The 72,089-nt window shown below is 40.5% G+C and overlaps 1 pseudogene; it reads left to right on the forward strand.

The window, feature by feature from the left end:
- The first annotated feature begins 24,873 nt into the window (after positions 1-24,873).
- Positions 24,874-36,897, forward strand: LOC140512439 (max-binding protein MNT pseudogene; annotated as a pseudogene).
- Positions 36,898-72,089: the final 35,192 nt, after the last annotated feature.

Genomic DNA, 72,089 nt, shown 5'->3' on the forward strand with positions numbered 1-72,089 from the left:
CAACTAAGTCCTAAATTTCATTGCTTCTACATTGCTAAGGTATAGCCAAATGTCAAGTTGAGTGTAAGTTCTTGAAGGAGTGTCATATTTCTCTCTTTGTACCTGCCATAGCACCTGACCCATAAAAAGTATTTATTAACTTATTATTGAATTTAACTGAACTGAGCTGGACTGAAGCTGCTGTTAGTACTCTCTAAATCCAGCACTCTGTGAGAAAGACTCAGTCACCTCATCCTAGTTACTGTATTCAAAAATCATGGACTATTTGAACTGACATCTAAAATTTCATTTTCATTTTGTAGTGTTCACTCCAATAATCATGTCACACTTTGGTACATCTAGTCATTTATTTTGGTTGAAACCAACCACAAAACTTCACAAATAAGGCAAGTTAACTGTATTTTATTTATCTTACCTTTAAAGAAAGGTCTTTGAGTTTTAGACCTGGAAATTTTTATGGATGTTGGGAATGTCCCCACTCATAACTCTCAGTGGGTAAGCATTGCCTAATGGACCTATTTGTATAAATACTTAGCATTTTTGATGTTGTATTGTTCTGAAACATTTTTCATTAGCTAAAATGCCTCTATAGCCAAGCCATCACAAAAGGAACTTTAAAAATCTTTTCTTCCTTCTCTGATATTTTATCTCTTGGTACAGAGAAAGCCTGAGAAAGAAATGCACAGCACATTAGCGAAGACTCTAGTTGGGATTTTTTTCTGTCTGTTCACTTGTTTGTTTTTTTCTGAGAGGCTACTCCTCTATCTGCTTCTCAGAAATCCACCGAAAGCAGCATCTCCTGAGGCATGAAGGTGGCTAAATGGGCCAAGTTTAGGTGACTTGGCAAAGCATGATTTAAAGCATTCCGATCATTCTCTTGGCAATGTAGCAAGCATCCTTCTGGACTTTCCCACTATGACAGCTTCAGTCTCTCACACATAGGGCATTCCAGGTTGAATGTTTCTTAAGTCATATTTCTGGAATTGGAATGAGAAAAAAAAAGTCTCACAGTGTTTAGGAATTCAGCTGCTGAGAATGATGCCAAGCAGAGTCTGTGAAGAAATGTGGATAAAGGTAATGGCACACTTGATAGGGAACTCAAAACCAAGAAATCCCTTACGCCAACAAAGAATGAAAAAAAGTTAAATTTACTGTACTATTTGTCTTGGCAAACTTTAATAGCTCTGAATAAAGGTGTGGACAAGATTTCTTGCCAATGAAGAAACATCCATGTTTGGCCAGCACTTTGACTCATGGCTGTATTTTTTAACCAGGAGAGAAGTGTGTCCAGGCTCTGAGGACATGTCCCACAATTGGTTAGGTACATCGCATCCAGAACCCTTTCTCTTTCATGACCTGGCCCATGCCCAAGCATTGCCCCCAGCTGTAGTTTCTGGTTGGTCATTTTTCAGAAACTGAAAGGTAAAATGGCAAGAAGTCAAGTATGAAACCCAAAGGAACTAATGATGACTCATGTCCTGCTGGGGACCAACTACACACATTCAAGGAAACGATGCTTCCTTGTCAATGAATGCAAAGTTGGATGTCAAAGGTAAACCATAAACTAAACAACTCCAATTTGTGTGGGCAAACGATGGAAATACATACCTTGGATTGGAGGAGATTGCTAAATTACTTAGATTGAGTTTGCTGGGCTTTCCCCTGGAGACTCATGTTAAACAGGAAGGTGTGTTCAATGTTTCCTGAATTAAACTTAAGAATGAGTATCTTCAATGACTCAACACAGTTCAATAACAATAGTTAACAACTATATAGTCTGCTTTAAGGCCTGCAAAGGGCTTTAAACATAGAGTACCATTTGATCTTTACAACACCCCTATGACGTAGATGTCATTATTACACCCTTGTTAGAGATGAGGAAACTGAGCCTGAGAGAATTAGCGTCTGAAGTAGAATTTTCAGTTTTCCCCACTTCAAATCTAGCCCTTTATCTACTAACCCATATAGTCACCAGACAAATGGACTGAGGAGTGGTTGGGAAAGTGGTCAGGAGACCTGGGTTCCATCTTGTAGCTACCATGATTAGCTATGAGTCCTGGCCCAGTGACTTCAGAATGCCAGGAACTCAGTTGGAAGGGACCCCAAAAGATGCCTAGTCTAAGCAGTACCTGAAAAAGGATCATCTTGACAACATCCTTAGAAAACAGACATATAATTTGGGCTTCAAGACCCCAAGTGAAGGTGCCCACCACCTCAGGAGGCAGCACACTCCCCTTACATAGTTCATTGAGGCACACGAGGAGTCTGAGGTCCAGAGAGTTTTCGTCCATTTATCTATTTGTCCCTTCACTCATTCAGCTACCTATCTGTGTACCTATCTAGTTAGCCATTTGTTGATTTTTCGGTTTATTTGTCCATTTACTTGTTTCTTTATTTGTCTATATTTATTCACTCCTTTGTTAGTTTATTCATTTATTTCAGTATATTTTTAAAGGCCCCAGATAATCTTCTATCAAATGGGCAAAATAACACAAATCAACAAATATTCTGCTCACACACATACATTTTGTGATAAGAAACAAATAAGATGTCTGAGCACAGACATGGAGAAGTTCAAAGGAAATATCCAAATGTAAATTCTGATAAATGGAAGGCTTTTGAGGCCAAACTCTTCCAAGTGAAAGAAGCTCACAAACTGTCCCCTCACCTAGCTATTTATAACGTGGACCTTTTTTAAATCAGAGATCCTAATAAGTAGTTAAATGGGCTAATAGAAGTTTCAGCTTTTATCTCTGCTGCCTGTGATCAGGGGGAGGTGCTAATGAGCAGTTACTTGGCCAAAAGGCTGGCCCTAGGGAGGGTCCCAGGAGGCAGCTTTAGGATAATTCATCCTACATATGAGAGAAATAGCACACTTTGTGATCTCTGAGAGTTATTACAGTTTTCAGGATCATAGACTGGGGGAGGGGAGAGAAGAGGGGGATTCCTTTTCTCTCCATGCTCAGATTCAAATTAAAGTAAGTGTCTCCTAAGGCAGAATATCCACTAAAGTCCTATTCTGATGGCTTCTGTGGTGATCGGGTGACTTGGTCATCAAAGGCTTCGACACAGAAAGGCTAGCTCTAACAGGTCCTACCAGGCTTGGAGCGCTGCTGATGAATCGATAAGGAATTATCTGCCATATGAGGACAAGACTGGAAAAGTGGAGAGGGGCACCTCACCAGGGTGGCTGTGAAGTCCTGATTTCTTCAGCCATGGCAATTAGGGGTCAAAAGACATAAGTTCAAATTCTGCCTTGGTCACCCACTCCATAGGTAATGTTAGGCACAATCTTTTACCTCTCTGGACCTCTGTTTCTGCATCTATAAAAGGAAGGACTTGTAGTCTCTAAAGCCCCTGCCAGTACCAGAAAAGCAACGCACATACATGTGTGTATAAAGTCCTTTACTAGCCAGTAAAAGCATTAAAGTTTAAATAATGACAAGAACTAAATTTTAGAGTGTTTTAACTTTGACAAGGCACTGTAAACACAGCAGCCCTAAGATGGATGTTAGTATATGTGCTATATGCCCTGGCAAAGTATATATAGATCTAGATAGATGTCTATCTATACATGTATATATGCAACATATATACATGAATACACAGTACATATATATGTATATATATACATATATGGACACCACTCAACTCTCACCCGTGTCTCCAACAAGCTGCAACATGCACAGCGGCTACCCTCCAATAAATCATTTGCAAACCAGGTTGAGGGTAACCAAGGAGCCTCAAAGCCACTGGTGAGTTAGGGGGGTGTCTGCCCCAAGCATGTGAAGACTTCCCCTGTTAGAATGGGTGGATGAGAGCAATTTGTTCCAGTGGCCATGAAGGCAGCTGAAGCAGGCAACGTGAATTGCTTAGAGCTTGGTTAGACACGGAAGATGCCAAAGTCATCCACTGCACCCTGAGCCATCCCTAGTCACCTTGACTCTGTCCTGACACTGGGCTATGATAACTCTGGAGGACAGAGTGAGGCTGATGACTCGGTGCAACTCTGCCTCCTTTAAATCCAATTTACACATGAATCAAAGACATAACATACATATATGCACACATCATTTGCATATACATCACATTTTAGATATTTATTTACATATATGTATGTATCTGTATAAATTGGATTGTCATAATCTCATTTGATCTTCACAAGATACTTATTAGGTAGATGCTACTATTATCCCCATCTTACAGATGTGGAAATTGAGATTCTGAGAGATTTAGCAACTTGTCTAAGATCCCGTATCTTGTAAGTGCTAAATCTAGGATTCAGATTCAGGGCTCTTGCTGCCAAATTCAATGTCCTTATCACCCTGCTTCTATTACTGGGTGATCTTGAGCAAGTGACAACTCATTCCAGTCTCTATCATCATCTGGAAAATAGGAGCATTAAGCCCTGTCCTACCTTTATAGGATTGTTAGAGTTGAAATGGAATGATGTGCTTTGCAAATCTTGAGGTGTTGTATAAATATTAGGGAGGAGGATGGGGAGAGGGACCAGACCAGTGATGACATTGCTATAAGGAACTTCCCTTCTGTCAGTGTAGATGAGCACCTTCTCTGCAGTTCATCTTCACACAGGGTTGTCTGAAGGCTTGATCTGCACATGATCACACAGCCAGGACATGTCAGGGCAGGAATTGAGTCAGACTTCCCTGGCTTCCAGTTCATCTCTCTCTCCATTAACTAAGCCGAACTGCCTCTCTTATAGAAATGTTAGCCACTACGATTATATTGATCTGCTCCCTCTAACAGTAGAAGAGCTGCTTCCATCCACAGGGTGTGGATCAGGTCTGTGGGAGCAGAACGTGCCTAAGGCTGCTAGGCAGCATTACTCATTTGGAATGCAGTTTACGTGGGAAGTGATGTGCTATTTATTCCATTCCCAAATAAGAAATATTCTCTGTCCACAGGGCACAGTGAGCCTCAAGAACAGCCCAAGCCTTGTGAAAAACAGAATGTAGCAAGAGAAGCTTAAGATCTCATTTTGTCCATTATTCTGTATCCTTCAAGTAGACTATGAATTTTAGATGAACTGTTGTTCAGTCACATTTGACCCTACGTGACCTCATGGACCATGTTGTCCATGAGTTTTCTTGGCAAAGATTTTTAGTGGTTTGTAATTTCCTTCTCCAGTGAATTAGGGCAAACAGAGGTTGTGACTTGCCCAGGGTCACACAGCTAGTAAGTGTATAAAGCAAGATTTCAACTCAGATTTTCCTGAGTCTAGGCTATCCCATGGATGAGTGACAATATATATATGGGAGCACGGGGTCTGGCACATAGTTTGTGTTTAGTAAATGCTTGTTGATTGATTGTGATTTTGACTGAGTGGAAATTCTTGGGGTGGCATCTCCTTCCCACATAGAGATCAATGATGACCACAACCCATCTTCGACTTCATAAATTAAATGGTTCTAGGTCTGAAGGGATTTTTCTAGGGTGACAGACTTAGTAAGGGGCAGATGTAGTTTTTGAACCCAGACCTTACCAACTCCAAAGCTTCCAAGGTGTCTCCACAGAATTAATGTTCATTATTTAATATGTTTAATTGGTAGACATCTTACAAGGAAATATGCAATCTGAGATGAATAATGTCTATTACTGGTGAAAAGATAAAATGGAAGGGCCAAAACCTATATCTTCCCTTTAGAATTCTTTAAAGAAAATAGCACTAGCTTTGGAATGCAGGGACTTGGATTCAAATCCTGCCCTCTACTACTTATTATTAGTGTGATTTTGGACCATTCTTGTCTGAGTCTCAGATTTCTCATCTATAAAATGAGGGGTGTGGAAAGGATTATTTCTGAGATCCCTTTCAGCCCTACATCTATAATCCAATAAGCCCCTCAGTCATTTCTGGAGAGAAAGTCATTTCTAGGTAAGGATGTCTTATTGGGAAAGATATATAATTATTCTTCAATTCTCCCCTCCTTCAGAATTTTCAATGAATGGCTTAGATGTGATAGGATAGAGTTAAAAAGTGGGAGGGAATGTTTATTTCAAGAAAAAATGGTTTTAGTTTCAAGGTCCTTCTTTCGCTGAAGTTCCACCTTCAATAAACAAAACCATCCATTCACTTGACTCATATCTTTTCTTTTGCAAAATAAAAGCCTATTTAGTTATGCAAAATGACATTAACTCTTCCCTCTCAGGCTTTTATTAGAAAAAAAATCAGTCACGATAGATTACAGAAAAATACCTACATTGTTCAAAATCCATGGGAAGGCCTCACTGAGTTTCAGAGCATAGAGAGAAAAGAAAGAGAGGAAGACTGGAGATGGAGGGCCTTAGCCATTGTGTTAGGTATTAGCCATGAGACTTGGTCATTGTGCTGACCTGTCTTCTTTCCACGTTGCTTATCTTCACATTGCTGCTCATTTTGATATCCTGGTTCTGGTCACTGCAGTTTCTATCAGTTCTATTTATGTCTCCCCATCCCTTTGACCATTTTTTGTGGCATACACCATAATTGTTCAGACATTCCACAATTCATGGGCATCCCTCAGGTTCCAGTTCTTTACCACCACTAAAAGAGTTGCCACTAATGTTTCTGTAGCTATGTTTCATTTCCTCTTTCTTTGACCTCTTTGAGGAACAGATCTAGTAATGACATCATTGAGTCAAAGAGGAGCACAATTTTGTGACATTGAGGGCATTGTTAGTTCTGAAATGATTTCCCGAATGGTTGGATTAATCCGTAGCTACACCAACTGTGCCTTAATGTTCCTATTTTCCCAAAATCCCTTCCAACATTTGTCATTTAAAATTTTTTGTTATCAAGGTGGAACCTCCAAATGTCTTTAATTTGCCTATCTGTAATTAATAGAGTACTTTTTCATATGGGTGTTAATTATCTAAGTTTTCATCATTTGAGAACTCTTTGTTCATGTTCTTTGATTTTACCTACACTTTTGCAGTAGCCTTTTCATTGGTGTCTCTGCCCCAGGTTTCTTTCCAAAGTGATTTTCCTACTGTGCAGGACTGACCATATCTCTTCCCTGATCAGTATTACCTACTGTTTTTAGGAGATAGTATAAACAGCTCTGTTTAGTCTTTGGATCACTTCACAAATTGGGCCTGAGCTGTACTGCACATTAACACCCCGCCCTTCCTCTTTAACAAGCTCTATGGTTCAAATTGGCTTTAATTTTTCTCATAAAAGTCATGTCACCAAGTCCACAAACATTTCTTAAGTACCTGCAAATGTGCCAAGCACTGTGATAAGCCCTGAGGACACAAGAAAGGCAAGCTGCAGTTCCTGCCCACTGGGAGTTCATATTCTAATGAGGGGAGATGACATGCAAACATCTCTGGACAAACAAGATATCTACAGGATAAACCGGAAATAATTCAGAGAGGAAAGGCACTAGGATGAAAGAGGACCAGGACATTTTGACATGGTGGGGCTTTGACTGACTCTTAAGGGAAACTAGGATTGAAAGATGAAGAGGGAAGGAATTCTAAGCATGGCAGCCAGCCAGTGAAAATGAATGGAGCTGAGAGAGGGAAAGTCATGTTCAAGCAGTGAGGTGGTGAGGGTCACTGGACTGGAGAGTAGCTGGTGATGTGGAGTAAGGTATAAGAAAATTGTACAAGTAGGTGTGGGTGATGTTATAAAGGGCTTTATAAGGCAAACGGACTATTTTTAATGTAATTCTGGCCGTGATAGGGATTCACTGGGTTTATTGAGTAGGAGAGTGACATGGTCTACTCCAGGGGTGGGAAACCTTTGGCCTCAAGCCCCATGTGACTCTGTAGGTCCTCAAGTGCAGCCCTTTGACTGAATCCGGACTTTACAGTATAGATCCCCTCTGTTCTTTAGGAAGATAACTTTGAGAGGTTGTTCCAGTATAGCAGAGGTATCAGAGGACAGAAGGAGCTATAGATAAGGGATATTATAAAGGTAGAGAGAAAAGAATTTGGCAACTACTTAGATATAGGAGGGGGAGTGACAGAGTGAGACGTCTCAAGAATGACACCTAGGTTACAAATCTGAGCAACTGGGAGGGTGGTGGTACCGTCCATAATAACCAGAAAGTTCTAAAGTGGGGAGGGTTTGGGGGAAAACATAATGAGTTTGGTTTTGGACATACTAGGTTTTTGTTCAGGTATGTCCAACTCTGTGACCCCATTTGGGATTTTCTTGGCAAAGATACTGGAGTCACTGGTTGGCCATTTCTTTGTCCAAATCATTTTACAGATGAAGAAACTTAAGCAAGCAGGGCTAAGTGACTTTCCCAGGGTCACACAGCCTCAGTGTCCGAGGCTGGATTTGAATGCAGACCTTCCTGATTCCAGGTGTGGTGCTCTATCTGGTGCCCTTATGAAGTTTAAGGCATCCAATTGGAGATGTTTAATAGACTGCTAGATCTTCAATACTGGAGGTCAGGAGAGAGGTTAGGACTGGATAAGGAGATCTGAGAATCATCTGCATAGACATGATTATTGAAACCATGAGAGCTGATAAAATCACCAAGTGAAATAGTTCTGAGGGAAAAGGAAAGAGTCCAAAACAGAGCCTTTGGAGACCCCCCCACACTTAGTGGTCAGGAAGTGGGCAGGAGGGATGACAAAATGCCATTAGATCTGGTAATTAAGAGAGCATTCATAATGTTTATGATTTTCATCATTAAGAGATCATTCTTAATAGATTCAGTTATATGGTGAAGTTGGAAGTTAAGAATAGAAAGAGTGAGAAGAAAAGAAGTGAATGTACTAATACCAAATGGTCTCCTCAAGGAATTTAGCCAGGAAAAGGAGGAGAGATATACTCTAGTAACTAGTGGGGATAGACAGATCATGGGAATATTGTTTTTTAAGAATGGGAGAGATATGGCCACCATGTCTGTAGGAGGAAGATTAGAAGCCAATACAGAGGGAGAAATAAATATTGGTGAGAGATTAGAAATGATAGAGGGAGAAATCTTCTGGAGAAATTTGAGTGGAATGGAGTGGGATAACTTGGGCATATAAAGGTGTTTATTTTGTTAAGAAGAAGAATCACCTCCTCATGTGAGAAGTAGGTAAAGCAAGAGATAGTGGAGAATATCTTCTTAGTGATATGAGATGAGGAGACAAAAGACGTTATTGACAAATGGTCTCAATTTTTTTTCAATGAAATATGAGACAAGATTCTCAGCTGAAGGGAGAGATGTCTAGGGAAAGTCATGAAAAATATGAGTAGAGAAGAATATGTTTGGAAAAGCCATTATGGTGATTGGGATAGGGAGTTTATTATGGAAACATAAACCTAGGATTGGCTTGATGCAGTGAGGGCCCAGGTGAGATAGTGTGGTATAAATCTGAACTCAACCCCATCAGTGTACTTTCATGATTTTCTCCAAATTAATACTTAACCCAAATTTTATAATAAGGTATAATACCCTAAAATAATAAGGTATAATAAGAAAAAACAATCAGACTTCTCTAATATGAAGAGAGAGACAAAAAATTTACATGGATTTTTGACATTATGGGGGAGGGGGCTGTGCCCTTAATCTTAGCAATATGGAAAGGAAAACTATATGGAGAGTCAAACAAGCACACCAAAGGGTCAGGACTGGGGAAGTAGAAGAATGTAGGTAGTATAAGGATGAAAGCCTAGGAAAGAACTGAGGGGTGGAGGGATTGGAAGCCATGGAGATGATGAAGAAAGCTTGGAGTGTAAGGAAGAGGAATAATCAAGATGACAAAAGAGTGTGAGAACAGCGTGTGTGTGTGTGTGTGTGTGTGTGTGTGTGTGTGTGTGTGTGTGTGTGTGTGTGCGTGTGCACTCATGTGCTATCTGCACCTGGGATTTCATTGGTGTGAGGAACTCCCAGTTTAGAAAGTCCTTCTACCAATTCTAATTAGTAACTCCTTGGTAATGTCTTGTATTCCAAGTCAGTTGGAACACTGACAAGTTAAATGAATTCTCTATGATCACATAGCTGAAATGTGTAAGGGCTAGCTAGGGCTTGGTCCCAGTTTGTAGCTGGAAAAATCTATGCCAGGTGGGCAAAGATGACCATGTGGGTAAAGTTGTTTCTTTTCCTTAAAATATAATGGCTCTGTCCTCTGGATCTAATTCACTCAGAGGACTAAAGAGTCCATCATTGAGGGAGCTCCTTGGTTTCCAGAAAACACAAAAACCAGGCCACAGGACTCTCCCCATGCTCCTTCAGCCTAGAATGGTTTATCCTAGCTAGAAGCAACATAGAGCCCAGGAAGCTGCACTCTGTTCAATAACATAAAGCCTGGCTGAATTCATCTTTCCTTTGATCTAAATGTCCTTCCCCAGCTACAGCAAAGCAATGGACTTCATTAACTAGCAGATGTTCTCCTAGAGTCTCATTGCTTTCCAAACTCAAACTCAAGGCACCGGACCACCTGGGCCCATTCTGGTCCACTGCATAAGCCCTCCTGACTCCCAAGTCAGCTATCTCTCTATTATGCCAAGACCCTTTCCAAACATCATCTCTTATGTAGCAAGAACATGCTGAACATGGCTCTTGTTCGCCTGGAATATTAAAAGAACTGGGGGAGGTCTGGAGCAGATTGAGAAGGAGGGAGGTGGTGAATTTTTTGGGAAAAAAAAACACTCATCCCTGAATCAGAAAGATATAAAAGTGAGTAATATGCTTCCTCTGAGCTCCCAGGTCTAAGTGAGACAGCGGTTTAAGAATTCATGTTAGAGATACAAAGTAAGAGATTATGAGTTTGTTTTTAAGCACCAGGAATATTATCAAGGGATCAGAGGCAATACCACCATGGGAATACTATTTCAGTAAAACTGTTTTTGCCTGAAAGTTCACATATTTAACCAAAGTGCTCAGATTTTGTCTCTTTATATCAGGTCTGCAATCCCAAGTTAAACAAAACAAAACAAAACCAACTCTTCTCTTAAGAACATTCAAGACCCTTAGTCTCACCAAACTGGGTGCTATAAATAATGCAAAGATCCCCAGCATTCACAGGAACCACCTGATTTAGAGACTTAGGCAAACAGAACTGAGGTTTCAATGGTGATTTAGTTTAATCTTTTAAATTGAAAGGGAAAATGTCTTTTACTACTAACAGGGATAGAGACTGGACCTGTGATTTACTTGGATAGGGAACTTTTAGGTGAGAAAATTTTCTCTACCAAATTCAATTCAAGTTTATATCTTTGTAATTTATAGTCTTAGAGAATGATTCTGGACAAAGCTGTCAAACAAGTGAGCCAAATCAGATTAAATGTATTTGGGAAATACTTAACAAAATCAATAAAAATACAATAAACCATGGATAATGTGCTTATGTGGTTTGCTAAGTCCACACACACCTGCAGGGATGCTCACATAGGATTTAGTGGCTGCTCTTTCTATTGGAGTTTGACACTGTGACTCTTGCCCAGTGATTTGCCCAGGGTCACACAGCAAGTATGTGTCAGAGACAGGACTAACCCAGGTTTTCCTGGCTCTGAGGCTAGGTCTTTATCCTTCACCCCAGAGTATCTCTCACCACCAATAATTCACAACAGTAACAATAACTAATACACAAAGACCAGAGAGTAAGAAGGAAATCGGAGAGGGAAATATGACCCTGGGAGAGGAAACACAAATTGTTCTTTTGCCCAGGAGAAACAGCTGAACAAATTAAAAATGATCAGTGCTTAATCGAATTCGCATCCCAATCTGCCATTTATCTTCATTCACATAGTATTTAAAGGGATGAAATAAGGCAATCTGCGAGCTGTTTGCGTCTCTTGTTGTCATTGTCTATGCGATTTAACACAAACTAAGGGATCCTGTGATTTTGAGCAAAATCTGATCCCCTTATTGCTGGGCTGACTTAGGAACTTCCTCTACTCTCGGCTCCACAGGCTGCGCTCCTGGGAAATCATTACATTGTAAAGCAAATACCGTATCACTCTAAGCCTCTTTCCACACATCCAAGACTTTGGATGAGGACCTTGTGGTTGCTTTTCTTCGCCCTTGGGGAGGACCAAAGCGACATCACCATGATAAAGTGAAGTTTCAGTGTGTACGACTGTGGCTGATCAGACCCATAAGAACTCGGAATGCTCTACCACAGATTGGGCACATATAGTCCATGTGAACATTTGGGGTGGTTACTCCAAATTTGTGAATCCTGCATTTCCTTTGTGCCGTTTCAATTCTGCTTTGCTCATAGAGCACAGTACTTTCTCTGATGTGGGCATGCCACACTGAGCGGTCCTGTGCCAATGTCTCCCATGTTGCACAGTCAAATCCAAAGTTCTTGAGAGAGACCTTGAGAGTGTCCACCCTGTGATCACCTGCCCTATGCGAGTTCTCCATAAAATAGTCTTTTTGGCAAGCGTACATTTTGTGTTGGAACAATGTGGCCAGCCCATTGGAGCTGCGTTCTCTGAAGCATAGTTTGAATGCTTGGCAGTTCAGCTTGAGCAAGGACTTCAGTGTCTGGTACCTTATCCTGCCAGGTGATCCTCAGAATCTTCCTAAGACAGTTCAAATGGAAGAGATTCAATTTGCTAGCATAGTGCTGGAAGACTGTTCATGTTTCACAGGCATACAACAATGAGGTCAACCCAATGGCTCTGTAGAACTTCAGTTTGGTAGTCAGTATAATACCTCTTCTCTCTCACACTTTTCTTCAGAGTCTCCCAAACCCTGGGAGCTACAATGGTTAAGAACACTGAACTTGAAGTAAGGAAGAGGTGAGTTCAAATACTGCCTTAGACACTAGCTGTGTGATCCAACTTCAGCCTCCTCATCTGTAAAGTGGGAAGAATAACAGTACTTACCTCCCAGGGCTGTTGTGATAGTCTTGGGGTGTCGTGTGTGTTCAGGGAGGACTAGTACCTTTGGTGAGATGGCTGCCAAGCCCTTTTCAGGGCTGCCTTCTACCCTTGGGGTCCACCTGTTCCACCCAACTCTCACCTGTGACTCTAAAAAGCTGCAGCGTAAGCTGCGGCCACACTCTGGTAAACCATTTCAGCAGATGGGATGAGGACCTAGAGATTTTTAAAAGACCTCATCAACCTCCTGGGAGGGATCAAAATGTACATCTCACACACTTTTGCCCTTTTCCTGAAATCTGGCTTCTTTTTAACCTTGTTCCATGTGTCATATTTGAATGTTGCAAGTCTATGAAATCATGCTACTCAAATTCATGACAAAAGGATTAAAAATAAAGATGCATTGCACAATACCAACTGACCATGTGTTTCTTTTTAAGAACAACAACGATTAAAAAAAAAATCCAAGTCTGGCCAAGCATCAAGCCTTCCAATGGAAAGACAGAAATCATGTAATCATTTATTTAAAATATTAAAACCAACCAACCACACTCTCAGGTCACTTTGGAAAACGACCAGATGTCTTCATTTTTCTGGATTCCCTTGGATGACTGATGAACTCATTGAGTCTTAAGTTTCATGAAGGTCATCTCTAACAAGAAATTGCTTGGCTGGGTGATGAATTTGATGGGTAACACAAGAAATTCTCCTTCTTTAAATTGAAAGGGAAAATAATCCTGGCAGAATCTTTTCATCTTTTGAAAGAAAACGCATTTTAATGTATTACTGCAGACTTTTAAATGTTCTGTAGGAACTGACTGTTTCACCTAAGGCCTTGTAAGTAGCCTGCAACTTAGTGACAGTGAATTAAGAATTCCATACTGAATCAGAAATTAAAAATAGATGCAGTAGTGAGAAATGTATTTAGGGCCCTGCCTACACTGCACTAAAAATCGTGTTAGCAAAAATTATGTTTAAATATGATTCTTGCTAGCATGCTGTTAACACAATTTCTCTGGCCAGGAAAGATAAAATGCGTGGAGGTGGTTGGGGGGTTGGGGAGGGTGGAGGATTATTTTACAAAGTTATCCGTCTTTTTTAAAAACTATAAGTAGTAGCTAGGTGATGCTGCAGCACCTGAGTTTATTTGAATTTTCAGCTTGTAATGTAATGAATGATGAGAGGATGGAATTAAGTAATCACCCTCTCCAATGAGTTTGGCACTTTTATAGAAAATAAGCTCACATGAGTATATTTGAAATCCATTTTCATCATCAGCTGTCTGGTTATACTACTGAAATAAAGAATTGTTGAACTGAGTTGAAATGAAATACATTTGAGCAGAGGGTGAGCCTGGGACTTCATTAGATTGCCATACTATGAGTGAGGAAGGCAAAACCTCTAAGAGTAGATGGAACATTAATGTTACATCATCAGGAAGGGGAGGAGCTGATTTTTTTCCTGGCTAAAGTGACATGTTGTTAACTGAGAATTTAATTCCATTTATTTTGTGCCTACCATGTGCTCTTCAGTACTCTGTTTCATAGAAAAAGTCAAAGCATACTTCCCACTCCCCCTCCCACCTACTGTTTACCAAGTATCTCTTTAAAAACCTTCTTAATTTTCTCTCCTAAATCAAAAAAAAAAAAAAGATCCTTGAAGACAGGGATTATTTTCAACTTTAGTTCTTTATCCCCAGTGCCTTGCATATGATTCATTCTTAAAAAGTGTTTCTTTCATTGAATTTACTTTTCAAAGAATGAAAAGTTGTGATCCTGACAATTCTTGTAGCTAATTAACTCATGGTATCTGGGTATGGAAAATTCACGGACATCCTTGAAACAAATACATTAGTGGTCAAGCAGAAATTGTAAGTCTGGAAACAAAATGAAATCATAAAAGCTTTGTGCCCTTTGCTCATCCTAAAACAGAGATATTCAGAAGAGAAAGAAATTCTATCAATCAACTAAGTCATAAAAATAGGCATTTTGGAAGTTATAAATACCTAACTTGGGAACATCAGCTGGTTAATTGTGCTGACTGCTAGGGCTGCCCTCCTCCAAGGCCTCTGGGAGTCCTAGAAGGTCCCATTCACTCAGGACAGTCATCAAGTTATTCTAGAGTCAGCTGGCTAAGTCTCTGTTCTCCACCACCCCTCTTTCACCCTGGAGGTTAACCATCATAAGACTTTGGTGTTTCCTTCTTTGAACACAAATTTCATCATTTATAACCCAATTATTCATGACAGAGGGAGTTGTTTTCCCAAACTTAGCCACAAAGCCTCTTTGTGGGGATATAATGAGACATGGGGAGGAGGTCATTTTAAGGGCAAAGTACAGGAGGCAGTACAGGGAGTGGCTGGGTGGAAGAGCTTGGTTCCAGAAGGCTACTAGAAGGAAGCGGTGGTAGATAGACAGGGGTGCACTGCTCAATGTTTAGCAACTGGCTCACCAGAAAAATAAATAAAGCTATATTTATATATATTTAATTATATATATATATTTAATTTCATATATATATGTAATTATATATATTTATATAAATATATGTTATATCTATATATTACAAATACACAATTCACTTGTAAGCTTAATCTTCATTAACTGATATTTCTGTCCTTTTTTTAAAGTCTATACAATTAATAAAACAACAAATCAAGCTCGAATTGGTAGCATCGCATCTGCCAATTTTCACAGTGTAAATAGTGACACTGAAAATTTAACCATTGCCTTTCAAGGGACTATACCAGCTGGTCCCAGCGTACAAGTGTTATATAATACAGCAGAAAATATATAGGTAGTGGCTTGATGAGGGGTAATGTGATATGGTGGGAGGGGCTTTAAACGCCAGATTAAGAATTCACTATTTTCTCTTATCAGCAATATTAAGCTATTTATGACTTTGAGGCAAGGGGCTTTCATGAATGATCAAAGGAGCACCTTAAGGAAGTTAATCAGTTAATCTGTTTCCTGTGTGTAGAATTGATTGGAGTGGGAGAGAAACAGGAGGTAGGAGGATAACAGAGAAAGTTTACTGAAGTTGTGGACTGAGAAAAGTCTGAACCAGAGCAGTGGCAGATGAAATGACAAGGAAGCAATGAATGGGAGAGACATCATAACAGAAGAGTTTAGGGGATAAGATGTTCTGAAGAGGGAGGGACAGAGGAGGGAGAGGTCAACGTGGCTCAGTGTTTTGAGTCTGCATGATTGGGGAAATGAGAGCACCATTTGTAAAAATAAGGAAGTCAGAAAGAGAGTCCTGGGTGAGGAGGAAGATGATGAGTTGGGTGTTAGACCTACTTCAAAATGGAATGGAAAAGCACAGAAAGGAATCAGAGAGAACCAGCAATAGAGAAAGAGGAGAGCGGGACATGAGGGAAGTGAAGGGAGGGCAGTTCCAAGAAAGTGGGAAGTAGAGTTCAAGTAGGCAGAGCTAGCTGATAATTATATCATACTTTAAGATCTCAATGCACATTAAATTCATTTGCTTACTTGATTTTGGCTATAATTTCTGAAAACTATCAGATGTTAGAGTGTTTAAAGCCCAGTGAGTCAACATCATAACAGGAATGAGAGGCAGTACAAAGAATGTGACATGTTGGATCACGGATTTGGGGATCATATCTCAGCTTTGTCACTTACTGCCCATGTGACCTTGGGCAAGTCACTTCATCTTGAAGGGAGGATCTCAATTTCATCTTCTGTAAAAATGAGGAGGTTGGACTCAATTACACAAAGCTATGAAGACTAGCAGAAACTCAGAGTTAAAGGATTTTGACAGGCATTGGGCTAAATCTAATACAATGAAATTCAGTAGAGATTAATATAAAAGACTTGTACTTGGGGCAGCTAGGTGGCACAGTGGATAGAGAATACGCTCTGAAGTCAGGGGGACTGTGTTTAAGTCTGAAGGCTGTCATAGGGAGGAAGGTTTGCGCTGTCTGACCCTCGATTAATGCCAGATTAAGGCATTAATAAATTAGGCTAGAGGTAGGAAAGAGGGAGAGACAACTTCTTAGTAAGAAAAGCTATCCAAAGGTACATTGGCCCTTCTCAAGAGGTGATGAGTATTCCCTCCTTGGACATTTTCTGGTAGAAGTCAGATGGCCACTTGGGAGTCTGTTACAGTGGGAGTCTATTTCATGCCTGGGTTAAATGAGAAAATTGCTAATATCCCTCCCAAATCTAAAATTCTGTGACCTTTGGGGTCCTTTCCAGCTCTAAATCTGGGACTCCATGACATCCCCAAATGCTGTCTCCTAATGTACATACTGATATAAATCTGCCTCTACCTACCTACCTACAGTTGTTGTATCACTATTTGTAATGTATATTACAATGTATTTATTATTTAGACATTTTATAATTGCAGATGCTATCCTTTATGCATGAATTGCTTGCTAGAAAATAGCATTATTAATATTATTATTATTATTAGCATTGTTTGCTAGAAAATGTATCAAGGGAAAAGCCATTAACTGCTTAAGAAAATGTCCAGTTGGTTCTGCCCATTCATTCTAATTCTATACAAAATGACTAATGTGAAAATATGTTTAACAGAAATATATGTAGAGCCTATATCAGATTGCAGGCTGTCTTGGGGAGGAAAGAGGAGAGGAGGGAGAGAAAATTTAAAACTTATAGAAATGAATGTTGAAAACTAAAAATAAATAAATTAACTTTTAAAAATGTCCTGTTGTGTTTTCACAGGAGTGAAATGCTTCAAGGATGCTTCCCTTGGAAGTGGTTTAATCATTGAGAGATGAACAGAAGCCATAGGCTACAGAAGTTTTTATTTTCTTGTTTACCTGTTCTATATATTGCTTTCCACTATTTCTTTGCATCTTTAAATATCTGAGAAGATCTCCCTGATCAATATTCAGTCAATAAACATTGGTTAATATGCGTAAAGTGTCAAGTAATAAGAACTGGGGACATAAAAAATGTCAAAATGTAGTCCCTGCCCTTCAAGATTTCACAATCAAATAGCCTTTCAAAAATGAGGATTTCGTAGGCAATACTTATCTCAACCCAATGGAGTTCTTCTCCTCCTCCTCCTCCTCCTCCTCCTCCTCCTCCTCCTCTTCTTCTTCTTCTTCTTCTTCTTCTTCTTCTTCTTCTTCTTCTTCTTCTTCTTCTTCTTCTTCCTCTTCCTCCTCCTCCTCCTCCTCCTCCTCCTCCTCCTCCTCCTCCTCTTCGTCTTGTTCTTCTTCTTCATCTTCTTCTTCTATAGAACCCTAGCTCTAAGGACAATAGATAGCAGGTGACCAAATCCTGACTAGGGATAAGATAGATGAATGCTCTGATCCTATTCATGTCATTCTATTTAGGGCATCAGTTCCCTAGAGTTCCCGGAAATTAGAAAAAAAAAGTAATGCTATTGACATATATCAAGGGGAAAGTCAATGAGCCATTTCAAGTGCTACTTCCATCCCTATTTGGAGTGTAGTAACCCATATGAGCCATTTGAGAAGTTGTTACTCCACCCAAGCTGATTGGAGACTGGATGCTGCTGTGCCATCCCCCTGGCTGACCCAAGGACCTGCATCACCCTTATTTCCAGTCTTCCAGAATCCTCTGTTGGATATCATAAATATCATTCAGTAAACCTCATCAGAATATGCAAATTCTTAGTACCAGCTGTCTTTATGATGTGGTTCTACCACATCACTTGGTAAGAGAGCAATTGTTGCTAAATGTGGGAAATGATATGGACAATTGAATCTGATCTGATCTTTGGATTATTCCTACAAATTAACCACCTCAGTCATAGCGATTCTCCAAGATTATAATTCGTTGTTCCCTTCCCTTATCCTGGTTTGTTAGTATAACGGAGCTTGGCTTTGCCCATGCTGGAATCACCTAACATGGAGGCACCATGGAGTGAGAGACACCAGGGAGCTACTCCTAGGAGAAGATACTCTGTGTTCCCACTGAACGGTATAGGAAGTGAGCTCATTTGAGAACCTAATCCTCTCCCCTTCCCAGAGGCTGAGATGGTATAAGGGGGTGGGCATGGGGGAAAGAAATTATGCTTCCTAGGTGGGGGTATGTTTGTTCTTATTATACTTTTGAAATACATATTCCTTCAAAAATGATAACCTGATTCTTAAGTGGCTCAGTGGAAGTGGGGTACAATGGAGTCCCCAAATTGAGGCTATAAAATTGGTAGCAGCTGGAATCAAATGTGGAAAGACTGAACAATTTCAAGCAACCCCTCTTTAACAACACTGGAGAACCCTAGGGAGGAAGTGACATGTAAGGTGTCTGACCATCAGACAGGAGGCCAGAACAGTCCCCATTAAATTAGTAACTATTGTTCTCTCCCACAGGCACAGCATTAAGTGAGCGGCCACCTGTGGTGGAAAGTCATTTGACCAAATGGCATTCAATAAGTGCCTACTATGCACTAGGCCCTGTGCTAAGTCCTGGGATAGAAAAAAAGGCGAAAATCCATCCCTACTTTTAGGAACCTCACAGTCTAGTTGCAAAGACAACATGCAAACAATTATGTACAGGTTAAATTGGAGATGGTCAAACATTAGCACTCCCTTGGAGTCAGAATGGGGTAGGTTCCAAGTCCTATATGCCACACACATGGTCTGGGTGACTCTAGGTGAATCACTTAGCCTCTCCATATTCTAGACCAGGACTTCAGCTTTTTCCACTCTTTACCCCTTCATCATTTCTTAAACTGTGGGTCAACACCCCATATGGGGTCTTGAAATCTAGGCAATTCTGTAAGACAGTAAGTTATAAACAACATGCTACCCAAATTACTAGAGTGTGTTTCCTTACCAGGAGAACTTCCCACCAGGGAAATCCCTCTTCGTATTACTGTCCTTATTATAAACCATATCACTGGGCTTTCAGTTTTTCCCAAGGAAGTACTGTTACTATAGTACTGAGACTGATCTGATTCTTCTCACCAGACGGCTTTACTAGATTGAAAACAAAATTAGAAATAGAAAGTTATTTGTTAGCATTCTGACTGAACAGGTCTTTGATGAGCTGTTATCGGCTTTAGTGATCAAGCAGTAGTGTCTTTCCAGGCTATGGAATCACAAATGTCCAGTCATACACAAAAGAAGAGAAAACAGAAACACTGCAAAAAAATGTCATTGACTAATTAATTCACCATGTTTGTTGGTAAAAGAACCACTTTCTTCCACTGTCTGAATAATCACAAGCCCTATGCTCAGCTAAAGTTATAATTATATGTAATTAACTTTCCCATTTTTCAACTAATTAAATTTAAGAAAGACCTGAAAACCCATCATCTATGTAACAAGATGTACTGAAGGAAGATCATTTGAGCATTTAATCAAAAAGGCCTCATCGAGTTCTGCTTCTTCATCTGAATTTTGTTAATAGGGAATCTACAGGCTTGAGAATCAAACTGACAATGTTGGAAGAGTTTTGGGGTGAGATGTGGTGCAATGGAAATCCATTGCCTATTTTTTTTACGTTTATCTGCTAATTAGGGTCTTAAGAGATTGTATACCTGCAGCTTATAAATGAAAGAAAGAATGTGTAATTCAATTCAATTAATAAGCATTGGTTAAATCAATCAATCATCAACCAATCAATCAAAATTTATTAAATCCATAATTTATGTCAAGTGCTGTGGAGACAAAATAAGAGAGCAAAAAGATAGTCCCTGCCCTCAAGGAACTACAATCTAATGGAGGAGATAACACTCCCCAGCTGTGTGACCTTAGACATAGATTGTCCTGTCACAGAGGGCATCTCTCTCTTAGTCACTGATGGCAAGATTCTTGCCAGAGTCCTCCTTAATAGGCTGACCCTTCACCTGAAAGATGCTCATCTACCTGAGAGCCAGTGTGGCTTCAGAAAGGGTTGAGGAACAGTAGATATGGTGCTAGCTGCCCAACAACTCCAGGAAAAATGCCAGGAGCAGAACAGAGATCTGTACACCAAGGCCTTTAACACTGATAGTCATGAGAGCTTATGGAAAATTATATCAAAATTTCGTTGCCCAGAGAAGTTCATCAGCATTGTACATCAATTTCATGATGGCATGTTTGCCCAGGTTCTGGATAGTGGACAATGCTCTCATGCCTTTCCAATCTCCAATGGAGTGAAACAGGACTGTGTGTTTGTTCCCATGCTTTTTAGCATCCATGTGGATGAACACAGCATCAAGGTGAGTTACTGCACTGAAGGCAAACTCTTCACCTTGAAAAAACTACAAGCCAAGACCAAACGAAGGGAATGCTGGTGCATGATTTTCTGTTTGTGGATGATTGTGCATTCAATGCAGCCTCTGAAGCTGAGATGAAACAAAGTATGGATCAGTTCTTTTCTGCTTGTGCTAATTTTGGCCTAACAATTAACACCAATAAAACACAGGTGCTCCATCAGCCACCACCACACTATCTGTACAATTGCAACAAATGAAGCTTTTTGGATAAGTTCACTTACCTTGGTTGTGTACTTTCCAGGATGTACACATTGATAATGAGGTTGATGCATACATTGCCAGAGCTAACTCAGGCTTTGGGAGACTCTGAAGGAAAGTATTGGAGAGAAGAGGTATTAGATTGACTACCAAACTGAAGGTCTACAGAGCTGTTGTACTGACCTCATTGTCGTAGGCCTGTGAAATATGGACAGTATATCAGTGACATGCCAGGAAACTGAATCCTTTCATTTGAATTATGCTGAAGATCACCTAGAAGGATAAGGTAGCAGACACTGAGGTCCTTCGAACTAAATGGCCAAGCATTAAAACTCTGCTTTGGAGAGTACAAGTCTGGTAGGCTGGTGACATTGTTCAGATGCAAAATGTACACTTGCCAAAAAGATTGTTTTATGAAGAACTCACACAGGGCAAAGATTCACATGGTGGTCAGAAAATATATCAGTTGATCAGTTGAAACATTCTCATTGAATTAATGTAAGGACACTCTCAAGGTCTCTCTTAAGAACTTTGGAACTGATTGTGGGACATGGGAGACACTGGCATAAAACTGCTCAGCATAGCGTGCCCACATCAGAGAAGGTGCAGTGCTTTATGAGCAAAGCAGAATTGAAACAGCTCGGAGGAAACACCAAATGCACAAATTTAGAGAATCTACCCAAATGTTCACATGGACTGTATGTGCCCAACCTGTGGTAGAGCATTCCAAGCTCATATTGGTCTGATCAACCACAGTTGGACACACTGACGCTTGACTAGCACAATGATGCCATTTTGGTCTTCTGAGACCAAAGGACAACGACCAAAGACCCTGGACAAGTCACTCAAGCTCTTTATGCCTCACCTATAAAACAAGGATAATAATAAGATCCTCCTCACAGGATTGTTAGAAGAATCCAATGAGTTAATCCACAAAAAGTGTTTTTTAGCTTCAAAACACAATGCAAATGCTAGTTATTTATGATCCTATCTTTATTATCAAACGTATGTTTATTTAGAAAACAAACGTTTTCTCAATGCAATGCTTTTTTGGCAGGGAATTATTCCACTGTTTGGTTTCTGGGCACAACCAGTCTCACCCTACAGACACAAGCCTTTTCCCATAAAGGAAAAGAGTTGAATGTAATTTAACATTCATAAAATATAAGGCATTCAAAACAGTGCTTTAGAAAAGAACCCTTCGGAAAGATCCCTTTATATGAGTGTCAGTTAAGGGTAATTATTTTGTACTTAGATTTAAATTATTTTCATTATCCAATCATCCAAAGCATTCATTAAATGCCCATCTCTGTGTGTGGCACTGTGCTGGGTACTGTAAAAAAAATATTAGAAAAAAATAACCTGGCTGGGGCTCTCTTGGAGCTTGCCATGACATCACTGAGTTTGCTCACTAACATGACAACATGGAAGTTAGAGGAAATGGTGTTGAATTGTCAATGATTGATATGGCATTTGGGGCAGTCATCACTCTAAACTTTTTATGCTGGTGTTCCGGCAAAGGAATATTGTTGAGATAAATTTCTTCTTGACAAACCTAAAAATCTGGTAACATTGGAGCTCTCTGGGGAAGGAAAAAACTGGACTGTTCCATTATAACTATATGGCAGCGTGAGTGGTTCCAATCATTTCATTTTGCAAACATTTTTTTAAACATCAGTTTCCCTTTGCTTTCTGGTCTAATTGAAAGTTATTGGTCTATAAAAGTCATGATTTCAGTTCTTCATTTTAAAATCTATTTCTGTTGAATTTGGTTTTATATCAATATAAGAAGGATCATGTCATAGTGAATAGTGAGCTAGTTTTGGCACCAGGAAGGCCTGGGTTCAAATCCCTGGCACACAATAGATTTGAGATCCTGAGGAAGTCACTGAAACCTCTAGATCACTCTCTGAGATTAAAAGTTTCTGGGAAGGTGCAGACCTTTCCTCCACTGGGAGTTCCATATACCAATGAAATCACAGTTCTGGTCAGATCTCTCCCTTACATCAAAATTACATTAACAACAGTGAGTAATTTATCTCCCTTAACCCTCCATCCCTGTTGTGACCTAGTTAGCCACCAGTTCAAATTGACCAATGTCCTTTTTGTGCCCAATCTGTATCACTGGTCATTCTCATTCATGTCATGCCACCAACCAGGGGGCCCAGTAATTAGTGTGTTGGGCCTGAAGGCAAAAAAGATCTGAGTTCTAATGTGACCTCAGACACTTACTAGGGTGATCCTGGGCAAGTCACTTAACCACTACCTGCCTCAGTTTCCTCATTTACGAAATGGGGATAATAAGAGCACATACCTTCCAGGGTGGTTGTGAGGATCAAATGAAATGAATGTACTGTGCTTAGCACAGGGCCTGGCACACAGTCAGTGATACATAAATGTTTGTTATTATTGTTATCAGAATCATTCCCAACAATATGAACTCAATGAAAATATAACCGGAAGGTAATAAAAAACAAAACAAAATAAAAACAAAAACAGTTTCAAACATTATATTTACCCAAATGGCTTGGACGTTTTTGGCTTCAGTCATCTGGCTTTTCTTTGGGATTGAGGACTTTAGTATGTCAGACACCCTCCAAATGGACCATTGGGATTCCAGCAAAACCCCAGGGATCCAGAGTCCTGGAGGAGAGTGTTCGTTCTGTGACTTGACTAATGAGACGACTACTAACAAGTGGATTGCATGGAAGCCTCCTTTTTTCAATCTGAGCATTCTGAATATAATTCAATGATTCCTTTATGTCCAAGAGTCCAAATTATGAGCATTCACCAATGCATTTTGTGGGGTACTGGTGGCCCCCCGAGCTGAGCCGAGTGTTTCCTCCCCTGTGCTCAAAGGCTCCAGACCATGCGCTTTTGTAGCTCTTTTGTCTGTTATTTTTTTATCATTTTGGTGCTCATCCTTGTTTTTAGACTGTCAGTTTGGGAGCCAAGACCAGCTCCCAACCCCCTCTTTGAAATTGTTTTGAAGGTCATAGGATCATAGATTTAGAGCTGGAAGGGACCTTGGAGATCATCTAGTTTATATATGAAGTAATTGAGGCCTAGAATGGAGAAATCATTTATTCAAGGACACAGAGGAAATAATTGGCAGAGTTTCAATTGGAACCCAGGCCCCCAATTCCAAATCTAGGACTCTTTCCTCTCTACTAGCTCCTTTTTAGTCTTTTGTGTGCTGTAGGAAACTAAGCAACACAATTGTTAGAATAGTGTGCAGAGTAAGAGTAAAGAGGGTTTGAGTGAAAGCTTCCATGGTTGTCCTGATGATCAAAATACATGAACTTCTTGACATCAGTTTAGTGAAGTTTCCCCACCCCCACTCCTTTCTTTATGTGATCACAGAGTTATAGAATTGGAAAGGACCTTGAAGATCATCTCCTTTAATCCTTTTCCCTTATTTGACAGATGATAACACTGAGGCTGAGAGATGGAAATCAGTAAGATACTCATGTTATGTAGGTCCCAGCATCCTGGTGAATGGCAGGATGGTATATGGAGCCAAGTTTTCAACCAGCATTTATTATATGAATTTTAATGAATAGTTGGGTGAGCTTTCATTTATCCACCAATCAAGACAGCTCAGCCTCACATCAAAGTCTTAAAGCAGAACAGACTAGCTCCCCAGGTCTGGTGGAAAGCAAAGTCTTTGGGTCACCATGTCCATGGCAGAAGAACCGTGGTCCTGGTATGAAAAAGTTGGGGTGGAGCAGACAGCAAGATGCCAGGCTGGGGAGCTCCTAGTGAGTGACAGGGTGAGAATGGGAATTAGTATGATGTTTCATTACACTAAACGTCTTGGAGTACTATACATCATTCTCTCGTACTGTGCAAGGGAACAAGCTAAGGAGAAATTCATTAACCCCTTAGATGGCCATCTTCAGTCACAGTTGGACTGAATCTCTGCATTCAATTCGTTTGAAATCAACAAGCATTTATAAATTTTCTGTTCTGTGTCAGGCATGTTGCTGGGCAAGGGGGGGGGGGATATTTACAAAAACAGAAATGAAATCCACTTCTGCCCTCACAGACCTTACATTTTATCTTTGGGAAAGCAACATTTACATTGCCAAGGAAGTTCTAAGTCATTGGAGGAGGGAGGCAGCAAGTAATAGCCATTTACTAAGAAGGGGTATTAAAATTAACAGAGAAGAGTAACTAGATTAAATCCCCCATCCCTCCCAGAAAGAGAACTTTGTTCAGTTTACGCATAACATAGATGAAAAATCCACTAGGATAAATTTAAATAGATGTAAATATTTAAATAAATTTAATAAAATTGAGTGGATTTAAATAAAATTTAAATATTTAGATAAATTTAAATAATATACAAATATAACTAAGATCACCTTTGGTTTATCTCATTGTCTTGGAAATGCCACATGCTTCATTCTGAAAAGTGGGAACAGTTCTTGCACTCTTTTATCTGTGAACAGAAAGAGGAGGAGGAAGATAAAAAGTGGCCTTTTGCAAACCACTTAGAAGAGGTAGAATCATTCTTGTCTAAGAAATGCGCTCAGGCCTACTTTGCAAAGGCGCAATCAGGCTTAATTAATTGATATCTGTAAAGAGCTTGGTGATTAGGGGATTGTGGTTCAATGACTGTGACAATTATTATAGTTACTTCAGTTTATTATCATTTAATAGGACTGTGAATTTGTAAGTGGAAAGGACCTTCTATAATATTCAGTCTTTCCCTTCATTTTACTTACGAGGAAACGAAGGCTCTGGGGGTTATATGTCCAAGGTCACACAGGGAGAAAAATGGCAAAGCGTGCATGGATTTTAGTCTATCCCTCTGACTCCAAATTTCATGTTCTTTCTTGTCTCCATACTCTCTAAGATCCCTCCTGAAGTCTCCCTTATAATACGTATAGATGGCATACGTGGGAAAGATAAGTTTGCCATATCAAGTCACAGGTTCCTTTAAAAGTAAAAACAATTATGCAATTCAAAGTATAATTATAAGATAATGTTGGTGGCTAATGATCCAGAAAGGAACAACCTGGACCTCATGTTGCCTTGCTATTTTATCATTCTATTTTTGTTATTAAGTAATGAGCACAAACGACTTCTGGTAGGACCTGATTTAATTTTCTTATCCACAGATCTAAGCTGCATTTCTGAAAAGGTCTCACTTTGGGACTCTGCCCTATTGCCCTAAGTGCATGATTTGACAGCCCAGATGGTACCCTTTGGATGGAGGTCACAAAAACAAAAATCTTGTTGTTCAGATGAATTTGGTTTTAGAAATAATGAGTTTTTGTTTAGTCATGTCTGAGTCTTCATGACCCCATTTGAGGTTTTCTTGGCAAAGATGCTGGAGTAGTGTGACATTTCCTTCTCCAGCTCATTTTACAGACGAGGAAACTGAGGCTCACAGGATTAAGTGACTTGCCCAGGGTCATACAGCAGAGGCCAGATTTGAACTCAGGAAGATAAAAGTCTTCCTGATTCCAGGCCTGGCACTCTATCCACTGTGCCACCTTGTTGCCCCAACAATGAGGCAGACCAGTGAAACAGAGCTACAACTTTCTAGAAATTAAAACAAGCCAACAATGGGCCAGACTGCACATGAGAGAGTGTCCCTGATGTCATCAAAAGTGTTTAAAGCCGAACTATACCATGACTTTTTACTCCTTTTGTTTGCAGATAGATGTGAAACAACATTCCCAGGCATCTTGGGTCTCAGATAGAACTATGAAGACATACAGAGAATTAGGCTATCCTTAGCAGGGTAGTTTTGCACTAATATCGTTAAATAGCTTTGTGCCCTGCCCCTAATTAAGGAACAAAACTTCCTTGCAACATTGTTCAATCTAGATTGCCTGCAATTAACTTCCATTGTAAAGACATAACCTCTGATTTCCTGTGTGCCTGAACAACCTTTCACTGCTCTCTCCCTCCCTCTGTCTCTCTCTCTCCCTCTGTCTCTCTGTCTCTGTCTGTCTCTGTCTCTGTCTCTCTGTCTCTCTCTGTCTCTGTCTCTCTCTCTCTCTCTCTCTCTCTCTCTCTCTCTCTCTCTCTCTCTCTCTCTCTCTCTCTCTCTTCTCTCTCTCTTTCTCTCTCTCTCATCTTTCCTTGCAAACTACCCTCCTAAACTGCTGCTAGCTGCTTGTTGGATCTGTTTGCCACAGTCTCCTACTTGTGGGGCATTTGAAGAAGAACATCTGCTTAGAAGCAATTAGAGCTCCTTTACTTAGCTAAATGGGAGCCTAAGCTTCCTTAAGAAAACACAAAGGGGAGAAATAAATCCTTTGACACATACGTGGCAAAGTCTCTCACTAATCTCTTGCTTGTCTTTTGCAGAATGTGTTCATGTCTGAGTTCCTAGTTACTCCAAAATGGCTCATGAATAGAGTGGAAAGTCTGTTTTGGGAGGGAGGAAGGGAGAGAGGACAGGAAAGCTGGGAAAAATACAGGGTCATTCAAAGTATGATGGTCTACCTGAGTCTGGAACACAAAGGGCACACCATACCTTTCCAATCCTGTGGTTATGGGTACAAACCCATATATAAGGACATTAATTTTGACAAAAGTGCAGAAATAATGAGCTTGATGATTTTAGAAAAAAAATGGGTAGACTTGTACAAAATGAGTGGAATCAAGAGAAAACTTTGAACACAGTAATAAAATTGTTTAAAAACAAATTTGAGCAGATAACACATTTTAACTATCATATATATCCAAATTAGCTACCAAGGACCTATGAAGGAAGATTCTATCTGCATCTGGAGGAAGACCTGATAAATAATAGTATATATGAATGATTTTATATATATCTATATCTATATATCTATATACAATTTGTATCTAATGACAATCATCTCTAGGGTGGAAGGGGGAGAGAAGAAAAAGGGGGAGAAAAGAAAGTTACATGATAATTTTATTATAGATTTCAAAGGAAAAGTGAATTGTACATAATAGATTTGCAGTTCCATGTGCAAACATCTTTTGTTTTTTCTATTCTACTATGTTATAGAAATGCTTGTTTTATTTCTTAAGTCCAGAATAAAATGGTTTTTTTTAAGTGCAATAATAAATAAAGAACTAAAACTGTAGAGTAGTAACATGTATCCCCTGAAAATCATGGGATGGGAAGGTTCAGTATTGATCTTGGTAAAAAAAAAAAAAAAGGATCCATTACATAATTTCTAACTTTCAAATACTGAGGGACATACATCAATCTTTTTTTAATGAAAATAACCTTCCAATGATAGTAAAATACATGAAATGATTACAATAATAGGCAATGCCAAAGTACATCAGAATTCATGTTATATGCCATGACCAAACATGATTCCTGCACGCTGGTGAGAGGAAATGACACTCTTGGCAGAGAGATGGCAGACTGCATTTGCAGAATGTTTTATATACTGCTGGGCATGGCTGCTTTGTCAGTTGGTTTTAATGAGCCCTTTCTTTTAAGGAACTGTTTTATGGGGAAGTTATTGGCATATGATGACGGAGTTGTAAAAAAGTTATTAATTTATAATAATAATTTGTATTTTTAAAAAGAAAATGCATTTTTTTTCCTGAAAGCTTAAAAAGAGCATTTTAGAATACCAGCCTTTGATCATTTAGCCCTAAGATTTATGCCATCTCCTTTGGTCAATGAAATGTGATCTTTATTGTTGTTTTTGGGTCGTTTTAGTCATGTCCCACTCTTTGTGCTGCCATTTGGGGTTTTCTTGGCAAAGATACTGGAGTGGTTTGCCACTTCCTTCTCCATGTCTTTATTTAGAAGAAGTGCAACAGATTATGCTCTCAATTTATATTCTCACATCATGGACGCCATTTTTTTTTAATTCATGGAAGTTTTAAGATAAGATCATTTTCAATTTGAAAATGAATTAATTCAGTTTGCAAAGATTAAATTAATGGTAAAGTGTGACTAAATGAAGGAAGCATGACAAACAGCTTGGGGATTTCTTCCATGACAGGAACTGATAATTACTGAAACTCACAGAATATAGATCACAAACCTGTAAAAGAAAAATGGTTACACACATGTACACATATATAATATGTCAAACACATACTATAATATATACCTTATGTGGTATATATCCTTCAATATCCCCACAATATATGTAACCCAATCCCAATCTCAGGAAAACTCCCAGGTCCCTTTTATGGGTTTGACTAGTTTGGCTTCTCATTTCCCTCTAGTGCGTTGGAAAGGGCATTTGGGTAGAGGAAGAAGGCATTTACCCACCTCCTCCCCTTCACCCCCTAGCCACCTTTGTAGCCTCAAAGTAGAAGCCTGTTCCTGCAAATGCTTTTTTGCATTTCTGTGTTTCTTGAAGCTGCTATTGAAGTATATAGCGACTTACAAGTATTGGTATTCAAGCCTACAAGTGTGTGGGATTGAGAGAAGGATAATATCCTAAAAGCAAAAAGAGATTTTCCTCAGCTTAGACCATGGTGATGGTTTAAGCTATTTAGAGAGAAAATTTCTGCAGTAGTAATCTTTTCTAAAACATCCATTCCGCAGGCTGCTTGTGAACTTCGAGGGAGACTTGACAAGGGAACAGGTCAATAGCAGTGAAAGATAGAAGTTGGTATACTTTTTTAGGTAACCACACCATACGCAGTGTCCTCATACCAGTCTACCTGGCATATGTATATGTGTGTGTATGTGAGCATATGTATACATGTATACTGTTGTGTGTAAATATATACATGTACAGATACACATATACACACACAGACAGAGACAGATACAGAGAGACACAGAAATCAAGACAGAGATTAAGTACTCCTACTCAAGTCACATAGGCTGGGAAAATAGATGAACCAGGATTTAAACTAAAGTTTTTTAACGTCCATTCCAATGTTCTTACCACCACAACGGCATGATCCTTTACCTCCCTCTTTTTAAAATTGTGTTTCATCATTATTTTGAATTTTTAAGTATTAAATAAAATAATCACTCCCATATACAAAGTAAAAGAGAACCGTACATGAAACTGAGAATCCCTGTTTTATGAAGCTTACGTTTGTATTTAAATATATAATAATTTTAACTTATAACCTTCAAAGCTGTCCAGGTTGTCTTTGTTTCTTTCTGGCCTCTTTCCTTTCTTTTCTGTACATTTAAAAAAAGATTCTCCTCCTCCTTCTTCACTTCATCTTCCCTTTCCTTCTTCTTCCTCTCATAACTAGTTCTGCTCCTTATACCCTATCCATAATTTATTTTAAAAAAGAGGAGAAAACTCAAACCTTTATACGATATATGTAATCAAGCAAAACAAATTCTTACATTGGCCATGCCTGAAAATGCACGTCTCATTCTGGACCCTGAGTTCAACATTTCTTTTTCAAGGGGTACTTAGCCTGTTTCATCAAACTGGTTGATCAAAACTTTGATCAGAAATTTAAATTCTTTCAAAGTTGTTTTTCTTTGTAAAGTTGTTATAGGATAACTTGTTTTTCTCATTTCCCTGCATCAGTTCATATAAATCCTCCTGAGTGTTTCTCAAAATATAATTTTCATTATTTATTATGGTGCAATAAATTGCATTCTTTTATAAGACGAGCATCTCATACAATTCCAATCTTGTAGTTACGGGTACAAATAATTTGAGTACATACTTCACTCATACACCTATTGATGAGTCTTAGGTTCCAGTCTCGTGCTACAACAAACGTAAACATACTTGTACACAAGTCATGTTTTTCTTTGACTTCCCAGAGTTAGGATTAGATCTAGTTTTAGGACAGAATTCCAATGTTAAACTGTCTTCTCAAGTTAAACATTAAGACTAATAGTACTGTTTTCTCTTCATTTTTTTTCAAGGCTAAATATATATATATTTTTTTCTTTTAATATTCTTCAAATTATATTTATCAAATTCCTTACTATCTAATTTGCCTCCTGTGAATCCATCTATGGCTGTTATATGAAAGTATTATATTTCAAGTCTTAACTGAGTTTAGTCTTTCAAGATTTTCTAAAAAGAATATATAATTTTTGATGGAGAAGAAAATGGCAAACCAATGTAGGATTTTTTCTAAGAAAATCCCAAAAGGGGTCACAAAGAGTTGGACATGATTGAAATACACACAATAACAAAAATAAAAATATTTTTTACATTGAGATTTCATGTAAGAACTGGGATGAGAATTGAAGCTTTAATATATTCTAATGTTTCTAAAGGAGGTAAAACAGCATAGTGAGGAATTTGGAAATGATCATATGAGGAATCTTTGAAGTAGCTACCCATAGTCAGCCTGAAAAATAAAAAATTAAAAAAACCACTGTTGGTGGGGGAGAGCTAATATTATTAACTTTAGTATTTCACTGTTCTTGGAATGAAATGATTTGTGAATTATTTTTGAAAATGCAGTTCAAGAGCCTTGCCTAGGGTATAGAGAGACTTTGGATCAAAAGTCAAGAAAGCTGGTTCTAAGTCTTGCCTGTTCCTTTTGCTAGCTGTGTGACTTTAGGTAAATCACTGACCTTCTCCCAATCTTACTTTCCTTAGCTGTAAAACGAAAGGTTTATGCTCAATACTTCCGAGGTCCCTTCCAATTCAAGAAGACGGATTCAATTAATGAATAATCTGATCAAAGAGCCATTCCTCACACTGCTCACATGGGAAATCCTGCTTCCAAAAAACTGACTTGCAAACAAGCTTTTTGGGCTAAAATGTATTTAGAAATTATGAAATTGACTTGATCTTAAAATTCCAAGCCCTTACAATATAGACTTAGCTTGTTTACATGGAAGTGGAATTGAAACATCATAAGTGAACTCATTTTGTTGTTCAGCAATGTCGGACGCTTAATGTGACCTCTTATGGGGTTTCTTGGCAGGGGTTTGCCATTTCCTTCTCCAGAAGATTAAGGTAAACCAAAGCTAAGTCACTTAATCAAACTCACACAACTAGTAAATATTTGAGGCCAGATTTGAATTTAGTTCTTCTTGACTGCACTGCACCATTTAGCTGACTCAAAGGCAAACTCATGTAAACATTAACGTATAGAGCTAAATTGAAAATGAGTTTTTGGTCAAATTTATTTTCCATGTCAGTGGCGTGGAAATTCCTCATTTGTATATATTTGATGGAAGGAGAAAAGTCTTCATAAACAGCCTTCCAGTTTTGATTTACTTGGTCATTCAACCCAATTTATTGAAACTAAAACATTTTTAAAACAAACCAGCTATAAATACTATTTAGGGGAAAAAATCATTAAATTGAAAACTAAATTTTAGAAAGATGTCCACCTATTATTTGTTTTCATAGAAAACACTTTCTTGTGAACAATTCAGTTTCTAATTCACTCCAAGATATACATCTAATGAGATGACCCAGTGGCTGTAGCCAGCCCTGCTGCATCTACATGTACACAACTGGGACTTGTTCAGGGAAATCCAAGACGTCAATTAGTTTAATGGTTGCACGGTAGTAGCTGCAAGGATGAGAATCTAAACTAGGAAACATGTCAGAGAACATCCAGTTAAGTGCATATTCCAATGTTCCATATAACAATGTACATCACAACTCACTGGAAACCCCATCATCTTCTATAACTATCATCTCTGTTCTTTCAGGTGTTCACGACACAGCAGTTCGTGAACTAAATACACTGGAAGTCTTCTTTTTTATGGTTTTGATTTTTAATGGCTACCAAGGAGCACTTAAGATACCTATAGGATCTTCCTCACTTTCATTATATGACTGAGCCATCTTTTTTTCCTAATCATACATTTCTTTGATGACACCCTTTAGAATACTTCCTTTTATATAATTCCTTATTTGTAATGTGATGGTAACTCCCTCTATAAACTTTTCCATTTCCTTTTGAGTAACTGTCCTCAAATTTAATTCTTTGGAGGGTTCTTTGAGCATTATAGGGGGTGGCTAGGTGGTGCAATAGATAGAATGCTGAGCCTGGAATCAAGAAGACTCATCTTCCTGTATTTAAATGTGTGACCCTGGGAAAGTCATTTAACCCCATTTGTCTCAGTTTCCTCACCTGTAAAATGAGCTGGAGAAGTAAATGGCAAAAAAAAACCAAACTCAAATGAGGTCCCAAAAGTTGGACATGACTGAAACAACTGGATAACAACAACCTGAACACTGTACAGTGATAACAGAATAATATTGATATAAACAACATCAATCTTTGCTTTGCTTTTGAACATGGGGTCATGATGGGTCCAACCCATACTTGATCTCTCTCTCTGTCTCTGTCTCTGTCTCTCTCTCTCTCGAATCCCAAACTACTGGCAATCTAGCCTCTTCCTTCAGACTTCTATTTAGGGGGAATCCATTTCCTCATTCCATTTGTGATAACTCATTCCATTTGTGGACAGCTCTAATGTTAGGGAATTTCTCACAGAGACGAAAATTGCCTCCCTTCAATTACTCGCTCTTCTGTTCTCTGGGGCCAAGCCAAACAAGGGCAATATTTCTTTCGCTTGATAAGACTTCCAGAACTTGAAGACAGCTAAGCATTCCCCTCTAAGTCTTCTTTACTCTGGGCTAAACACCCCCAGGACCTCAGATGTTGTTATGTTCATCCTTCATTGCAGAAGACCATGCCATCAGAGAAACGATGACATGACTTGCACTTGACTTTGTTTTGAATGAGGGAGGGCTATGCAAGGTCACCAGCCTCACTTCTCCTCCAGAGTCATTTGAATCCAGTGACCAGATATTTATCAGGATGACTGGAGATAGCCCAGGATCCATTGGGAGACGTGAGGCCAAGGTCTATTCAGTTACTCACTTAGGGTGAGGTAATGCCCATTCATTGAATAAGCCAGTTTAAAAAGTAACCAGGCAAATGGTTATAATGAGGCAAAGAAAACAAAGACTTCAGGCTGGGAGGGAAACAGCAACAGTACCACTGACAATCACTTTGAAGCCCAGGAGGATCCAGAAGAGAGCCCTTAAGCAGCTTCCTAGTGTTGTCCAATGCATGAGTTTCAGAGTGCGGTAGGTTTAAGGTTTTGGGAAAGGGAAGGGGAGGTGAGGCAAGGCAAGATCTCAGACCTTATGGCAGTATGGAAAGAGCCCTACCTTCAGGATCAGAAGAACTGTTGAGGAATCTTGGCAATCCTACTTTACTACATTTATGTCCTTGGGCAAATTACCCATTCTGTGGCTCAGTTTTCTCATTTGTCAAGTAAGGCCATTGGCCTAGATAAACCCTAAGCTTATTTCCAACAATGACTTCAAGTAAACTTGATATTGCAAGTATTGTAGTCCCTTCACTATCCCGATAGCTGTGTTCTGAACACCATAGAGCTTTTCTAAATCTTTTCTAAAACACAATGCCTATAACTCAACAATCCTGTGGCTATTTGATTAAAAATTCAATGCAGTCTAAGTCAGTTCACTTTCATATTTTCCAAATTACTTTGTTTACTCAAATTAGGCTTGCAGTCCAAAAAGACTGCTAAATCTTTTTTCATGGTTACTTTTCTCTAACCAAGCCTTTAACCAATATGTGAAACTGATTTTTTTTTAACCCAAGAGTAGGATGTTACATTTACTCCTATTAATATCAATTTAACTAGAATTGATACAAAATTCTAGCCTGTCAATCTTTTTTTGAAAATTTTAATCTTTGATCTGTCATCCAATGCATTAGACATCTGTCCAAGTTTTATGGCACCTACAAATTTGACAAGCAAGTAATCTATGCTTTTATACAAGTCTCTGATAAGACAGATTCCTAGGTTGCTCACCTGGAGACATCCCCCTCATCATTTCTTATAGCACAATAGAATTCCATCACAATCTTATCTCTCAATGGATTGGCATCCCCTCAATGTCCAATTCTTTGCCACCACAAAAAGAGCTGCAATGAATACCTTTGTACATATAGGCCTTTCCCCGTTTTCTTTGATGTCTTTGACATATAAACATAATATTGCTGGGTCAAAGGGTATATACACAGTTCTGCAGCCCTTCGACCATAGTTTCACATTCTCCAGAATGGTTGGATGAGTTTACAAGGCTCACTAACAATGTAGTAGTTGTCTGTATTTTTCCACATTCCCCCTCCCCTAGTATTTAAAATAACTAATTTTCATGTAAGCTTCTTGAGGACAGAGCCTTTCTTCACATTCCCATAATATAATAAGGAGACATGCATATCGTTGGTGCTTACGAACTACTGGGTGACTCCTGGCTTAGTGCCCCAAGGTCCACAAGGCCTGCCCGCCCTCCTCCGCCTCTCCTCCTCACCCCCTTCCCCCCAGCTCCCCCGCTTTCCCCCTCCTCCCCTCCCCGCCAACGATGAGCTTTGAGATGCTTCCGAGAATGGCAAGGGCAGCCCCAAGAGAGCACATGAGGAACAGGAGAAAGATGGGCTGGAGCGGGAGCCGGAGCAGAAGGCCTGCGCCACGAGGGTTAATCGTATGCTGGCCCCTGAAGAGCTCCGGATTGAGGCCCCCCACTTCCCTTGTCCACTGCACCTCCACCGCCTGTGGCCACCCCAGTGACTGTCATCCCTTTCCCTGTGGTGACAGGCTCCCACCCAGCCGCTAATCCTTGCCCCACGCCAGACAGCCTTGGTCAGTGCACGTGGACTCGGTATCAAGGACCCCCTCCCCTCACTCCCCTGCCCACCAGCCACTGCCACCCCACTCCTGCCGGATTCGAAGGGCACTGCAGCACCCACAGGCAGCCCCAAAGCCCTGCAGCCCTTCCATCCCAGCTGCCAGCCCCACAGCCACCTCCGCCAACAGCACTGGCAGCTCTAAAGTTGGCACCGGCTGAGGAGGTGAAGCCCAGTGAGCAGAAGAAGCGACCTGGGGGGCTCGGGGCCAGGAAAGTCCACAACAGATTGGAGAAGAACAGACGGGCCCATCTGAAGGAACGCTTTGAGACCCTAAAAAGGCACGTCCCCAATGTGTTTGATAAGAAAACATACACTCTAAGGGTCCTCTGCAGCGCCCTGAGATACATTCGGACCCTGGAACCCAAGCAGGAGTATGAGCACGAGATGGAAAGGCTGGCCTGGGAGAAGACACCCAGGCAGCAGCAGCTGATGGAGCTGAAGCGCCAGCTGAGCCAGTGGATGGACGCGCTCGAGATGGAGCGGGTGCTGCGGTGGGGAGGGCAGCCGGAGGATGACCAGGCCTCCACCTCCATCGCGTCAGAAGGTGCGTGCAACGTGGATGAAGTCATGGAGAATGACCGATGGCGTTGGGCCTGCCCAAGCTGAGCTCCCTTGCCCTCTCCCCGCTCCTCCGGCAGCTGACGCTCCTTCGTGGCCGCAGAGGGAGGGGGCTCGAAGGTCATCGCGCACACGGACACCACTCACGCCTCAGTTATCTAGACTTTGAACCATCTGTTTAAGCCCACCGCAAGCACATCGCCCTCATTGCCCCTTCAGCCCCTAGCCTTGTGCAGCTAGCACCTGCCACACCCCCCATTGGCCACATTACTGTCCACCCTGCGGCCCTCAACTTCATAGCCCACTTGGGCTTCTAGCCGCCCCTGTATCCACAGCAGGTGACTGTGAGCCACATTGCCCACACCCTTTCCCACCAGCAAGTCAGTGGCAGGGGCGGGCTGGGGCCGTGGGCCACAGTCATAGCCAAGCAGGCTGTGGGTGCCCAAGTGGTCCATCATCCCCAGTTGATGGGCCAGACGGTCCTAAACCCAGTTACATGGTCACCATGCCATCCTCCCGTTAGCACCCTGAAGGTGACTTGAAGGGGGTGTCAGTTGGAGGTCCTGGCATCTATCCCCACCAAGCACCTCCACACATTCCAGCCCAGCCCCCTCCTCTGGCCTCAGGGGACCGGCAGGGTGCAAAACCTGAGCCCAGAGGGAGAAGAGAAGAGATGGGGGATGCTGAACTCCCCCCGACTCCGAGTTGGGTTCGGAGGGCAGGGGGGAGAAGGACTAGTCTTGCTGCATTTGGACTTGACAAAAAAACCCGAGACCCCTTGGTGAAAATGGTCCCCGAGGCTGTAGTGGCTGCCTCGGTTTCCGTTGTTGCCCTGTTCTGTCCCCGCCTCCCCTCCCCTTCTCATGTGAGTTGTAGATGTGATGTTCTTGGGTTTGTCCCTTGTCTCTCCATCTTTCCCACCCTCCTCATGTGCTGCTGGTGCTGCTATTCGTCTGTATGGTGGGGTGACTGAGCTCTGGGGACCCTCCCCACCCAAACTAGCGGTTCTCTACCCAGGCCGAGCCCAAGGTCAGCGATGTTGAGGTCATTCTGTCCAGACAACCATGATGTGGAGACCTGGGGGTGGGGGCTGCTGGGAACGCAGGTGATGGGAAGCAGATGGTTCAGTGGGCCAGAGGTCCAAAGGAGATGGGTGGGGGGGAAATTAAATAAGGACCCTGATCTCTGGAGCACCCCCAACACCCTTTCTCTCAGCCCACACCACAGTCTGATTGATCCAGCGGAGGTCACTGTGATTTGTTATAGTAGAAACTACTTAAGAAAATTCTCTGCTAACAGTAAACCAAATGAAAGAGAGAAAAAAGAAATATTTGGTGAATTATCTAAAACATTTAAATTTTGGAATTTTGTGAAAATGGAAGTAAATTTTCATGGTCACCCTGTGTAAATGCAGTTTTGTCTTAGTACCACCAAGGAGAGTAACATGCTAGAAAGGAATGCCTGCTATTTCAGACAAAAATCCTGATCCAAATTGTTTCCTTCCTTGATCTTCTGAGGTCAGTTACCCAGATGCTGAACTGATGACTCACAAGACGTTGACTGACTCGTTCCTCCCATCCTAGTTTAGGGCGGCTGCCAGGTGAGAAGAAAATGCATCAAGAATGAGCATGCCCCTCCAACCCGAGGAGAAGGTATCCCAAGGGCAGCCCCAATAGCAGGTAAAGAGGAGACTGGGAAAACAAAGGGATCAGAGAGAATGATCGTGAAATCAAAAGCGGAATTGTAATGATGAGGTCACTGGTCTTAGACTCCAGGGACGCAGGTCTATTTGGATATATTCTGTTTTTGCTGAGGGACAAATCTAAAAAATTATGATTCCTCACTGGCCCTGTTTCTCCCTACACAGCATCCTGTGTATCTGTTCTAGAAACTTATCTTCGTTTATTTAAAATTTATTTACCTTTCTGTTAACATCGTCTCTTTAAAACTGGTTTTAAGGTAGATAAGGTTAACCACTGAATTACTGGTCTATATATTCCTATTCAAATGCAGCAAAGAGAGATGAGAGGGAGCACTCCCAGGGATGAGGTAAGGAGAAGAGAGTGATTTTAAAACTGACATAATTTGACAAATTATTTGGCAGGGGGCTGAAGCTGCAGGGAAATGATTATTTATTAAATTATTTTACAACTTCTCAGAACACAGGAAAACTTAGAACCAGATTTTACTTAAGAAAAAACGCCAGTACTTTTCCTGTGGGAAGCTATGATGAACTCAGACTGATTTATTTAATTTTATTTTATAAATATAAATTTATTTGTTTTCAGCATTCACTTCCACAAAATTTTGAATTTTAAATTTTCTCCCCAACTTCCCCCTATCCCCACCCCAGGACAATGTGTATTCTGATTGCCCTTTCCTCCAATTCGCCCTCCCTAATATCACCCCCTAGTCCCCTCCCTTTCTATTTTCCTGTAGGGTAAGATAGATTTCTATACCCCATTACCTATATGTCTTATTTCCTAGTTGCATGTAAAAACAACCTTAATATTCATTTTTAAAGCCTTGAGTTCCACATTCTCTCCCTTTCCTTCTCCCCATCCACCCTCATTGAGAATATCTGACAAGGAGTTATCTAAACCACTCAAAATGTGTAGACCCGTGAGGTGTGACTACCTCCTTTCCATCCTGCATGGCATGTTATATCCAGCATGGTATAGACCCATGTCTATACGGAATAATTGCTAAGATCTTCTACCTGTCTTTGCTGCTTACAGAAGGGCTTAGTACCCTTCATCTAGAAGGAAACTTTGTTTTGTTTTGTCTTACTTGCAATATTTTGATTGTCCTTCCAAAACTTTAGCTGTAAGTGCTCTGATTGTTTATACAAAACCCTCTTAAGTCTTGCCAAATCATATATCCTAATTAGGGTTGTGGAAGAGATTAATGTAATCTGCAAAATATAAATATCACTGGGCATACCCTAACTCTGAACATTAAAAAAAGTCTAATTAATATTGGTCCTGTCATTAAAATCTAGAGAACCATATTGTTTTTATTTCTTCACCCAGAGATATTGATGTATCTGTCCTCACTCTTGGTTTCTTGTTTCTAGATCAGCTTCCTCTTCATGATAAAATATCTCCTCTTTGCTTCCCTCCACTCCCAACCAATCCATAGTATGTTATCCTTTTGATGTTTAACTTATCAAAGGCTTTGACCACTTATCCCTATTCAGGTAAAAGAGAAAGAAAACTTGAATTCTCATGAATCTTTCAGGTTACAGAAACTTCAACATATCCCTCAAGATCTGGGGCTAGAACTCCTAAGTAATACTTTCAAAGACGCAAAGGGCCATGAGAAGGGGTGTGTTGGCAAATAATAATGGAGAAAAATGCTTGCACAGCAAACCTTTAAACTTAATCCACATTATTAAGATTTTCTCAGTAAGTTTCTTTAATTTAGATAGCAAACAAAACAATAAATTAAATCATGATCTGGAAGATTTGTCAATTCGAAAGTGTACATGCTGACACTAAAAATTTAACAATTGGCTTTTCTGACCCTGAATGAGTTCTGTCCAGAATACTCCTGGCCTGCCTTTCATTGGGATTAGCCCAAAGCTAAGAAAGCATGCCAGTTGGATGCATACTTATTTAGCAACAAGGACATGCCAGCTTTTACACTTCCTCACAAAGTCCATTTCTTCCTTATTTTTGAGTCGTCTTTCATTACTTTCATCTTCCTGGGAGAATAGGACAGAGGAAGTAAAAAGAACCTCTGTGAAATCAATTTTTAAATTTAATAAATGCTGCCAATACTGGCAAAAAACAAAGATTTCAGAGGGACAAGCAGAAATTAGTGAATTTTACTGACTTTTGGCTGTAGTTGGATTTCTTAAATCATTTTTCCTCAACATGTTGTGTTTGGCAGGACACAAAATACTTTTGCCAAACACTTTTTCCCGTCATTATTTAAGTCGACATGATCCATGAAGAGAATTTAATCCATATGCTCCTATTTTTTTAAATAAATACATTTAACTGGTAGACAGCTAAATCCTTGGGTCTGAAGGCCAGTTTATTTTAACGCAAGTCAGACAATAGACTTTAATTAACCAAATAATCTCATCTGGAAGGAAGGGATGGAATTTACCTATAGTGGAAATGGATTTGAACTGCTCTATAAGGATTTCAGTTTGGATTTACTTCCTATCAGTTGGATTTACTAAGTACTGAAATATAAAAGAGTCTATGAGATAGAGATTAGACTCAAAGAGACCAGAGGGAAGGTACCTTAGAGACTGGCTGGTCCAACCCTTTCACACAGAGGAGAGAACTTGGATCCAAGAAGTTAAGTGACTTGCCCAAGGTCACAGTCAGAATACATAGAGAAATATAGATGCAGAGATTTACAGACATATGGAAAGCTGACAGATAGACAGGTGGATGATAGATGGAGAGGTTCACAGGCATAATGTATGATATGATAGAGATACGATAGAGATTAACAAACAGACACAAAGATAGACAGATGATAGATAAATAGGTAGATGATACATAGATAGAAAGGAGATAATTAGATAAAGCATTTATTAAGTGCTTACTATGTGCCAGATATTATTCTAAGTGCTTGAAATACAAAAACAAGCAATTCCAATTTGAATTTAGTTTGCCTGCTTCCAGTCCCATGTGCTTCTTAGTATTCACGATGTTTCTAGTCTTAATATATTGATTTTTAAAGACAAGAACAAAGGGGCAGAGGCAAGATGGCAGAGTAAAAGCAGGGATTTGCTTGAGTTCTTCCCCAACCCTTCCAAATACCTGTAAAAATGACTCTAAATAAATTCTAGAGCATCAGAACCCACAAAATGATGGAGTGAAACAAATCTCTAGCCCAAGACAACCTGGCAGGTGAACTGGAAGGGTATATTGCACTGGGTTGGGAGCAGAGTGCACTTCTGTGTGGGCTGCACCAGCACAGATAGGGCTGAAGGAGGCCTCAGAGGAGTAAATTGCTGGCAACTGTGGCAGTTTTCAGACTTCTCAACTCACAAATGCCAAAGACGGCACAGAAGGTCAGTGGGAAAACCTTGTAGAACTAGGATGAAAGGGGAACAAAGTTCAGCTGAAGGCCTCCAACCACAGGGTGGGGAAGGTGGCAGTAGCAGCAGCAGCAGTGGCTGCTTCAAGAACTCTGCGCCCACAGAGGGTAGGAGGATCAATCAGCTGATACAAAACCCCTGAAGCCTGGGACAGTACATTCATATCCACCTCCACCCCTACTAGAAGCAGAGTCCTACCTTGAGAAAGAGTAATAAGTAATAAGTTGAGCATGTGACTGAGAAGAGCAGATTATAAAAAACAAAGAAATAAAAAATAGAATTTTACTTTAGTGACAAAGAAGATCAAAACATAAAACCAGAAGAAGACAACAAAGTGAAAGCTCCTACATCAAAAGCCTCCAAGAAAAAATATGAATTGATCACTGGTCATGGTAGAGCTCAGAAAGGATTTTGAAAATCAAGTAAGAGAAGTAAAAGAAAAATTGGGAAGAGTAATGAGAGTGATGCAAGAAAATCATGAAAAAATGAGCCAACAGCTTGCTAAAGGAGACCCCCAAAAATACTAAAGAAAATAACACCTTAAAAATAGACTAACCCAAATGACAAAAAAAGTCCAAAAAGCAAATGAAGAGATGCCTTAAAAAGCAGAATTGGCCAAATGGAAAAGGAGGTCCAAAAGCCCACTGAAGAAAATAATTCCTTCAAAATTAGAATGGAGCAAATGGAAACTAATGACTTTATCAGAAATCAAGAAATTATAAAACAGAACTAAAAGAATGAGAAAAAAAGAAGAAAATGTGAAATATCTCATTGGAAAAACTACTGACCTAGAAAATAGATCCAGGAGAGAAAATAAAAAAAACTTATTGTACTACCTGAAAGTGATGATAAAAAAGAGCCTAGACATCATCTTTAAAGAAATTATCAAGAAAACCTGCCCTGATATTCTAGGACCAAAGGGCAAAATAGAAATTGAAAGAATCCATTGATGACCTTTTAAAAGAGATCCCAAAAGGAAAACTCCTAGGAATACTATAGTCAAATTCCAGAGTTCCCAGGTGAAGGAGAAAATATTGCAAGCAGCCAGAAAGAAACAATTTCAGTATTGTGGAAATAATATCAGGATAACGCAGGATTTATGAGCTTCTATACTAAAGGATCAAAGGACTTGGAATATGATATTCTGGAGGTCACAAGAGCTAGAATTAAAACCAGGAATCACCTACCCAACAAAACTCCATATAATTCTTTAGCGGAAAAGTGGAACTTTCATCAAGAATTCTTGATGAAAAGACTAGAGCTAAATAGAAAATTTGACTTTTAAATACAAGAATAAAGAGAAGCATGAAAAGAAAAATAGGGAAGAAAAATCATAAGGGACTTATTAAAGTTGAACTGTTTACATTCCTACATGGAAAGATATTTGTAACTCATGAGGCCTTTCTCAGTATTAGGGTAGCTGGAGGAAATATAGAGAGATAGAAAGCATAGGGAGAGTTGAATATGAAGGGATGATACCTACAAAATAAAGAAATGAAAGAGGAGTATACTGGGAGAAAGAAAGAGAGAGATAGAATGGGGTAACTTATCTCACATAAAAGAGGCAATAAAAACATTTCACAAAGGAGGGGAAGAGGGGGGAGGTGAAAGGGAATGAGTGAACCTTACTCTCATAGAATTTGACTTATCAAATTTACATAGGATTTGACTAAACTAACCTATAGGAAAGTAAGTGGGAAGAGTATATGGAAGGGGGCAGAGATGGAAGGCAGGGCTGATTGAGGGAGGGGGTATTCAGAAGCAAACACTTTTGAGAAGGGACAGGGTCAAATGAAAAAACAACAAGTGGGAGGCAGGATAGGATGGAGTGAAATATAGTTAGTCTTTCACAACATGACTATTATGGAAGTGTTTTGTATAACTACACATGTATAACTTATTGCCTTCTCAGTGAGGGTGGGTGGAGAGGGAAGAAGGGAGATAATTTGGAATTCAGTGTTTTAAAAACAAATGTTAAAAATAGTTTTTACATGCAACTGGGAAATAAGATATTCAGGCAATATGGTATAGAAATCTATCTTGCCCTAGAAGAAAGTAAGGGGAAAAGGGATAAGAGGGAGGGGGCAATAGAAGGGAGGGCAGACTGGGAGAAGGAGTAATCAGGATACATGCCATCTTGGGATGGAGAGGAGGGGAGAGATGGGGATAAAATTTGGAATTCAAAATCCTGTAGAAATGAATGCTGAAAAGTAAAAATTAATTAATTTAAAAAAAGACAGGAGCGCAGGCAAACCAAACTCCTCAAATACCATAAAGGTCTACAATTTTTATAATTTAAAAAATTCAAACAATTATTTAAATAAAATATTATTCTATGATCTAGATTTGCCCCCTTTTGACAGAGGGATGTTTCCTTTAAAAATGGAAATATTATATTTACTCAAGAATAGTCCTATTCTTCAAAGGTTGGAATTCAGCTTGACTTTTAGACCCTAGAATTTCACAATAAAATAGTTTTGCAATAACATGGGTTTCCAGCACTTAGCATAATACCCAGTGCATAGTAGGTACTTAATTAGTGTTGATTGATTGTCTTTATGCCTTTCCCAGGTTAGTTGCCTGACCTTTGGAAGTCTCTGTAGGTCATAATGTCATACGTAATATGGTCCTATATGCTGAAATGTGAGGCTAGTAGAAGAAAAAGGAATGAGACATACTAGATTATTTATATATGCAAAACATATTGGGGCAGGGGATGGAATGCCAGACCTGGAGTCAGGAAGACTCATCATTCTTAGAGTAAATCCAGCCTCAGACACTTCCTAGCTATGTTACCCTGGGCAAGCCACTTAACTCTGTCTCAGTTTTCTCATTTGCAAAGTGAGCTGGAGAAGGAAATAGCAAACCAGTCTGGTATCTTTGCCAAGAAAATCTCAAATTAAAAGAATCCACTGGTCACCATTTAAAAGAGATCCCAAATGGAAAACTCCTAGGAATACTGTAGCCAAATTCCAGAGTTCCCAGATCAAGGAGAAAATATTCCAGTGCAATGCATCTGGCAAATAGGGTCACAAAGAGTCAGGCACAACTGAATAAGACTGAACAACATGTGTAAAACACCACACAGTTATAAAGAGCTCTATAAATGTAAGTTGCAATCACCACTACTATGAGTACAATAGCTATGGTTAGAGAGACCAGTAGATAGATATGCACTTATTAAACATGTTCTATGCAGGCATTGTGCTAAACACTGGGGATGCAAAGAAAAATAGTCCTTACCTCCAGGAGCTGACAGACTTATAGGGAAGCAACATGTATATTAACTGCTTCAAATAAGATACCCAGAGAGTAGAGGGTAGGCGACCTCGAAGAGGAAGGAACTAGGAGAAAAGGCCTTCTAAGAAAAGATAATATTTGAGCAGAGACTTGAAGAAAGTCAGGGGTTCCTAGAGGCACAGGTGAAGACAGAGGGAATTCTTGTGCATAGGGTGGGATGGACAGCCAGGACAAGGGTGCACAGTTTGGAGATGGAGTGTCATGAGTTTGGAATGGCAAGTAGACAAGTGAAGCTTGATAATGAGCCAGTGAAGGGGAGCAAAGTCTCAGAAAACAGAAAATTTGGGAAGGGACCAGGCTCTGATGAACTTTAAATGCCAGATGGAGGCTTCATATTTGATCCTGGGGATGATGGGGAGTCAAGGGAACTTGTAGTATAGGAGGTGAATTGATATGGTCAGATCTGTACTTTATACAAATCAAGTTGGCAGCTGAGTGGGGGATGGATCTGAGTGAGAGAGATATGACAGGGAGATCAACAAAAAAGAAGGTTGTTATGATGAGATGGTACACTAGGGTGATAAGTGAATGAGTGAAAAGGAAAAGATGTCTAGGAAAGATGTGAAAATAGAAACATCAAGCATTGGCAAAAGACTGGGTGTGTGGAGTGAATATGAGGAGTTGGATAGGACCCCAGTGTTGTGCCCCTGGGCACCTAGGATGGTACCAGGAAGTTCCGAGGAAGGAAAGGTCTTGGGGAAATGACTTCCCATTTGGGATGTGATGAGTCTGAGCTGACTAGTTTGGAATGCCCAGAGGGCAGTTAGTCATCAGTGACTCTCCTAGCTTGGGAAAGAGACTAGGAATTGGTATATAAATCTGACAATCATCTGCATAGAGATGATAATTAAACACACCAACGTCCATGAAATCCCCAAGTGATATAATGTTTATAGGTTTAATATTTGATCCTAGAGGTAACAGGGAGTCATTGAAGTTTGTTTAATAGAGGAGTGACATGGTCCCACTTGTGCTTTAGGAAAACTGCTTTGCTAATTATATCAAGCATGGATTGGATTGGGGAGAGACAAGGCAAGAATATCAATTAGGAGGTCACTTCAAAAATCCAGATCAGAGGTGATAAGGCCTGAATTAGGGTATTAACTTTGTTAAGTGGAGAGAAGGGGGATGATTCTGAGATGTTACTGAGAAAAGAGACTGGAAACTGATTAACTATATAGTGAATATGTTTGTCCTTTGTTCTCAAAGAGAACCAGTGACAAGATAATGTCTTGGCTTGCATGTAAATTGGACTTAAATGAGGAAGAGTTGCACAAAGTCATCAGCCTCACTCTCTCTTCCCAAATCATCAAAGTCCAGGGACAAGACAAAAGTCAAGACAAATGGCTGATGGTTCAGGTTGCAATGGATGACCTTAGCTTCTTCCATGCCTGATCAAGCTCTAAGCCCTCCACAGACGCTGCTTCAGCTGTCTAGATGGGTACCCATTCCACAGAGCGCATCTTCACCTACCTCGGGTAGACATCCCCCTAGCTCACCTACAGGTTTGAAGCCTGTTGGTTCCCTCCAACCAAGTTTAGTCCATTTGATGAGATGGTTTACTGAGGTATGGTCAATGTGCCATGCTACAGCCTCTTGGAGTCAGGGTGAGAGTTTAGATGAAAGGTGGACTCCAGAGGTGGATGAGTAGTTTGGAAAAGGGCTTGGAAAGCTCTCATGCCAGAGGGTGTATGGGATATATGGAGTGTTCAGGGAGGACTAGCATCTCTGGGGAATGTGTACTAGGTATATTGAGATCCTTCTGGGCTACAGAAATTATTGGTTTCTGATGGTCTGAACTCATTGGAAGTTTAAAAGCACCTTCCTAGAACAGCTCATTGTGACATGGATCACTGTCCCTCTGTACCACTCTTGTGGAGGGGGAGTGATAAGGGAGGTAATGAAGCTTACAAAAATATTTCATTGACCCTTCCTCCCCGCCCCCCCGCACTGGTCATGTCCTCTTGGCATTTGATCTCCTTCCCTGAAGAAATGTATCAGCAGAAAAAGAGAAAGGAAAATAGCCTCATGTTATTGGGAGTTACATCTGGAGAACATCACTGCTTAGTCACATGGACTCCACAGTGAACTCCCAACCTTCTGGGGTGGATTAGCCAGTTTGGGGAATATCCATGCTTTGCTTTGTTTGGCTTCTCCACCCCCTGGATGACTGCCTATTAGCCTTTGTACTGATCTTTTGTTTTGTTTTTTTTTTTTTCATGGGGAAGGGCACATTAACAACTTTTACTATCTTTTGTTTTTATGTCAGATTCATTTCCAAGTATAATGTTCACCCCCTCTACTTTAAGAGTTCTTCCTTGTAAAAATGATTTTTTTTTTTAATGAGAAAAAACTACTTCTCAAAATCTACTTCTCAGAACTACTTCTCAAAAACTAACCGACACATCAACAGTCTGGACAGTGTGCTCCATCTTCTGCATCAACAATTCAGATCCCTGCCAAGAAGAGAGGGAGGTGTGGCATTTACAAGCAGGATCAGATGGAGAAAAAGGAAACGAACTCCCTCTGGTCTAATCTGACTTTTGCTTAGCACTACAGGGAAAAGGTTTGGTGAGTGGGGAGGATGAAACTTAACCTTGCAGGTGGCCCATTATGACAGTTGTTTCTATCCAAATTATTTGAGAAATTCTTGCACCCTAGTAAATACCAAAGTGTGCTCCCTGGACAAAGACAAATTCACTTAGTGTGGGAGGAGGCATAAAAAGAGACTGGAAACCTCAGGCTACTTGGGGTCTAATATCCCACCTTCAATGACTAGGCTTGATTTGCTGATTCGAAGGGTGAAGGTGATCCCCTGGGGCATGACTTAAAGGTGAATTTCTTTGAGGGGTTATTTAGGTATTAAATTCGATCATCTAATCCTTTTGAAGGTGAATGAAAAGGCTTTCTACGTTTCTTCACTCACCTCTCAGGTAGGCAGGAGGAAGAGAATGTAGGATAAGAATTATAAATCTCTCAGTGCAGTCTAATATCTTGGAGGTGGGGGAAATTATTCAAATGAATTACCCAGACAGCAGAGACAATGAGTAGTTGGATTCACAGTTTGGAAAGAAAGGCAGCCAAAAGAGCCTCAAATTTTCAATTGTCCTTCCTGTCTGCAACCTATTGGTAAGTTTTAGTGAGTGCAAAATTGGGACTCCTTTTACCTTTTTCATTTGACACATCATTGTTCTCTTATATTGAGCTTGCAGTCCACTACGACCCCCAGATTTTATTAAATTCTGGGTTGAGAGAGGAGGAGGAGGAGGAGGATGAAGGAAGAAGCCAGGGCATAGGAGTCAAATCCCTATTTTATAGGGGAGACATAAGCGTAGCAAATGCTTTTTATTTCTATGAAAAATTACATGCACTCATGTAAACATGCATATTCAAGTACATATATGTGTATATAAATACATGTGTATTGGCTGTATTATGATATACATATATACGTGTGTAGTATATGTGTTACATGTAAATGTGCATACATTAGAAATTGTATAATTTTGCATAGAAATCAAAGGCATTCCTTCCATTTATCAGAGTATTTGACTTCCTTTAGATCTCTAGCTAGAAGTAGTTGAAACATTAACACTGAAGAATTTCCAGTCTAACTTGGCCTTTTAGGGAGAAGGAACATGCTTGGTATTGGTGGCTTGTCAGCCACCCATTGCTGCTGGCCATCTGGTGAGAGAGTTTTGCAAGAAGAGGTGTGAGAACCAGGAATTCACAAGTAGCATACAGATCTCAGATTCTATCTGTGGGGAGATATGGGTGGATAGAGTGAGTGGAGCGGGGAGGACAAGAGGTTTGGGGACAAAAAAAAAGACTGAATAAATGCCAAGTATTAGTTAGCATTTCATAGAATGAAAGAATGTGTGTGTGTGTGCTTTTTTTGAAATTAAACCCACTATCCTTGCCATAAGGAAAGAAAGTCAAAAAGGATCTAGGGCCATACTTTATTTTCCCCTGTTTCATGGACTATTGTGCCCCAGAAAGCTACAAGAAACCATATAAGCAGCCTCTCCTAGATTACTTAGGCTGATCTTTGGAGAATAATCCATTCCTGGGACCGAAATGACTAGAACCCGAGGCACCTCCATGCCACAATAGGACAAGATCTTAGGTGCCACATCCAATGGTCTTTTTTTTTTTCATTCCTCACTATTCTTGACCTCTCTTACAACATTTAACCCCGTTGACCTCCTCACTTCCTAAATATTTTGTCCTCTCCAGGTTTTCATGAAACAGCTGACATGGGCTTCTCACACCTGTCCAGTTGCTAGTCATGATTAGAAGGTATTCTCCTTGAGGGCAGATGCTTTTTTTCTTTCTCTCATTATATTCCCAGTACTTAGCACAGTGTCTGGACCATAACAGATGCTGAATAAATGCTTATGAACAGTATGACGTTAGATGATCCATCATGCCTATCCTGCTCACTCACTTAGGTACTCCCCAAGGCTCTACACTCTCTCTTTTGATTACCCCATCAACTACTATAGACTCATTGGCTGCATCTGCAAGACTTCAAGATCTGTGGAACAGACTCTAGCTGAGCTCCATCCCTGCGTCACCAAATGCTCCATAGACTTTTCAGACCCATGTCTCATAGGCATGTCAATCTCCATGCATCCAAAATAGAATTCATGATTTTTCTCCCCATTCTCATTCCTCTTCTGAACTTCCCGTTTCCAGTCAAGGCAACCACCACCCTCTTTTAGAAGCTCAATGTCATCCTTGATTCCTCATTCTTAGGCATCACATGCATCTAATCCATTCCTTTCCCACCAGCAGCCCCCTTATGCACTTATCCATCATACTCCCTCTCCTTTCTTGGCGGCTTTCTTTTATGTTTTGTCTTCCTACTTAGATTTTTAGGTCCTCAATTGTGAGGGCCATCCTTCTTTGTTTAGTTTCTATTTGTATCCCCAGCACTTAGCACAGTGCCCATCAGGTAGGAGACACTTATGTGCTTGACTAGCTGACTGATCTAGTCAGTTGTCAAACCTCAGCATTTCTTTCTGCATGAAATCTCTCCCAAGTGTCTCCTCTCCACTCACAAAGCTGCCATCTTCATTCAGTTCTTCATCTTTGCTCAGTGCTATTGCATTCACCTCCTATTTGGTCACCTTGCCTCAATTCCTTTCTATCAGTGGATAGAGGACTAGGCCTAGAGTCAGGAAAACTTGAGTTGAAATCTGTTCTCAAGTACTTGCTAGCTGTGTGACCTGGGCACGTTCCTTAACCTCTATTTGCCTCAGTTTCTTCAACTGCAAAAGAGGCACACTAAGAACCCCTACCTCACAGGGTTGTTGTAAGGATCTAATGAGTCACTATATTGAGCACAGGGCCAGGCACACAGTAGGAGCTATGTCAATGATTACACCTTTCTCTCTGTATGTGGCCAAAACTATTTTCCTAAAATGTAGATCAGAGCCTGTCATTCCCCTGCTCAGTAAAAACAAACCCTTCCTTTGATATGTAAATATCTTCTCACCTTGGCCGCCTTCTGCCTTTACAATTTCCTGTCTTCACACCCTGACACCCAGATGTAACTGCCAGTGGTCATCTACTTGGGCCTCGGAGAGCGAGCAGGCTGTGATACAGCATTAATTCCTACTCTCTTTGAGGAGAAAGGAAGAGGAGATGTCTGGGGGGCGGGGTGGGGTGGAAGAAATCACAGGTGCATGGAGGGATGCTCATTAGGAGGCTGGGAGAGATTGCAGCTGGGATGGAGTACAGATGCCGGGGGGTGCCACTGGTCCCTGCCCCATCCCCTCCCTGCTTTCATGCCCAGCAGGGGAGAACGAGGGCTCAGCATGGCCTTCTCTGTGGCTGCTCCCAGTGGGGAGGGGGTGAGATGCTGGAGGAAAGACTGTAGATATTCTTGATTGGCAAGAATTACAAATGGGGAAACTCCTACCGCTGTGTGCGTCTCTCACTTCCCTCTGGCTCTCCTGCTGAGCCCTATATGTCAGCCTTCGTTTATTTAAAGAGCTTGGTTACTTTTTCTATTTGCTAAATGTTCTAAAATTTTTAAGAAGTAAGTTTCTCTAAGGTGTATCCTTGGAAAAAACAGTAGGAGATTATGGTTGCCCTGGGACAAAGAGCCCTGTGTTCATGAGGTAGGGGCTCTAGGTGAACTAGTGAGGTTTGTATCGCCCACTAGGGATCGTCGTCAGAGTACATATGGATTTGTCTTTCCTTGTGGCTTACCCAGAGGGTATGCAATCTTCTCTCCTTTCACTTCAACTCATGGAACTTTGTGGAACTTTCTTACAGCTGTAAGGCTTATGCTAGGAAGTGATGACGAGTTTTCTAGTTGGTTTTGGAGCCACAAGAACCACTGCTGAAACCAGAACTGAGTTTGTCTACATAATGAATTATATACCCCTCGCCAAGGCATTTGGGTGTTTTCCTCTTAATTTATTGTTGTTCTTCAGTTGTTTCAGTCATGCCCAGTTCCTTCTGACCCCATTTGGATTTTTCTTGGCAAAGATACTGCAGTGATTTGCCATTTCTTTCTCCAGCTAATTTTACAGATGAGAAAAATGAGGTAAACAAAGTCAAGTGATTTACTCAGGGTCACAGTGCTTGTACGTGTCTAAGGCAGATGAGAACTCAGGAAAATGAGTCTTCCTGACTCCAGGTCTAGCACACTATCAACTGCAAGACCAAGTTGTCCTTTTCCTCTTAATGGCTAGCCATTGGGTAGTGCTTTGAAATTTGCAAAGGACTATTCTGTATCTCAGTCTTCCTCATCCTGTAACGTAGGTGTCATTATCTCCATTTTACAGATGAGGAAACTGAGGTTGAGAAGGGTTAAATGATTTGCCTGGGATCACACCCATTTAAATGTCTGAAGAGGGCATGTGTTGTGGTGAAAGTCTGAGCACTTGATTCCTTATTGGACAATTTCTTCATTGCATTACCAATAAAATTCTCACCAGTTCATGGAGAGCCCTGACCTGGTAATTTCAGTGATTGTAAAGAGCTAGAATCTCCTTTTCTCTTCTCCCTCTCTATGATTTCACTTGATGACCTCATCACCTCCATGCTGAAGGTTCTGAAATGTACCTATCCAGCCCTGGACTGTCTGGACACTTCAAACTGAATTTTCCATAGACAACTTAAATTCAGCATGTTGAAGATTGAACTCATCGCCCCCTCAAACATTTCTTTCTTTCTCAGTTCCATTACCGTTGAGCCTACCACCATCTTTCCAGTCATCCAGGCTTGCAACTAGATGCCTTCCTTGACTCTTCACTCTCGCCCTCACCCCCACTTCTAAACCTTTGCCAAGGCCTGTCAATTTTCCTTTGTAAACACCTCTCCCATTTAGCCCCCTTCTCTCTTCTGACACAGCCAACATTGATTCAGAGACTTATGACCTCACATCTGAACCCAGGCACTAGCCTGCTGCTTGGTATCAGCCAATCAAAAAACATATATTAAGCACTTACCATGTTCCAGACACTGGTAAGACCCAAGGATACAAAAAAAATTCTCTGCTCTTAAGGAAGTCACAATCTGATTGGGGAGACAACATATGATTAACTATGTATAAACAGTGTATACTCAGGATAGGCTGGAAATAATAGACAAATGGTGGGCACTGGGATTAAGGGGATTAAGAAAGGCTTTCTGTAGAAGGTGGTATTTTAGCTGGGACTTGAAGGGAGCCAGGAGGTAAAGATGAGAAAGAAGAGCATCCTAGGAAAGGAGGACAGCCAGGGAAAACATCTGGAGTCTGGGGATAGAGTATCTCATTCAAAGGACTTCAAGGAAGCCAGTGTCACTGGATCTAATGGTATGTGGCAGGCTAGGATGTAAGGTGTAAGAAGACTAAATGTAAGGAAAGAGGCAAGGTTGGGAAGGACATTGAATGGCAAATCTAGGTCTTTGAATTTAAGTCTGATTAGGAGCCACTAGAGTTTATTGAGCAGAGGTTGACCTGGTCAGACCTGCACTTTAGGAAGATCCCATTGACCCCTGGCTAGATGCTGGAGTAGAGCTGACAGAGACCAACCAGCACCTCTTGCAATAGTCTGAGGCATTCAGAGCCCTTCATAACCTGCCCCCCCCCCCCCCATGCTTTCCAGTCCTCTTATACCTGATACCAAATTCCACATACTTTATGATCCAGGGACACTGGTCCCCTTGATGTTCCTTGAATATATCTCTGTCTCTCTTTCTCTCTGTCTCTGTCTGTCTCTCTCTCTGTCTCTTCCCCTCCCTCTCTCTTTCCCTCTCTCCCTCTTTCTTTCCCTCTCTCCCTCTCTCTCGCTCCCTCTCTCCATCTCTCTCTCTGTCTCTCCCCCCTCTGTCTCTCTCTCTTTCTCTCTCTGTGTCTCTTTCTGTCTCTCTGTCTCTCTCCCTCCCTCTCTCCTTCCTACCCCTTCCCTCTCTCCTTCCTCTACTTTGGCTCCTGCCTTCCAGGCCTTCCCAGGTAAAATGGGCTTCCATCATCTACAAACCTTTCCTAATCTTCCAATTGTGTATCCTTTCCTCTGTTGACCACTTCTCATTTATCCTGTATATACTTTGTTTGTACATTGTTGTTGCATGTTGTCTCCACCTTAGACCATGTGTTTTGTGAGAAGAGGGACTGGCTCTAGACTTTCTTTGTGTCCCCAGTGCTTAGTGCAGTGTCTGGCATACAGTAGGTGCTTAGTAAATGTTTGTTGAGTTACTATTTTCACTCTAAATACAATGCTCCTAGTTACATATTGCTAATTATCACGCATAAATAGAGACATTTGTGAGCATGATGAAAAAATATAAAATGACTTCCCCATTCACAAAGTATACATTCTAGAAGATATATATGCATATACGTATATATATATATATATATATATATATATATATATATATATATATATATATATATATATATATATATAGATCACTTAAAAAATATATGCAGTCTTCAAAATTCGAGGCACATGCCAGTAACTATGGGATGCTACTCAGCTGCAAGAAGTCTGTGAATGGGGACATGCCCATGGCTGTTGGTTAATGAACGCCATGCTAATGAGGTCCTAGATTGGATCATCCACTGAGCCAGTTAACTTCAACAGCTACAGATGACATCCTGAACTCAGCCAGATGCCTCAAAACTGTCTAGTGGTCACTAGGGGAACTGGGTCAGAGAGTGGCTGCATCAGCATAAATCTTCCTCCATTGCTAGAAAAAAAAGCACGCGCCCTCATTACAGAGGATTAATAATGTCATCTTCAATAGGGAGGCTTTAGGGAGTCAGTGAAGTGGACTGGGCAGAAAGTCAGGAGACCTAGGAATACACTTACAGAGAAATGCCCAGAGGTCTCAGCTGGAGAAATTAATAATTAAGGGAATTTGGGTCCTTCGGTCTATAATGTTGAATCAATGTGGGATCCCAAATTTCTTTAAATCCTTAGCTCTCCTTGTGAGTACATTTGTTGCAACTTCATATTTTCTCAAGTTAAAAGTGGGCACTTCATAAAATTGATATCTCCACTCTCAAAGTGAGAGAGAGGGAGAGAGCCATTCATAGTCCAGTAAGGGGGAATGGAATTGATGAGTGTAATATGACAATGCCAGTGATGGCTGTCACTGCCTGATGGTCAGGTATTTGTGATATTTCACCCTTCTTCCAGGCTTCTTGCTCTTAGAGAGAGGGGCGGAGACACAGACAGAAAGACCCAGAAAGAAGAATCAATTCCTGGGGTAGGGAAGGTTTATCTGATTTGCTATCACCATACAGCCACATGTACACGTATCCATATACCACACACACACACACACACACACACACACACACACACAGGCACACAGGCAGTTGCTCTTATTTCCTGGGCAGCCGGCTCTTCACTACATTATTTTCCTTCTTATACTCAATAGTTCGTCAGCAAACATTTTTCCACAGCATGCTCCTGTCTGTGAGGCCTAACTATGCACTGAAGATACAGAGCTACGATATGGTTCTTGCCCTTAGCAAGCTCACATTCTAATGGGAGGGACAACATGTAAATAACTGACTGCATAGAAGATACACACAGATGCACTAGGATGTTACCTGACATTGGAAGGAATTAGCTGCTGGGGAGACAGGGTAAGGTCTCTTACACAAGAAAGGATTTGAGCTGAAAATTGAAGAAAGTAGGGTAATAGAAGAGAAGAGAAAGAATATTCCAGCCAGGGGGTCAGAAAATGCAAAGGTCTAAATACAGGAGATGGAATGCTATAAGATTATACACATAATGTATACTTATTGTTCAGTAGTTTCATTGTGTCCCACTCTTCATGACCCTATTTGGGGTTTTGTTGGCAAAGATAATGGAGTGGTTTACCATTTCCTTTTCCAACTCATTTTACAGGTGAAGAAACTGAGGCAAACAGGGTTAAGTGACTTGTCCAGGGTCACACAGTTAAGACTTATCTGAGGCTTGATTTGAACTTAGGTCTTTCTGACTCCAGGACTGGCAGAGTATTCACTACAGTATCTAGCTAGAAGGGAAGAGAGAATATCTCAGGCACTGGGCACATCCAGTGAAAATAATGAGAGTCAGGAGGAGGAGTGTCATGTTTGTGGAACAGCGAGGAGGCCAGTGTCACGGGACAGGGGAGGACAGGGATGGAACATGGGCTAGAACACTGGAAAGGCAGGAAGGAGCCAAGTTATGAAAGGGTCATCAATAAAACTGCTAAGTGTTTAATAAAGATATGATAAGATCAATATAGATAACAAGAGGAAATCAAGTCACAAAACAGTTCTCTTCCACCATCCACACGTCACTTCAATCTCAATTCCTCAGACAGTGGCTAGGATATAGATCAGTAAGAGGAACCTCCTGAAGGGTAGAGACACTGGCCTTCAGTGCACAGATGGACAATGAGGAGGCAACCTCCAGACTACTTCCAGCATCCCTTTGTGACCACTGGGAAGGTCTGCTAACTACTGGGGGTAGGTGCAATCTGCTGACATCTCTTAGCACGGAGTCATCAGCATTCTACTGGTCCTTCTGGATTTGAGAACATCACTGTTGCCAGCTCCTTTTGCCCCAGACACTGACTCTAGCCTCCAGTTTACCTTTCTGTCTCTGCTCTCCCTCAGGGCTCTGAAAACTCCTTCGATCAGCTATCTGGTGAGCTTTTCCTCACTTTTTCTCTCTTCCAAGTCTGAACCTCCCCAGGTAAGTCCCACATCTTGGAATGAAACTGACCAGGAGTTTGACCTCTGGATGCTGCTATATCCAATAAACAACAACATTTTTGTTTTACAAACCTATACTTCTTTTTTATGACCGTGGGCACCGGACACTGTTCTAGAAATCCTCTATATTGAACCACCTACTCTTTTTAAATATGTAAGAATTTCTTCTGTCTTAGTGGTCACTTAGATCTCAGTTTTTATTCACTTGAAAATTTTAAAAGTTCCAAAAATATATATAGTGTCTACCTAGGAAGAATGCTTTTCTTAGAGTTGTGGGAGAAAAAGCTTTCACAAAACTACTTCAGGAAGCTAGTAGTCTAATAAGGGGGAATATAATGCATTCATTGAAACATGTAATATAACAGTGACTGTTATGGCTGTCATCACTGATGGTCAGGTATGTTACACTTCACCCTTCCTATTGGGTTCTCCGATACCATTAAGGCAATTGGGGAATGTTCACTCTCTCTGTGACTATCTCCAGTACACACTTCAATCTCTGTGGAAAGGAAGGAGATTAGGTTCAGATTAGCTCAGTTCCTATATAGTACAACTCTACCAAGTTCCAAGTTCCCTTTGGCTTGAACCTCAGGCACTCTGGCTTCTGAGGGCTTCTCCCATGGGTTGGCAGCAGCATTCAGCCTGGAATCCAGCTTCAAGGTTGCCAGTTGGAGTCCAGAGAAGATCACTCTGAGTTATAGAACTGAAAGAATAAATGAAACGTACCAGACACCAAGCCGATTTCTTGTAATGATAGGACCTAAGTGTGGGGGTGGGGGTGGAGGAGGCTAGTTCAGTTCTCCACCAAGCTCAGTTCACGGTGCCTGTCTTTGGTTGAACAGGACCTTCGTTCTCTTTATATGCAACTGGAAAGTAAGGGAGACTCTTCCAGTATGGGTGTTTTAAAGTTGCAATCTGTTCCAGTTACACAACCAAATGAAAAGAGACTATTCCTGCTAATGTCCTAGGAGAACTCAGAAAATCTTTTCCCAGAAGCAGATCCTTCCATCTTAGGTGATCTAGGCAGAGGCAAAACTCTGTTACAATAATGTGAAAAACTTGATCCCAGAGGATAATTTTAGACACTGGAGAATTGATCACTTTCTCTTGTTCATTCATCAACATTTAACATTAAATGCCCCCTAAATGAATGGTTATATAGTGAGTATTACCACCATACTACTAAAAAGTAAAAGGAAACTCCTATATTAATTTACTTAATTCAGTGGAGATTTGTGGAAGGGTAGATCATAACTTGGCAAGTTACAAGATGATGGAGAAGGGTGATAGAATGTGAAGGTTACTCATGTTCTTGCAAAAATGACCAAGGATGGGGGAAAACATTTAATGTATAGCAAACTATGACGTTACAAATTGTTATACTGCAAAGAAAACTCAACTCTATGCATTCACAAAAAATTATAAATAATATTTAATGCAAAGTTTCTGACTACCATGGAAATAATAAATTTAGAATCATGGTCCATTACTTAGCCTCACTTGTACAGGTAAAAATTCATATGTCAGTATCGTCTCAAACTATGAGGTGAATCACATCAGTAAAGAAAAGTATCCCTGGAAGGATGAGAGAGGGACAAATAAAGTGTCGCATTTGGTCCAAAAAGGAACAAGAACGTCCCGTAGGCCAGTGGTGTTAAACTCAAGTAGAATGAGTGGGCCACTAAGCCATATAGAAGAATGCCTGGTTTGGCTGCACCTGGCCGTTAGCTGTGCGTTAATGCTGCCCACAGGACATGTTTTTGAAATCTCTTCCTTAGATCAAAAGTGGGCAAAAAGGAGAATCATGGAGTAAGTAGCGGTTGATGTTTGAGTCATGGGATGGGTGGAAATTTCGCATGTGAGTGGCCAAGTATATTCAAGACATAGAGGATGACTTGAGTAGAAGTTTAGAGGTAGGAAACCAATATCTGCAAGGGTGGGTGAGGCAAGCAGTGGAGTTTCGTTGGATCCTGCTTCCAAGCTATACGGGTAATAAATAGGGAAAAGCCTTGAGTTTCCATTCAACTTAACAACCATTTATTAAGCCTTTATTGAACTGTGTTCAAGCTACTATGCTAGGCACTGATGATGCCAAGATGAAGCTCAACCTAGGAAGTTGGCATTTTATTTTATAGACAACCAGTTACCTAATTTTGTAGGCATGTAGACAAATACTGAAGAGTCTTAACAAGAAAAAGGGCACAAGCAGATCTGTGCATAAAGAAAATGAATCTGGTACTTGGATGAGGGATGACTGAAAAAATACCATGTCCAGGTGGCAGATGACAGACCCAAGTTTGGGGAGTTTCTGTTATCCTTGATGCATCAAAGAGGAACCATTGTTAAGAGACAGGAGGATCAAGAGCTAAGCCAATCCCTCTTACTGGTCTGGTGAGATGTGGGAAATGGGAAGACAGGTAGTTTCTACTGAGGAGGAGTATTTGGGGAAGATTTAAGACGGCTTGCATGAGCAAGATGGATCGAAGAGACTCAAAGCTGGACTTAGAAGTTCCCTGAAGGTTCATTTTGCAGAGTCAATAGGACTTGTGACTAATCTATACTGTCAAAGAGAACATTGTTAATTTGGACCATGTTTATGGACTGTCATTTTATTTTTCTTCATTGTTAGTACTTACTTTATTTTCCAAATATGCCTCGCATCAGCTAATACTTCAAAAACAAAATGGCCAATGTGTACCATTTAAATAAACAGGTGTATTCTTGAGAAACTTTTAACTTGAAAGATGTGTCCTGTTTCACTGAGGATTTTCATTTTAATTTCAGAGATAAAAAGAAAAGAAAACTAAGCAAAAGAAAAGAAAAAATCTCTTTTCCTCACCTTACCTCCATTAAAATCATTATCAAAATGTCACTAATCTTTTTTTGGTAATCAGAGCTCTCCCCATCTGTAGCACATTGTAGGGGAGAGATTACATTGTAAGCATTGCATGGGGCTGGGCCCAAAGTGAAGAGATTCTTTGCAAATTTCTTTGTAAAGTAGAAGATAACCCTGAATCCAGAGAATGATTTGAAGATGCATCAGAAAATGGTTGGTGCTTAGAATTGCACTGAGGAAGATGCTAGATGAATGGGAGGTTTCAGTCATCTTGTGGAAAACATCCCCCACCCCCTCTGATCGGGTATCAGGCTCTGATATGCCAGTGAAAGAATAGCTGTCAAAAAGACGATCTACGTAATTCTGCTTTAGAATCCCTTTTAATAATGAGCCCATTGAGCTATGAAGATACCATGGCAGTTAACAAAACAAGGTAGCGTTTTTTTTCCTTTCCCAAAGTCTTTTCTCCTTCTTAGGTTTTATGCTTTTGATAAAACGTTATTCTAGTTTTTAGCTCTTCCAGAATGACTGGGAGAAGGCAATGACAGGTTGCAATTTTAAATCCACTTAGCTTTTCCCCCCTTTTTGAATAATCCTATTTGACATGCTTTTCTCCTCTTTCTTTGTCATTAAGAACTGCTTCAGTTTAGGTGGATCAAAAAGAAAAAATGGAAAATTATACAGTTTTGAGGGGAAAAAAACTGGAATAATTTGGAGAGGCAGAGAAAAGAATCTGAAAAATGGATCAGTTTCATGACAAAGAATGAGATTGGGGAACATACATGCACATGGAGCAGGGGTACTTCATTTCCTAATTTAAATGTAGCTTGGCATTTTCCAAGTATTTGGGGAAGTTTTAACTTCAGGCTTCCTGAGATCATGTTAGGAGAAAACCATGCCCTTGTAGGAACCCTGATTCCTAGACACTGATTCCAGGCAAAGTTGTCAAATCCCGTGGATGCCTTCTTCACGGAGTTGAGTTTGGAAGGTTTGGTTTGTTTGTCTCTGTTTCTCCATATGGGAGATTAAGTTATAGAGACCTCTCAGTCTGGAAACATCCTCCATCGATTGAGATGGACACCTCATCTTTATTTATAGTCAGAGAGAGTGACCTTGAGCATTGAGAGCTTGTCAGGTCAAGTTAGTGTATCAACTTTGTGCCAGGCACTGGGCTAAGTGCTCAGGATCCAAAGAGAAGCAAAAATTGTCCCTGCTTTCAAGAAGCTCCGCCTAACAAGTTGGACAACATAAAAGAAATAGGTACAAACAAGACAGATACAAGATCAACTGGAGATAATCTCACTCTCTTTCTTTCCATAGCTAGTATGAGTTAAAGGCAGAATTTGAAAAGTAAAACAATCATGGCAAACATCAATCTCGTTCTTGACACGTAGTAACTCATGGGATCCTCACAATCCTGGAGGGTAGGCTGCTATTGTTGCCATCTTCCTCCCCCCTCCGCATCTCGCAGATGAGGAAACTGAGGCAGGCAAAATTGAAAGGATTTATCCAGGGTCAGATAGCTCATGTCTGATGCAGAATTGAAATCCTGGGCTGCCCAACTCCAAATCTAGAATCTAGCCACTCTTTTGCCTGGCTGTATATTCTTTAACTAGGACCCAGATATTATGAATAGGTAATACATAATCAATCACCAGACACTGAAAGGCACTATACTACTAATTGGAGATTTATAGACAAATGTAAGAGATGATCTCTATTCTCAAGAGACTTGCATTCTACTGGGGAAATATATACAAAATAAATACACTGTGATTTGGAAGGGCACTGGGAACTAACACATGCAGCATCTCTAAGTGTGTGACACAATTAATTCCATTTTTTGTATATCCTGATTAGCTACTGAAGTTCATTTGTCTTACTATTTCTCTAATTTGAAACAAATAAATTAAAGGTTGAAGTGAAAAAAAGAGAATTTTTGGATTCACTAATTCATAGGTAGATATAAATGTCGAATCAAAAACCTTTTTAAAGCACTTACTATACACCCAGAATACCACTAAACCTTGGAGACAACAAGAGGACTAAAACAGCCCCATTCCCAAGGAGCTTACAGGCTAATGGGAGAAACAACATAGAAATGATTATGTGTGTGTAAGAGACACTGAGTTTATCTCATGGAATCGTAGACCTTGAACTGGAAGATCCCTCAGAGGTCAGGAATCCAACCCCCTTTATTTTATAGATGAGGAACTAAGGCACAGAGAGGTTTAGTAACTCATCCAAAATCACACATCCAGTAAAGTCTCTGATGTGGTTCATCATTGGATGTTTATGATGTACCTATTATTTTAGAAGGAAAAGAGAGATGAAGTGGCTAGCCCATTTCACTCATGTGAGACTTGAGCCCGAAGACCCAGGCTTCCTATCTCTCTCCCCACCCCCACACATCCCTTCCTTTCTTTCACTATCTGTCCATCAGTGGAGAAGGCAGGGGTTGCACACTTGACATCCTTCCCTTTCCCCAAGTATCAAGTTCAAAGTAACAAAGCCATCCCTCTCCTTGATGACTCCCTGTGCTATGAATATCACAGGGATTTCTGAAATAGACAGAAAGATTCTTTGTGGGGAAAGGAACCCCAGTTTCCATCTCTACTGGACTTTGCCTGCATTTTTGTATGCTGCTTCTGCAAGCATCACTTTCAAGGCTTTTGTGTTTTTGTGTGAAAGGAGTAAAATTACCAGTTTGGTTTGCCTCCATCCGCCATCTATTGAATAACCCAAAGGTGCTACCAACACACAGTTTGGGACAGGGAGCCACAGTGCCACCAGGCTGGCAAAGAGCCCATCTTAGTGTCCAGAAAGTACTGGGATCCTTCCAGGAGAGCTGCCATTGGAAACCAACTCTGGTTCTCTTGCAAAACCCTGCATTATCTTCTATCTCCAGGTCAGGAGAATACTGGAGGGGACCTTCATGCCCAGAGCACTCAAAGGGTAATCAGGAGCTGGAGCCATATCACAGGAGCTGGAAACAGTTGACTGCCCTGAGTACTGGAGCTGCCGAAGAAGGAAGGAAGAATGCAGGAGAAAGGGGAGGAAATCATCAACTGAGAAATCTCTTTAAACAGGACAGTTACAGGGTCATTCAAGTACAAACCTTGAAAATGATACATTGGTATAGTTACACATTAATTGGAATGCAATGCAGTTTAATTTAGTCCACACTTATTAGCCACCTCCTGTGTGCCAAATTCTGTGCTACAAAAGAAATACAATGGACAAAAATCAAAGGATTCCTATTCTTGAGGAATTTATATCTGTGTACACAGTAAATTGCAATAATCATTGAGTCAATCCTTCCATCTATAAACCAATCAGAAAACATTTTTTAAATGTCTGCTGAGTGCTAGGCACAGTTTTAGGGAATGGGGATAGATTATTGAAACAAGCCCAGATCTAACATTTAACTGATCTCAGATTGCTAGTCTGCAAAATGGGGATATCACTACCTGCCTCACACTGGCATTATAAGATGACTGGGAATCCTTCAAGGCTTATGCTGCTAGTGTTGTGCAGTGGTTCTAGGTGTGTCTGACTCCTTGTGACCTCTTTTTGGGGTTTTTTTGGCAAAGATCCTGGAGTGCTTTGCCATTTGCTTCTCCAGCTCATTTTATAGATGAGGAAACTGAAACAAACAGGGTAAAATGACTTGCCCTGGGTCTCACAGCTAGTAAGTGTCTGAGACCAGAATTGAACTCAGGAAGATGAGTCTTCCTGATTCCAGGCCTGGCGCTCTATCCACTGTGCCACCTAGCTCTACACAGTGTTTGAAAAGTCAGAGTTGAGTTGTTTTAAGCTTTAAACAGCACCAAGATGTTGGGGACACCCGGTATAAATGTGAGATATCAATATGACCACCAAAGAACTTACAAGATTCTCAAAGCAATTTTAATTCAAAGGAAATTAGAACTAAATTATCCAAGGGGTGCCTGGATACCTTACTCCTCCAAATCCTCCCATTACCAGAGCTTTGACTTAATTTCTTTTCTTTTTTTTTTAAATGTTTATTTAGTTTTAGTTTTCAACATTCATTTGCACAAAATTTTGAGTTCCCAATTTTCTCCCCATCTCTCCCCCCCACCCCAAAACACTATGCATTCTGATTACCCCTTCCCCCAATCTGCCCTCCCTTCTATCACACCTCTCCTTCCCCATCTTCTCTCTTTTCTTATTGGGCAAGATAGATTTCTATAGCCCATTACCTGTATTTCTTATTTCCCAGTTGTATGCAAAAACAATTCTCAACATTCCTTCCTAAAACTTTGAGTTCCAACTTCTCTCTCTTCTTCCCATCCACACCAACAAGGCAAGCAATTCAATATAGGCTATACATGTCCAAAACAGAAATTGTCTTCCTTCCTGACCTTTCTTCTCAATTTTCCTGTTTCTTTTGACCACATCACCCTCCTTCCAGGCCCCCAGGCCCAAAATCTGAACCATCTTTGAATCTCTAATTTACTTCACCTAACATTTACAATTAATTTCCAAGTCTAGTCAAGTCTAACTCCACAATCTTCCTTATATCCATGCCCTCCTCCTTACTCATAATCCTGTCACCTTACTATAGACCCTCGATACCTCTTACCTGGACTGTGGCATCAGTATCATGGCTATATCTACACATTCTGACCATGTCTCTCTTGTGCTCAGATACCTTCCCTGGCTCCCTATTCACTACAGGAGAAAGTCTCAGTGACAGCCTTGCTTTCAAACCCTTCACATGCTGGCTGGATGCTGACTTTCCAGGCTTTCCTCACATATTCTTCTTCATGTGCCACATCCAGGCAAACTAGACGGTCAGCTTTTCCAGGATCTCAGCTTGCCATTTTCTGTGTTCTCACTCCTGTGCCTATGGGCATGAATCTATCATATACTAACGATGATGGTTTTTTCTCCTCCACCCCACTGGCTGCAAAGTCCAGGTAACATCTTATCTCCTCCTGGAAGCCTTTTCTGATTTTTCCATCCTCCAAATTTTTCGGAAGCCCTTTGTCTGGGTTCCCCCTCAGCCCTTTGCACATTCTGCTTCTTCCTCTCTGCCCCTTCCTCTCTGCCCTCTGTTGACTATCTTGTCTGTATCTTTTTTTTGTACCTAGTTGTTGCTAGTCGATTTCCCCATTCAACTAGGAGCTCTGTGAGAGCAGGCTCTGTGTGTTGTCTTTTTGTGTAGCCCCAGAGCTTAACATATTCTAGTTGACTAACAGAGTGGTCACTTGATGCTTCTACAAGCCTTATCAGACCTTCAGGGTGGAAAGATCATTGAGGACAGGGACTATATTTTTCACGTTTGCATACCTAGACCTTGGCAACTGTGCCTTGCCTGTGTGAGGCTTTTCAAAATGAAATTTGCTGAATCTCTTCATTTTGTTTAGGGTACAGAGATCCACAAAGATTAAGTGATGACTTGGGGTAGGATGAGATGTTAACCTGACATCTCTGGACTTTTAAAGCATGTTTTAATAACAACATTTCAATATCACTCATTTTCTTTGCAATACTGTATATTTTCTGGATTTAGGTTTTACCAGAAGTCACAAGGGATCTATGATGCAGGAAAAAAAAAAAAACAACAATCCTCTAACAAATGGAGAGCCTAGATCTCTCGAGTGCCTGCTCAGCCCTGGTCTTGTGGAGATCTACTCTAACTGCTTCTCTTTGAATGTGACCATAATTTTCTTTTGGCTTCAGTAGATCCTTTCATGACCATCAAAGCCTCTTCTCCTTAAGCCGCTCCCCAGGAATGGAAATGTACAATTCATAAACTACATGGAGACTCAAAAGGGAGAGCAGCTCCTTGGACAGAGCCTGTGACTCCAGCTCTCTTCAATTGTGAGCAAGGCATGTCACCAGCATTCCATCCCATCCCCACCCCCAGAAACCAGGGGTCCTATTGCATTATCCTGCAACTTATCACATTTCTTCCTATTTCCTGTTCTGAAACCAGCTAAGAGAAGACTGGGATTTGGCTACTTGCTGGTGTCTTGTGGAGGCTATGACAACTTCTGAATAAAAGGACAGGTTTGAAGTGAGATGTTTGCCCCGTAGAATTGGTCAAGATCCATTGGAGTCCTAACCAAACTACAGGATTGTGTAACTGATTCAGTGGGGAAAGAATGAAGTCAACATGAGACACACTGCAATTAGTCATGCATAACAGGGCTGCTGATATAGCTTATGGTTTTCCTCTTCCTCTCCCCTTTTCCTCATTTACTGGCTATTTTATTCCTCAGGAAAGATCTCTGCCCAAAGGAGAAATGTCATGTAAGGTCAATCATTCAAGTGGCCCAGAGGGTGCCATACACAAGGGGACCCCCAACCAGTGTTCTCAGTTGAGATGTGCATGTTAAACAAGTTTGGAGAGAAGTGTGAAAAAAATATTGATTAAAATGAGTTTATGATTATAGAACCTAGTGGGTCATTTTGACATAGTATATAGTATTGGACTTGGTGTCAAGAAAGTTCAAATCATGCCTCTCTTACAGCCTTACTAACTATGTGACCCCTGAGAAAGATATCTGTGTGCCCCTCACTTTTCCTCATTTGCAAAATGAGAAGTTGATTTCTATGGTCTCTGGGTCCTTTTCAGATCTAAATCTATAATCCTACAGTATTGTCCTTGTTTTCCATTAGCACAGATAATTATGAGTGAACCTTGCAGTAGCTGAAATACAATTTTCAGAATTTCTTACAATGACTCACTTCCCACTATTTTTCCTACAGAAAGGCAGCCCAGATTCAAATCCTGACTCTTATTCCAGCTCTATTGCTAAGTAACTATGAGCTCTTGGGTAAATCTCTCACCCTTTGGAACCCTTACTTTCCATATCCATAGAATGGCTACAATGTGAGGATTGTTAGGAGAATACTTTTGAAAATTTCACAGAGGGTTCTGCCTAAGGCAAACTTAAAGCTAGGAACACGACCCAGCTTCAAGTACCCATTCAGGTGCCACCCGCACAATTAGGAGTGTTTTGTGCTTAGTTTGCAATTATATGATCATTTAAACACACGTTGTTTCCTTTCAGTAAGATGTGGGTTCCTTGAAGGCAGGGACTGATTTCTTCATATCATTGTGTTCCCAGTGATTAGCTGACACGAGGCCCTCATGAAGTGTTTGTTGAATTGAATCCATCAAAAGTGCTTGCACTTGACATCCAGTTCTATTCTGTTGCATCTGCAGCTACACAAGCTATGTATAAGCATCACATATTTGATAATTTCTTCATATTCCTTGGCTTCCTTCAATGCCTCATACATGTGCTGACTGCTATTTTCTGGCTGGTGAGCATTTTATGCCCATGTTTCTGATAGAAGTAGTGTCTTCCTTTTGATTTGATTCGAGCAGTTTGAAGGAGGCCATACCTGGTCTTTTGGCACGTCTTCTTCATCTGCTGATAGCTCAATGGAAGTATGTAGCCTTGGTTTCAAATCACAGCATTCTAGATCTTGAGGTGGAAGAGAACTCAGAGTTCATTTAGTTTGCTTGATTGTTTAACAGGTAGAGGAGGGTCAAGGAACAGAATGATTGGCCAAGGTCACAAAGTGGCGATTGAACCACGTCTTCCAACTTTAAAGTCATGGTGCCTTCCATTGTATCATGCTGTCTCCTTTTATTCCAAAGAATCTTTTTATCTGGGGGATGGGGCAGAGTAATTCTCATCCTTTTTTCCCCTTTTTACTAAAACCCCAAACTGATCTATAATTCAAACTCTACTTTTGTAGCCTATTTGGTCTCCTCCACTGATGATTAACTGGACATGATCAGCGTATGCATCTCTCTGCAATGCAGTGGGAAGGTTTGCTATTCTCCCAGGGGGAAGGAAGGAAAATTGGAAATAAAATCTCCTGGCCCCTTTGTTGCTAATTTCCTGTTTTTACCAGCAAAAATGAAGCTGCTACTTCCGAAGTACAGATACAGAGAATAAAAAGTGTACATAATTACTTAATAAGGCAGAGCCTTGCATAATTAAATTGAAATTCAACATCTTTTAAGGAAAAGAAACCATTCCAACTAAGTATCTAGCAGATTATAATAAAGAGAAAAATGAAAAACATTTGATGCTGTAGAGTTACACTTCTGTGCAGTCCATATGGCACACATTGATTTCAACCTTCTCGGCCTCCTGTTGCACAGATGGTTTTACACCCAGGCGTGAGCTAAAGGTTAGCTGGAGAAGGGGATAAGAAACAGTGATCATTCTTCTCAAGTTCAGAGTCTGCTGGCTTTGTCTGTTTAGTAAGAGGAGGACAAGCTTGCTGAACTGTCTTCATCCCCAGGGAACTGGAGAGCCTCAGATATTTGCTCTGGTAGAATAAACAAATCACAGTGAATCACAGCTGAATTATTGGCCAACCCTTTCTGGCATGAAGTCCAAGGTGCTCTGGGACAGTTTTGGAATAGAGGCTTCTGTTAGTTCTGGCAGAAAGATAAATAAAGAACTTCCCACTTCTAATGGGTCTGTTGGTTGAAGTTCTGTCACCCAATTCTCCTCCTTTCTCCTCCCCCACTCCCCCAAAATAATTAACACAGGCATGTCAAGCTAACACACATGTGTCAATGCTGGAGGTCATTGAGAGCAGTTCTGCCTTTTACAGAGGAGAAAACAAGAGGTTCAGAGATGTTAATTGAATTCCTTAAGGTCACTCAGCTAGTAAGAAGCCAAACTAGGATTTGAATCCTGGGCAGCATTGGATCCATATTCCAGTGCAAAATTATCCCATATTGGTTTACCTGAACTAGAAAAAGAGTTTATTGAAATTTATGGGGTAGGAAGCCTCTGGATTTATGATTAACAGTAAAGTTAAAATAAATTTAAAGGTCTGAGTTTATGAAAATACGATTGTTCATTCTTTCCTGGAAACTATTGAGTCTGTTTTAAATCCCATCACCCCAATTTCATAAGTTGCATTTGAGCCTTTGGAGTATACATTTTACCTTAGTAGCTAATAGTGAATGGCTCCGTAAACACTGAAATCTTATCTTTAAGGGGCTGGAAATTTTACTGATTTAAACAAACACCCAAAAATATTTGCAAACAGAATTGATTTTTTTTCAGTGTTCATTTAAAAATTCTCACAGGTGGTGATATAATAGAAATGCTTTTGACCTCACCAGGGAAGAGACCTTGCCTGACACTGACATTTAGATGAAAGCAAAGAAGGGAAGAGGGGGGTTTAGCCCTTCCATTTGGCAGGTCAGAGGTGCAAAGGATGACTAGGCCAAGGGGGAATGGATGGGCCAAAGTCCAGCAAATTAGCTCAATAAACATATTCTCACCTGGGCTTCCTGAGTTCCATGTGCCAAGAGTCTTTCAACACCAAACCCAATTGCTGTGAACTAATTCCCCAGAAAGCAAGCAGTCTCACCTCTGCTGGTAGCTTAGTGTTTACAAAACATTCCTGGGAGAACCCATTTGGGCACCCAAACACACACAGGCTGAGGGAATCAGAATACTAAGAACAAGAAGGGGAGGGGGAGTGAGTTCAAGTCCTAGGAACTTAGAATGATTATTAGTGTTCAGCCCACAAAAGAGATGTTAACGAGAGCAGGATGTATTCAGAGAGAAAGAATAGAGAACATGGGGCTCAGTCATTCCTTCTACATCTGAACCTGGGAGCATTTGGCAAGTTCAATACTGAGATGAAGGTAGTTGGACAGTACTTAACCACATTCATTAGCCTTTAAAAGAGGGCTTTGAAAAATTGGGAGAGCTCTGGGTTTTAGATTGCCTTCATTTCCCAATATGTCCTGCCCCACTTCTTTCTACAGAGACTCATTCCATCCTTTGTAGCAAAGAACAAGAAAGAATGGCCAAATAACAAACAAATAAAAACACAATTCCATTAACTAACCAAACAATCAACTCAGTCCAACAATATATGCGGAGTTCCACATCTCCGCAAAGAAGAGAAGGAAGCATATTTTCTCATCTGATAAACAAGGGGCTTTTTTGCTGAGAAAGAAGGAAAATTCATTAGCAAAGTAGTTATTCACACAACCAAAGGTTCTTTTTTTTTCCAGGAATAAAGTTAACTTTAAAGCAAAGGAAAAATGTCCATGTCCCTGAAATAATTGAGAACCCAGTCATTTGTGGACTGTCATGTTGTCCATATTAGTCACAAAATTCAAGGAATTGTAGGGAGAATAGCTAAAAGAGAGCTAAATGAACCAGAATACTGTTGGTAGTGAGGACACAAAGAGAGACCCAGCATAAGTCAATGGCTGTCCTCTATCTCCTAGTCATTTCAAGAAGGCCAGAGTTTTGAGATGAAACCACTGACCACCATCCAGCTCTAGACTGGCCTCTGTCACTCACCATTTGACCTTGGGCAAATTTCTCTAGGTCTCAGTTTCCTTCTATGTAAAAAAAAAGGGGGGGACAAAATCACCTAAGAAGACCCTGTAAGCTTTAAAATTATATAAACCCACAAAGACTTGATCAAATGTGTAATGCGTGATGGAAAATTATCTCACTGTTTAAAAAAATAATCTCCCACTCAATGGATTGATTATTCTTCAGTCTTAAGAACAGTCTTAGAAACCCAAAGGAGACTGAGAAGAGTATTTGGTTTTCAAAGAAATATCTAAGATTACAAAATAAGGAAAAGGGGGTGACCAGAGCATGAATCCCAAGGCTGTAGAGGGAACTCCAAAAGAAAATCAAAATATTTAACTCCCAGAAAGTGCTTTAAGGTTTGCAAAGTGCCTTAGAAATATGATCTCATTTTCTCACAATAACTCCAGGAGGTAGGGGCTATTTTATTCTCACTTTTCAGAAGAGGAGATTGAGGCAGAGAGAAGTTATATGACTTGCCCAAGGTCACACAACTAGTAAATGTCTGAGATTAGATTTGAACTCGGATTTTTCTGGTTTCCAGGTTCTCTCCACCACATCACTCAGCTACCCATGTTGCAAGCCCTGTACCTAGCTAGTGCTAAAGACTAGAGAAATCAGAGAAGTATAAGTAGACAGGTCCAAGAAATGCTAATTAGGAACTATATGACCTTGGACATTGCACATAATTCCCTTTCTCGGGAATGAGGGGCACTTATACCTGGTGACTCAAGGTCCCTTACAACTGTGAATCCTGTAAAAGTGAGCAACTGCTTCTTTCTTTACCCTTAATACCAGTAGAATGCCAGTTAGAACAGGATCTTAAAATAAAGACAGTGATATAATAACTAATTCTACTACTAATTCTCTGGGTGGCACAGAGTAAATGACAACTTGTCTGAGACTCCATTTTTTTATCTGTAAAATGGGCATGATAACAATTCCTTCTACTCAGTTAATGAGAATGTTCTGAGGACAAATGATATAATGATATATGTTAAAAAGCTTTGAACTCCTTAGAAGTGCTATGTAAAATCAAAGGATTATTAGAAAGTCTGTCTTTACCTGTGGATAGCATGACATTAAATATAATTTGAACATTTTAGAAATTCCATGGGAAGCCTTTTATTTTCCCTCCAATCAACAGCTAAAAGCCTTAGAATACTTCGGAAATAGGGTTGTGTGTGTGTGTGTGTGTGTGTGTGTGTGTGTGTGTGTGTGTGTTATAAACATCCATGTAAGAAACAAGAGTCAGCATGGTGAAAGGGATAGAAAGGCTTCCTCCAAATCAGGAAGATCGGTTTCAAATGCCCTCTGACACATAATCTATGAGTGACCCTGGAAAGATACTTAACCTCTATATGATGATAAATTGCAGAGCACATGCTAGTCTACCACTGAAATCACGACAAAGTATGTACAAGTGAATTTAGGAAAAGGACATAGTTCTAAATGCCACCTACGGATGCACCTTGTAAATTGATTGGTTGGAATGAAGTAATAAAGCTGATTGAATTATTTTCTTAAAATAAAAGAGTTGTGGCTAATAGCAGAGACCCTCTGACTTATGCTATTTTCTGAATTTCCTTTGCTATGGAAGTAGATGGCTCCCTTGAAAGGATTCAGAAAGGAAGCTGGCCACATTTCCCCTGGATGTCACCAAGGAGGCAGCATGATGTGGCAGATAGAACTCTTGACTTAGAGTCAGGAAGACTTAGGGTCACATGTCTCTTATTACCCTTCATAGTAGTGTGACTCTGGGTAAGTTTCTTTTCTTTTCTAAACTCCACTTCTCTCATTTGTAAAGTGGGAGTAAAAATATTTTCTACCGCACGGAACTAAATAAGTTAACACATATAAAAAGCCTTGCTATAAACCTTAAAGTTCTACATGAAAGATAGCCAATATTAAAATATTTTTAATATAAAATTGCTTTTACTTCATCTATATTTCCCAGTCCTATTCCTGTGGCTTCCCACTCCCAGGGATCCCAAAAAATTGTTTTAAAGATGGGTACAAATAGTTCAACAAAACTAACCAGCTAGTCCTCTAAGTCTGACATGTTTGTGGTGTTGTACACCTGGACCCTCCACCTCTGCCATGAAAGAGGGTGAGAAGCCCTCTCCCATCTCTTCTTTGGGGCCAGACTTAGCCATTATAATCTTGTTTGTTTTATTGTTCTCTTTGTTAACGCTGTTGTAATTACTGTGTATATTGTTTTCCTGATTCTTTTCCCTGCACTTGGCATACATTCATGCTAGTGGTCTTACACTTCTCTGCATTTCTCATATTCATCAGTTCTTCCAGCATTCACATACCACAACTTTTTTCGGTATTCCTCAATGGATGCGCATCTACTTTGTTCCCAGATCTTTGCCACTATAAAAATACTTTGCAAACCTGAAAAAAGTCACACAAAAGTCAATGACCATTATATCTTCTATGTCTATTAAATAGAAATCTCTCTCCCTTCAGGTGTGCCGCGTAAGGAGAGGCATAGATTCAGACACTGTCCCATTACTGCCAAATTGCTCCACTCCTATACTTAGTCACTTCCTCCAAGAAGTCTTCCTGACTGCATCTGATGGGAGTTGGCAGCTTAACTCACCTCATGTGCCTCTTGCCCCTCCTTCCCTCTGAGGCCACAGCATCTACCCCTCAAGATGGCAAACTGTCAGGAAAACACAGTTTGTCAGAGGCAGCAAATATGGAGCTGGAGAACCTGAATTCCGATCCTACCTCTGACATTCCCCATCTAGACTTTTTTTTTGGGGGGGGGGGCTCAGTTTTCTCATTCTTAAAAGGAAGAGATTTATGCTAGATGACAGCTAGGTACCTTTCTGCTCTGAATCATAAAGCAGATCTTTCCCCATCCAATAAATGTTGCTTAGGTGAGATTTCAAAGCACTCTGTATAAGCCAAGAGTGCTCTCTCTTCTCTGCCAGATATGTTGGCTTTAGCAGCTTCCCTTTGTTGGA

Source organism: Notamacropus eugenii, chromosome 6, assembly GCF_028372415.1.
Source record: "Notamacropus eugenii isolate mMacEug1 chromosome 6, mMacEug1.pri_v2, whole genome shotgun sequence".
NCBI lineage: Eukaryota > Metazoa > Chordata > Mammalia > Diprotodontia > Macropodidae > Notamacropus > Notamacropus eugenii.